The sequence below is a fragment of the Mesocricetus auratus genome, unplaced genomic scaffold, assembly GCF_017639785.1.
Source record: "Mesocricetus auratus isolate SY011 unplaced genomic scaffold, BCM_Maur_2.0 Super-Scaffold_100001, whole genome shotgun sequence".
Classification (NCBI taxonomy): domain Eukaryota; kingdom Metazoa; phylum Chordata; class Mammalia; order Rodentia; family Cricetidae; genus Mesocricetus; species Mesocricetus auratus.
Window position 1 is genome coordinate 2,547,645 of NW_024429187.1, and position 72,089 is coordinate 2,619,733.

A 72,089-nucleotide genomic window follows, 5' to 3' on the forward strand; every position below is an offset into this window, starting at 1 on the left:
TCACCCTGCTACACTCACTTCTACTTTCCAACCACACTGGGGAGCAGTGAATGGAAGTATGGGGTGGATTCTACATTTATTGCTCATTTGATGGCTTAGTACTCTTCAGAAACAGAGGGGCAATTGGATCTCCACAAAGCTGATTGAAATTAAGAACTTACTTCACACCCAACTGAAGAATCTTTGAGGATTTTAAACAAGAATGAGACATGGTCTAATCTCTCCTGTGTAAGGACCACATTGATTACTGTAAGGAGAACTGATAATAGCCTGTAACCGAAATCAAGAATGATACCAAGACTCCTAGGAATAAACACATTTCTCCTGGAAAAGGACTGAAAATAGTAATTTTATAAATTATTTTACCTAGTATTTATGTTGCAAAGAGACCATACTTGTGGTAATAGCAAGTAGAAGTGACGGTGATGATTGAAAAAAATTGTAACTAATGAAAGATAAAAACCTGATCACATCTGAACTGTATCCACAACACAGCTATCTATCTTTCATAGCAGGTCTTGAGAAAATGAGACAAAAATTCAAGACTGTTGGGGTATCCACAATGTAATCAAATGGTCTTTGTAAGACTTAGACATTCTAATGAGACTAGAATACTGATGCACATGCATAGAGAAAAAGACAAGAAACACCAATATAGACATGGAAGCCCCTGAGGAAACAGAGCTTTCTTCCAAAATAATCCTGTTAGTTGAACCTCTAGACCATGTTAAAAGGAAACTGTTTGCATCTGCTCAGTCTGTGGGTTTGCAATGCTTTCTTTATGTCATTTTATTCATTGTTTTGCTTTGTTTGCTTTTCTTTTCTTTTGTTTCCAAAATATACAATGAACTCAAGAAACTAGTCACCAAAACCCCAAAAAATCCAATTAAAAAGCAGGGTGCAGAACTAAATAGAGAATTCTCAATAGAGGAATGTAAAATGGCTGAGAGATTCTTAATAAAGTGACCAACATCCTTAGCCATCAGGGAAATGCATCTCAAAACAACTCTGAGACCATATCTTACTGTCAAGAATGGCTAACATCAAAAACACCAAAGACAGTCTATACATGAGAGGATACGGAGAAAGAAGAACATTCCTCCATAGCTGGTAGGAGTGCCAACTTGTACAACCACTTTGGAAATCAATATGGCAGTTTCTCAGGAAAATGAGAATGAGTCTACCTCAAGATTCAGCAATTTCTCTCCTGGGAATACACCCAAAGAATGCACATTCATACAACAAGGATATATGTTCAACTATGTGCATAGCAGTGTTGTTTGTAATAGCCAGAACCTGGAAACAACCTACATGCCCTTCAACTGGAGAATGGATAGAGAAAATGTAGTACGTTTACACAATGGAGTACTATTCAGCAGAAAAAAAAAAAGAATGGAATCTTGAAATTCGAAGGAAAATTGATAGAACTAAAAGAAACCATACTAAGAAAGATAACCCAGTCACATAAAGACAAACATGCTATGTACTCATTCATATAGGGTTTTTAGAGCAAAGGAGTACCAGTATATAGTTCTCACTGCCAGAGGAGCTAGGAAACAAGGAGGACCCCAAGAGAAGATTGCATGGTCCCCTGAAGAAGAGGAGAGGGACAAGAACCCCTGAGTAAATTGGGAGCATGGGGGTTGGGGGAAGGGAGAGGAATGAAATGGAAATGGGAGAGGGGGAGAAGGGGGAAGGAGAACAGGAGGACTGAGATAGGGGAAGAATAAAAGAGGGCAAGAAAGAAGATACCTTGATAGAGGGCACCAGTACAGGTTTGGAGAGAGGTCTGGCACAGAAGAAATAGTAGGAGATCCAGAGGGATAACCCCAACTAGTAATCTAGGCAATGGTGTACAGGCTTCCTTTCATGCCCTTCCTCTATAATGATATTGATGACTACCTTGGTTACCATTCCTAGAGCCTTGACCCAGTAGCTGATGAAAGCAGAAACAGGCACCCACAGTTAAACACTGAGCCATACTCCCGGAATCCAGTTGCAGAGAGGGTGAAGAGATGAGCAAATGAACCAAGACAGAACTAGAGATACCTGCAGAAACAGTTGACCTGACCTAATGAGAGCATGCAGACGCTACTCGTAAAGCAGGGGAACTAGCATTGGATCAAACCAAGCCCTCTGAATATGAATGCCAGCCAGGAGGCCAAGGCAATCTATGGAAGCCTTTCCCAATCTCAAAGGATCTGATTCTGTACACAGGTGTCTTGTTGTCATAAACTACATGGTCTAAAGATCTCTCCTTCTTAGTAAGATTCTAAAGGTTATTAAAGTAAAATTCGCCAGAAAACATTAAAGGAGTTCAGACAGTGATGTGAACATGTTTTCAATAATATGTGGTTCATGGTGAGAGTTCTTGTGAGACTGCCCCCTTCTCTAGCATGTTTCTTAAGGCTCAGTTTGGGTGATATTTCTCTTAAGGAGTAGTTATATTCACTGTCACTGTTCATACTGACCTCAATTCAACATGTACTTAGGCTGCTCTATACAATTTTTAAGTAGAAAATACATATCCTACATTCCTGCACTGTTTTACAGTCCAATTATTTCTGATTGATTTTTTTTATTCAGAGCCTTGTTTTATTTAAATGTGTTCTTCATGCTACAACACAACCCTTCAGAGTCAATCAAATACATAATGTCAGTCGTTTCCTCAAAATTCTTAAAGACTCACAGCCACAGTTCTAAACCCCTATAAGGCGGCTTCAGAATCCAAAAGATGATAACACAGTAACTACGGCATTAAATTCCATTTTATGCAAATCAAAGAAAAATGAAACATTATCAAACTACGAAAATCAGTGACATCATTATTTAATATGTATATTTTTCAACTCCCTAAACTTTCTCAACACTGGGGGTTGCTCCCCACCCCTTTTTTTGAGACAGGGTGTCATTATGTGGACCTGGCTCTATAGACCAGGGTGACTTTGAACTCAAGAGAGCCTCCTGCCTGATTTTTTTCAATACAGATGGTTTTCTCTCAGTTACAGATTAGTGTCCTTCCTCATTTTCTTTGTGAACATAGTTTGTGGATGTTCCCTGTCATGAATTAATTTAATGTTCCACATATATCACACTTACACTAAGACAACCTCTGCATTTAACCCGCTAATGCAATTACTATATTTACCTTTCCCACCTTATTTTCATTCTTAATTTGGAACAGAGTATATTGTGTGCAGTGACTCAGTTTTGTCCATTTTTCCTTATTATATCTATTCACTGACTGTTCATATTTTTCTTGGATAATACAAATTATCTAGGAAGCATAGCTGCCTCTAACATTCAATATTCTGTGAGGAATTACGTGATGTTCAAATAGTGCAGGGTAGTGATATGTGAGGGACTTTGGACGGGGTAAGGCATCTAGGGTCATGTAGTAGAAATCTCTAAGAAGTCTCCCTCAACAACTGTAGATCATGAAGTCTGGGGTTCTTCCTATGAAAGTCAAAGGGTACAGACATTATTACAGGAAGGCCTAAAAAATAGTGTTAGCCAATGCTGATGCAGCCCATGAAGACCAATAACAATAATACAATTTCTCCATGCCATAATGGGTGTGTATGCTGAACAGTAGATGCTAGTACTCAGGAAATCTGCTCCAATTATGACTTAATAGTTCTCTCCAGACTTTTGTGCTTAAAGAGAGGCAGAATCTTGTCTCTCCAGATACTAAATAGAAAGAGAGAATAGCCTGAGTGGTCTTCAAAGGGTGATTTAGAAAGGCTTCAAGTAGGAAAGGCAGAGAGAAACAGCAGATGGAAGAAGCAGGCTCAATATCTCATAAGCAGGAAGTCTGGTAAAATCCAAACTTGACCATAGCATGATGTGACCTGAACAGAAGGGTAGCTACTGCCAAATGTAACTAACTCAGATCCGTTGCCTGACATACTCAGTGTCAGCAATGAGTGAAGAGGGCAATGTATCATGAAAGAAAAACATCAACTCTGAATTCAATGGACAGAGTAAAATCAGAAAAGATATTAGGGAGGATGATGAGGATGAAAAAATGGGCAATGTCTGTAAACAATTTTTACTTTGATTTTATTATATTTTATGAAATTATTTATTTACATAGTGTTTATTTCGTTGTTTGAGAAGTTTGTGCTTGTATATAATCAGTTTTAATCTGATCCAACCTTTTTTTTTCCTCCTCTCTAATTTCTTAGCTATCCAGTCAACTGATACTGATACTTTTTTTGTATTTCCATATCCTCATTCTTAAAACACACTGAGTTCCCCTGATGTGCACTGCTGTAGGGCTAAATTACTAAGCTTAAGATGGTGATGCCCAGTTATAGCCATTTTTCTCAAAATAGTATAATTTTAACACTTTTAGTACTATTATCATACAAAGAAATGGCTTGTATTGTGAAATATTTCACTATTCTTTTCTCATATGCATCTCTGACACTATCTTCCTCCATTCTCTCTAATACCATTCTTCCCCTGAACACACACTCGTCATTGATATCTGGATTACTGGGATGATTAGTATCAAAAGCATCACATCTAAACAAGTCTTCAGACTGCCTCTACAAAGATGATTAGATTCTCACTTCCTGTCCTCTATAAAAGGGTGATCCTTGATTTTGAAGGAAAGTAGAGGGAAGCTTCCTTCTCTGGCTGTGCAAAAGCACAAGAGCCGGTCTATAGTAAATCTCAGGATGAGGATAGTTAGGCTGGGAGCCTCCTTGCTGTTCTGGTCATTGTGGCTTTTCAGCAGTAGGGAAAGATTGGCCTTGAATGCCTCCTGCCAGTGTTTCCTGCTGTGAATTGTTCTATTCTTTCCCATCTGCAGCAGAGGACAGTGCTTCCTCTTCTGCCTGGGATTCCTTCTGTGGATCATTGTTTTCAACCTCATTGGCAGGAGAGGCCTCTGAGACTTGAATCCTGCATTTGTCCTCAGGTTCTGTATGGGGAGAGCCAGAAGATAAGAGCACAGTGGTGAAAGACTTTCTTTGGTTTTCCTTCCCTGAACTAATCACACAATCCTTTCTCCCAGAAGCTGTCTGCCAACTGCTAACTCCTTCTTCCATTCATCCTTGCTCTTTGGCTTACTAAATCTACATCACAATGAGATAGAAAACTCTGTGCTTGAACAATGGGACAAATGTGTGATATAGGTATAAAACATGTAAGTTTGGGAAACTTTATTTATCACGAGATGTCCCCAAAGGCAAAAGGGCACTAATGTAAAAGAAGAATATATTAACAACAGGAAGGCTGCCAACTGTGATTAAAGGAAAGCTGTTCTAGCCCTGGTTTCTGAACCCTAGGATAAAATTTGAGTTGGTCTTTCAATACTTTACATCTACATACTGAAACCACAAGAGAAGAGAAGAATAAACTGGCCTCTACCAGATTCACCAAATTCCTGGGAACAATTTGTTGTTTCTTTTTAAATCAAACACAGATATATATATATATATATATATGTATATATGTATATATGCATATGTATATGTATATGTATATGTATATATAGTGAATGGGGGAAGCAGAAAGGGAAAACCAAGGATTTCTCCATCTTTTCCATAAACTGCAATTATAGACAGGAACACCAATGCAGAAGGAAACCACGGACCCTCTTACTACCAGAAGAGTCAGCATTAAGACACTTTTGGCTTCTGCCTCATCTCAAAGTAGTCATTTTGGATGGGAAGCAGGCAAGTTTCTTCTACTCTTATGAAAGCTTGCTATCTGTCATTAAGTTGGATGAACTAAGTTATGCTCTCCAGTACAAGGTTGGGAACTATGTTTATATCTTTAGAGAAACTAATAATGATTCATTCCTAAGACAGAAAATATGTTAACACGACACACTGAAACACAGACAGTTAAACAGCATGGAAGGATGATCTGTTGGGTATAACTTTTGTGACAGCAGCAGGATCCTCATTGGTGACCTCCATAAATAAAGCATAGAATGAATTTAAAGTTCAGATCACAGTGTTTCAGCGTTTACAGATGTCCTAGGAGCACAAGGGAGCTCATCAGTCAGTCTGTGAGAGTCTGCTGGGAAGGGTTGGAGATGCAGGGACACGTGCAGATTCCGTGTGCTGTTACCCAAGAGCTCTAAAAATGAAATCTCTTTTGTCCTCCCTGCACATCTACAAAATAAACTGCTCCTTCTTCCTATCTGTGGTGCACATATTAAAGTCACATTAAGAATATGTCTCATCAGTTAGTTTCTTCATTAATTCTTAGTGCTATCAATAGGCAAATCAAGGAGTACACATCATATAGATGAAGAAAAACCTCTAAAGGGTTTGCAATGTATTTAAAAACATACATAGGCTTGGGAGAGAAAAGAAAAGGATGAAGTGGTTAAAAAAGAAATAGAGTAGCTGTGTGTAGTGACACACATCTTTAATCCCAGGTCTTGAGGCAAAGGCAAGAAGATCTCTGTGATTTCAAGGTCAACCTGGTCTACAGAGTGAATTCCAGGACAGGCAAAAGTACACAGAGAAACTCTGTCTCAAAAAACAAAAAAAAATAAAAGTAAAACAAATAGAGTAATGAAAACGCCATATAAAGATGTAAAGTACATACAGAGTCTGGATACTGTATAGTATTGTGGTGTCTTTGAATTCTTTGATTGCTGAGGAAAGATCAACAGCTGCTAACAGACATTTGATTATAAATGATGCTGGATTAATCCAACCTGTATTTTTTTTAATGTTTTCACTTCAAAATGTCGAATGACAGGTTTTTTAGAAAGATGTTTCTGGTTTTTCTTTCCACAGAAAATGAAAAGCTATTGTTCCTTCGAGACTAAGATTGTATGATCAAGAAAGACCCCATGAAACAGCGGCCCAGGTGATCCAATATCCAAAACAGTTGAGACTACACAGCCTTGCAAACTCCATCAGTCAGGATTAGTCCAGGATTCCCTTGGTATCGATAGTGCCCCCAATCAGCAGGAAGCAGTTTGGAGAGAATTATTCCCAATTTCCCAAACATTGCTTATAAATGTTTGCTTTCATTTAAATTGGGTTGGTTATACATAGTTAATGATCACAGCCAATCTCTTTTTAAGGAAAAATAGGGGAATATGATGTAGAAATGAGTACTCTGCATTGGTAAGGATTTTGTAGTATTGATAAAAATTTAAGTAAATTTTGTTATATGTAAATTTCTCTGCTTGTTTAGGCATTGTGTTTGTAGAGCTCTTTTTAAAAATGTAATGTATAATTAAATACAGATAATAGTCATCTATAAAAGTCAAAATGGATAATTATGTTAGTTAGATTTCTATATATACACAGATATATTTGAGATGGATATTCTTCAAACCTTTCAAAGACCTTCAGAATATGGCATTTAAAATTGTTTATTAGGATTTTTCATGGCCGTAAGATACAACTGCTTCTGGCAAACCCCATTATATCAAAGAGGAAGATGGGCATCGAAGAAACTTATTATTGAGTTTGTTTTCAATAAGGCGGAAATAGTCATTTGGGCAAGAAACTATTCTTGCCTGGACTGTTTGACTGTATGCTGTCCAAATTGGACATAAATGACCCAAATGAAAGTGACTGCTGAATTTGCCAAAACAAAATTAGACAGTCTTCATGGTTCCTGCTTCATGAAAGAGACTGCCAGACATTCTGCTGGACACAGAGAAAAATGACTGACAAACTGCCAATGCAGGCAAATAGTCTCAAATTTCTTGCTTCACTGAGAAGTCTGACAGACACTCTAGGCCTGTAGGCTGAAGAGTGATGCCCCAAAATTACAGATCTTTGGGTGACTATCCAGGCAACAAGATGTCTCTGTCAATTCTAGAGTTTATATATTCTTCTGAGGCTATTAATGAGGTTGAAGACACATAGTTATGGTTATACATTTCCTTAGTTATAATAAAAGATGAGTTATATGTAAAACTTTAGACTCACAAAAATAGGATAGATGATAGAATATTTTCTTTAAGTTTTGACAAATGTTAATGGACTAAATATTGCTAACTATTTGTTATGTATAATTTTCCTATGTTAAAATTAAAAGCTTTCTTTTATTTAGACAGAAAAGAGGAGATGATGGGGGCTGTCCTTTGTCGCGCCTGCTGTGCGGCCTGCATCCAAGAATGTAGCGAGGTGGTCGGGATAGATGACACAGAGACCGGTCGGTTGCTTTAAGAAAAACTTTATGCTTCCCAAGTCAGCTTAGGAGGAGATTCCAAGTCCGCTTAGGAGAGAGAAGTCTCTGGAGAAGTCTCTCCAAGAAAAAACGCTTCCCCTTTTTAAGGACTTCTGCCATCTATCTACATACAATTCTTTCCAGACTTCTCACCCTCCTGGCTGGTAGTTTAATCTCTGGCCCCAGAATCGGGGAGACACAGCAGGGGGGCACAGGAAGAAGCATCTAGCCATAGGGGGTGTCAAAGTCATGGTATTTCAGTGAGCAAGCCCTTATCTGAGCCCTATCAAGAGCTTTATAGCACTGAGTTGTTTTCAGTAAACATTACACAGCTGCCTGCTCCCAGGCTGAAGGGGAAGTGGGTTTCTGCTCAAGGTCTGGTGTCCCCACAGTCCTTCTCTACATATGTTTCTCTTATTGGTTTATGAATAAAACACAGTTTGGTCAATTTGCAGGTAGACACCCAGGGCTAGAAGACCAGGGGAATTTTGGGGAGAAAGGCAAAAGGGAGACTTCATGTAGCAGAGTAAAGACTAACAGCACCAGACCCTTCTCTGGTAAGATAAGACCACTTGGAAATACTTAGATTAATAGAAATGGAATAATAATTAAGAGAGAGCTAACCAGTAAGAAGCCCTAGTCATCATCCAACAGATTTATAAATTAATATATGTCTCTATTTGCATATATGGTGCTGAAGCAGGGCAGCAGGACCTGGCAGAACAAGAAACTGCAGCAATATGCTTCACACCCAACTGAAGAATCTTTGAGGATTTTAAACAAGAAATAGACAAGGTCTAATATCTACTATGTAAGGACCATTCTGCATATTGTAAGGGGAACAGATAAAGCATGTAATGAAAATCAAGAATGATCCCAAGCATCCTAGGGATAAAGACATTTCTTCTAAAAAGGACTGAAAATATAAATTTTATAAATTATTTTACCTAGGATTTATTTTGAAGGTTGCATCAACTGGATTTGCAAAGAGACCATATTTGTGGTAATTGGAATTCAAAGTAACTGTAATAATTAACCAAAAAATATTGTGAATAACAAACAAAAGATGAAAATCTGATCAAGTTTGAACTATATCCACAACATGACTATCTTTTATAACAGGTCTTGAGAAAAAATTATTAATTCAAGTCAGTTGGGATCTACACAATGTATTCTAAACAGTCTTTGTAAGACTCAAATTTAAGTAGAATATTGATGAATATGCATAGAAAAAAACATAAGACACCACTCTGGACTCTAGATATGGAGGCTTCTGAGGAAACAGAGCTTTTTTCCCAAAGTAATCCTGTCATTTGAGCCTCTAACCATGAAGTTAACTGTGCTTTTCTTCTGCTCAGTCTGTGGGATTACATTGTTATCTTTATGTCATTTTGTTCCCTGTTTTACTTTGTTTTTGTTTTGTTTTGACAGTCATAGGAAACTAATACAGAAAAGGGTAGCAGTATAACAGGAGAAAATGAATAATTCCATCTGAGGCATGTTGCCTTTGAAATAAATTTAAAAGACTAATGACAGTTAGAGAACTTAAAGGGTCCTACATATTAAGTACCAACTACATGATGCTCATTGTTACAACCCCATTCTTCCTAACTTGGTTTTTTTCTGTCAACATTTCTCTAGATTCTTTTATTATCTCCAATGGATTCATATCTCATATTTACATTCCATGATACATTAATTTCTGCATTCATTGGTGACAGTGGAATAAAAGCTGGGAAGGACTTGAGCTGAGTGACACTTGGTAGACTAACATGTTATCTTTTATGAACTGGGAAGTAATGGAGTGTGATGATTTCCCATGGTCCAAAATCAACCACACAACAGGAGCAAGTCCACGCAGTTCTTTCCTTCAGTGTTTGCTCTAGCTAATTTCTCACCTGATGATCTTCCAGGTGACCATGATCAGGATTGATAATCTCCAGGTTGCTTCCCATGTAGTGTATTGGAGCAAATACTTCTATTCTGTCCTGAAAAAACTCATAAAAATGGAGAAATTCTTCACTAAAACATCCTGCCATCATCTCTATCTTCCACTTTTCTCATGAAAGCATTCCTCTTTGTTTGCCTGCTCCCACCTGGGATAAATTTTGACAACTCATTGAGCAGTTTTCCCTCCCTATAGAGTTCTAAGGCTTTCCTCTCCGGTGTTCATGTATCAAAGGTCTCACTTCAGACCCTTTGCTAGGTGGACCCGTACTGAGCAAAGTCCTGTGAAGTTTGGCCTCAGCTGCCATGGGTTCTCCGTTTGATGTGGTAAGGACTGGTTGGCCCAAGTTCACATGTTAATTCTAGAGAAGGAAGTCTGGGGATTGTGTTACCTTTTATTAATATCAGAATCCAAACACAATGATTAAAAGACAGAGTGAACAATCCATGCTGTCACCAGATGCTCCACTGATGTTCCTGGGGAACCAGCTCTGCTGTGCTGCTCTGAAACCTTGCTCTCAAAAGGCGAGGAGGAAGCTCTAAGCCATAATTTGCTGTCGGCTAAACTGCCATCCAAAAGCGTACTGGATCCCTTCTCCAGATTCTCATTAGGTCACCCTTGTAGCCAGAGATCTAACTACACACCTGTGGCGCTGACCACGTCCGATTGGGCGTGGTCACAGGTGTGTACAGGAGGGCAGCATTTAGGTTGGCTCTAGGAGAAGCTCCTTCTCTGTCTCTCTCTCTCTCTCTCTCTCTCTCTCTCTCTCTCTCTCTCTCTCTGTCTCTCTCTCTGTCTCTCTCTCTCTCTCTCTCTCTCTCTCTCTCTCTCTCTCTCTCTCTCTCTCTCTCTCTCTCTCTCTCTCTCTCTGGCTGCTTGCCAGACATGGAGGACAGCCTGGGAGGAACCTTGGAGCTGGAAGCTGAGGCAGCCACCCCCCTCTTATGTAAGTTTTATCTCTCATTATAAACTTTTTAACCTGTACTAGATCTAGTGAAACTTGACTCCCACATATGACACACCCTAACCCTAGATAAAATCACAATAATAGAGCCAAGCCACCCCTATATTATTGGATGATGAGTCACATTCCTACAAAACAATTAATTATTCCCTACCAGAAACTTCTACAACTGGCAAACACCTTCAGTAATGTAGTAGGATACAAGATTAACTAAAAAAAAATCAATAACCTTCCTATATACAGATGATAAATGGGCTGAGAAAAAAATCAGAGAAACATTACCCTTCACAATAGCCACAAAAAAATAAAATGTCTTTTGGTAAATCTAACTAAACAAGTGTAAGACCTGTATGACAAAAACTTTAAGACTTTGAAGAATGAATTTGAAAATATTAGAAAATGAAAAGATCCCCCATGCTCTTGGATATGTAGAATAAACACAGTAAAAATGACAATCTTACCAAAAGCAATCTACAGATTCAATGTAGTCCCCATCAAAATCCCAGTACATTTCTTCACAGACCTCAAAAGAATAATACTCAACTTCATACAGAAAACCAAAAAGCCCAAGATAGCCAAGAAAACCCTGTACCATAAAGGAACTCCTAGGGACATCATCATCCTACATTTCAAGCTCTGTTGTAGAGTTACACTAATGAAAACAGCTTTGTACTGGCATAAAAACAAAAGCCAGTTGGAGCAATGGAATCAAATAAAAGAGCCTGATATTACTTAGATATATATATATATGAACACCTGATTTTTGACAAAGAAGCTAAAACTATACACTGGAAAAAGAAAACATCTTTAGCAAATGATGCTGGCATAACTGAAGGTTGACATGTAAAAGATTGCAAATAGACCCATATCTATCTCCATGCACAAAATTCAAGTCCAAATGGATCACAGGCCTCAACATACACCCAAGCATACTGACCCTCAGAGAAAAGAAAGCCAGAATTAACCTTGAACACATTGGCACAGGAAACTACTTCCTAAATATAAAAACCCATAGAATAGCCATTGGGAGCAACAATTAATAAATAGGAACTCATGAAACTAAGAAGCTTCTGTAAGACAAAGGACGTAGTCAACAAAAGAGCAACCTATAGAATGGGAAAAGATCTTCACCAACCCTACATCTGACAGAGGGCTGATCACCAAAATATACAAAGAACTCAAAAATCTAGACACAAAAATACCAAATAATCCATTTTATAAATGGAGTACAGATATAAACAGAGAATTCTCAACAGAAGAAACTCAAAAGACTGAAAGACAATTGAGGAATTTCTCAACAAAACTATGAGAAACCATCTCATATATATCAGAATGACTAAGATCAAAAACGCTGATAAAAGCTTGCACTGGAAAGGATGTGGAGTAGGAACACTCCTCCACTGCTGGTGGGATTGCAAACTTGTATATCCACTTTACAAACCAGCATGGTAGTTTCTCAGAAAATTGGAAGTCAATATAACACATGACCCAGGAATACCACACTTAGATAAATGTATCCAAAAGATAGACAAACATACCACAAGGACATTTGATCAACTGTGTTCATAGCAGCATTGTTCATAATAGCCAGAACCAAGAAACAACCTAGATGTGTATCAACCAAAGAATGAATAAGGTAAATGTGGTATATTTACACAATGGAGTACTATTCAGTAGTAAAAAAATGACATCTTTTTTACAGGCATATGTATGTAACTAGAAAAAAAGCCAGACTGAGGTACTCCAGTCCCTAAAAGACAAATATAGTATGTACTTACTCATCTCAGTGACATTAGGCATAAAGCAAAGGATAACCATACTATAGTCCACAATCCCAGAGAAGCCAGGTCAAAAACAGGCCCCTAAGAGAGACATACATGGATCTGCATAGAAAGCATAAATGAACAAGATCTAAGTAAATCAGAAGCATGACTAGGAAAAGGGAGGGTGGAAGGGGAGATACCAGGAAAAAAAAAGAGAGTAGGGTGGTGAATATGAGGGAATAAGATGGTTGAGTTGGGGGAAGGAGAGAGAAGGAGAGCAAGTGAAGGATAATGTTGATAGAGAAAGCCATTATCAGATTATTGAAAAATTTGGCACTCAGGAAATTCCTATGAATACAAAAGAGTAACTCCAGATAAAACTCTAAGCAGTAATGGAGAAGGTGCCAGAACTTGCATTAACCCAAATATCTGACTATGGATTTTCATTATTCATGCTCCATTTTCCCAGTGCCACTGGAGTGTTTATCTGGATGGTCTTATATTGAAACTGCAGCATTCATATTCCAGCAACCTCTGCCTCCAATACTAAGAAATATAGACAACAATCAGAAATTGCATGCTGAAATTTTATTAGGGTCAGGGAGACAGACAACAATGGTTCATTGGCCTCTTTTTCTGAAGTATATAATCGTCTCAGGCATTCTCTGAAACAGAAAAGGAAGATAGAAATTAGTGAAAAACTGGGACATGCTGGGGTTTCACCTGACACTGAAGTGAGAGAAAAAAAACCATTCTCTCCCCAGCACCTTCCCCTCCTTCCTTCCTCGTTTTCTCATGTTTGCTCTTGTCAGCCACAGAGCAGAGAGTAGAATAAATTATTCCTTATGAGAAGAAACTGAATAACAACTCTTAGCATATTCATCCTTGGGTTCTGATTTAAAATTTTCCAGGATATATTTCCAAATGTGATCACTGAAATGGACCCTTACTATGGAAAGATCTGAAACCAGCCTAAATGTCTATTAACAGAATGATAACAAGGAGATCAAGGCAGCCATGCAATGTAGTAGTGTACAATGTTTACACCCAAAATATTCCAAGTCTACAAACAAGATACAACCGAGAATGTCAGTGAAGCATACTGTAAGGAGGTCCATGTCACATACTTTTATGAAGCAATGCAGTTTTCCAAGAAATGTAGATTTTTAAATAAATAAACTAAAGTTTTCCATAGAATATCAGTCATGTGAAATTGAATCTTACATTATATGCAACAATGCATACACAAAGTAATATTTCTAAGAGGGTTGTGAATGGATTAAAAGTAGTGAATTTCAAGGACAAGAATGAGAACTTAAGATAATATATAATAATAATATTCAGCTATTTGCCCTCCTAGAAAGGCAGGTTTTGAGGAACATGACCATACACAATTTTAGAAGAAGGTATAAAAAATATGGAGAAGGTTAAAGGTATCTCTAAGGTATCACTTAGAGACAATAGGCCTGAGCATCTCTGAGTGAGTGGGGCAGAGTATACAGGCTGGAGAAGAGAGATCCCTGAGGGTCAATACAGAAAACAGAGAACCAAAACTATGTTGCTGCTGTACGTCTACAAACCAGACTGTCTCAACAGGTAATCACTGAGAAAACAGGAGCTTTAGAATTGTGTTCCTCAAAGGCAGAAGTACATTGGCATGCTTGTCCACGGTCATCCTATACCAACACACATGTACCATCCTATACCATCTGAATGCAAAGATTAGAAATAGGTCCACGTTTCCTTGGGGCAAAACTCTGGGCTCTTCACCTATCTGCCTCAGCAACACTAGCTGGTAAGTGGGCATGCCTCCCGCAGGCAGTTTGTTCCAACACACACACCCATAGGACCCAGGGTTCTGTGTGGGGAAGCCAGAAGATAAGAGCATACTGGTGAAAGAATTTCTTTGGTTTTCCTTCCCTGACCTAATCATAAAATCCTTTCTCCCAGAACTTGTCTGCCAACTGCTAACTACTTCTTCCATTCATCCTTGCTCTTGAAGTTTCTAAATCTACATCCCAATGAGACAGAAGGCCTTGCACCTTGGGACAAGTATAAGCTACAGCTGTAAAACATGAAATTTTGGAGAACCTTATTTATCACATGGGATGTCCCCAAAGGCAAAAGGGCAGTAATGCAAAGGAAGAATACATTAACAACAGGAAGGCTGCCAACTGTGATTAAAGACACCTTATGAACTCCCTGCCTCTGCAACGGGTTCTAGCCCTGATTTCTAATCCATGGGATGAAATTTGACTTAACTTTTCAATATTTTACATCTACACTCTGAAAACTCTAGATAAGAGAACAAACTGGACTCCACTAGATTCAGTAAATGCCTGGGGACATTTGGCGGTTCTTTTTTTAATCAAATGCAGTTACATAATGAATGGAGAAAGCAGCAAGGAAAAACCAGGGAAAGCCAAGGATTTCTCCATCTTTTTCATAAACTGTTTAAATATAGACATGAAACCAAAGAAGAAGGAAACCACGGACCCTCTCACTACAGGAAGAGTCAGCATTAAGACACTTTTGGCTTCTGCCTCATCTCACAGTGGTCATTTTTGGATGGGAAGCAGGCAAGTTTCTTCTGCTCTTATGGAAGCTTGCTAGATATCATTCAGTTGGCTGAACTAAGTCCTGCTCTCCAGTACCAAGTTTGGGAACTATGTTTATATCTTTAGAGAAACTAATATTGATTCATTCCTAATACAGAAAATATGGTAAAACGACACACTGAAACACAGATAGTTAAACAACATGGAAGGATGATCTGTTGGGCTTAACTTTTGTGACAGCAGCAGGATACTCATTGGTGACGTCTAGAAATAAAGCATAGGATGAAATGAAAATTCAGATCACAGTGTTTCAGGCTTACGGATGTCCTAGGAGCACAGGTGACTTCATTAGTCAGTCTCAGAGATGCTTCTGGTAAGGACCACGAATGCAAGACCATGTGCAGATTCCCTGTGCCATTACCCACGAGCTCTAAATATAAAATGTCTTTATCCTCCCTGCATATCTACACAACAAAAAATGCTCAGTTTTCCAAGGTATGCTGTGTATTTTAAAGTCACATTAAGAATATGACTCATCAGTTTGTTTCTTTGCTAATTTTTAGTGCTATCAAGAAGAAATCAAGGAGTTCACATCATACAAAGAAGTAACACATACTTGTTTTAAGCACTTTAAAATCCTGAATGTGGGCCTGAGTAAAATATGCAGAATGGGCTCTGAGACTTGTACTTCAGTGTCTAGAGTATTGACTTTGTTCTGTATGTATTCTCAGATATTGGACTAATATGGTGTATTTATCTCTATCTTGTGTCTGGCATCCTCTGTGCAGAAACACTAGCTGCTCCCAGTATTCACTCTGATTGTCAGAATATGCTCAGAAAGCTCGACATTTTCCTTGCCTCCTTAGAACCTGGGTAGCACTATCCTAAACATAAACTTGGCCATCATGTTCCTCTGCTCAAGCATTTGATGATTTTCAGATTAAAAATTAACTAAAAAAAGAGCATGTTGTGTGCTGGGGATATAAGTATTCTAACTTTCATCATAGAAATTCTGCTGGCTGTCTTTCTTCTCACCTCACTCTGTCCTTTCTCTCCCCCTTTTCCTCTCTTTTCTCCACTCATTCTTTGAAAGTCTCCAGCTCCCACCCTATAAAGATTTATACCTTCAATGGGGCTCTGAGCTGAGCTCAGGACCAACAAGGCCGCTGTGAAAAGAACTCCCAGCATCTTGGAGGAGGCTGTGGAGTTGGCTCAAGTGAGCACTGTGACTAGAAAGGCCATTCCCTTTCTAAAAGGGAGCCCAACAATGGCATTTTTGATCCACAATTGGAAGACCTTGCTCCGTTATTTCTCTTTGGGACTTTTGCCCAGCAGGGTGGGGTGTAGAGGAGATTGACAACATGCCCTATCTAGAAGGAATAACACATAATGTGGTGACCAGGTTAAAGAAACATTGTCTCTTTACAGACAAGTGTATTCCTCTGTGTATGTGCCACATTTTCAATCCATTCAGTAGCTGTAAAACATAGGTTGTTTCCCTTCTAACTATAAAAGAAAGTGACAGTGAGCATGGATAAGCAAGTATCTGTGGAGCAGGATGTTGACCCCTTTGGACATATGCCAACATATGTGTATATGTGAAATAGCTGGGTCATAAAATGTACATTTAGGTTTTCAGAATTCTCCACCCCTAATGCTATTCTGATTGCTATAGTTTGTAATCACACCAATGGTGGATGAGGGTTCCCTTTTACAAACTTCCTCTAAGAGTTTTTTGTCAGCTCTTTTCTTGATCTTGACCATTTTGACTTGTGTAGGATTAAATTATCAAAGTATTTTAATTTTGAAATTCTGTAACTTCTAAGAATGTTGAACATTTTTTGCATTACTTGTTAGCCATTTTTATAACTTCCTTTTGAATCCTCTCTAGAGATATCTTGACCATTTTGATTAGAGCCACTTGTTTTCTTGATTGATTGACTGACTGACTGACTGACTGGCTGACTGGCTGACTGATGGATTGTTTGAGTTCCCTGTATATTCTGGATGTTAATCTTCTCACAGAAGTACAGCTGGCAAAGATTCTCTCACAACATGTGCCCTTCATCTTTAGTTGATTGTATAGTTTCATTTTCTGTACGGAATTTTTAGTTATTGAAATCCTGTTCACCATTTATTATCCTTAATTCCTTTGAGGATGAAATCTTATTCAGAAATTACTTTACTATACCTGTATCCTGTAGGGTGCTGCCCATCTGTGTCTAGTAGTTCCAGGACTTCAGGTTTCACATTGAGATTTTGATCCAATTGGAGTTGGTTTTCTATGCAGGGTGGTAAACAAATATGGATCAGACTTCATTCTTCTACATGTGAACATTGTTTCAACAGCACTGTTTGTTGAAGATGCTGTCTTCATTCCCCTGTGTATTTTTAGCATTTTTATCATATATCATATGGTTGTAGCTTTGCACACACCTGTGTGGATCTTCAGGTTCATTCCATTGACCACCTGTCTGAGTTTGCAAGTATCCCACTATTTTCATTCCTATAGCTGTGTAACATAGTTTAGAAAATGATAATGTAATCCCTCAAAACATTTTTCTCAGAATTGACTAACAAGGGTGTTTTATGGCTCAATATAACTTTTAGGATTATTTTTTATTCCTGTGAAGAATCTCATGGGTATTTTGGTTAGAATTACATTGCATCTTAAATTTTTCAGAATAGTCATTTTTACAATGCTAATCATACAAAATCATTATCCAGGAAGATATTTTGGGCATTCCTTAAAGTCTTTTCTTCTTAGAGTTGCAGTTTTCAATGGAGAAAATTTCACAACTTAAGTCAAGTTTCTTCATAGCTAGTTTTTGATGCTACTGTGAATAGGAATGTTTCCGTGTTTGCTCTTTCTTTTGTTTGTTAGTAGTATATTAAAAGGATTTTACTCTTTGTTGTAAGTTGATTATGAATCCTGCCACTTCAGTGACAGTGCTAATCATTTCTAGAAGGTTTAGCAGGCAATACATAGGCCTGGAAAATATTATGCTGAGTCAGATAACTCACACCCAGAAAAACAAATGCTACATATTCTCTTTTGTCTGAAGATCATATCTTTGAATCTTTAAATGTGGATAAATAGAACATGGAGTTACCAGAGCAACCAGAAAAGTAAAAACCCCAAATGCATGGTAGAGGAGGAGTTCTAGACAGAGCAATGGTAGGATAATGGTGCTATGAGGGGAAATAGAAAAAAAAATGGGGAGACTTTAACTAGTAAGAAGAGCAATACAGAATAAGAGAAAAGAAAGAGACATAAATAATACTAAATATATTTTTAAATGAAATAAGTAAACATATGTTGCTTCTACTTAAAATACATGGAGAAATCATGAATGTGTATGAATCCAAACATGTACATTTACAGTTTAAGTGAAGTTACACATCATGGTTGATAATCCCTTCCACCAAGAGGTATAGACTATCTAACGAAACCACACTACCAGGCATGGAAAACTTCCCTTAGAGTTGTGGGTACAAGAGACAACAAAACAATATCAGGTATTGCCGTTGTCCTTGTTCGCCTCCCACACCATAATAATAAGAGCCTATGACAGGTGACACTACACACTTTGGACATAGGACTTGGCAAAATTAGGGAGCCTATGACAGGTGACACTACACACTTTGGACATAGGACTTGGCAAAATTAGGTTTGAACCTGGAAACTTACTCCTGAAGACTAGCTCCCATAGCATCCTGAAAGTTACAAGAATGTTGCTAATGAAGGAAAGCAGTCAATAGGGTCCCTAGAGAGAACCAACTACATTCTAAATACTTGCCCTTATACCCATAGGCAAGTGCAGCTCCCTACTCTCATCAAAGAAGTTTCTTTTGTAACCAAGTAACATTCTGCAAAAAATGTTCAACTGGTCAGAGTACAGAGAAGAAAATCCATGGGATGCCCAACCCCATATTGAACTTCAACAACAAAACCCCTACACCTAATGCTCAGATAACCTAATGGAAGGTGGAGCAGAAAGACTCGAAAGCTAGATGACTAGAGCACTTTTTGTAAATGATGGGGAACTGTGCCCCAAAATCTCAATGACCTAAAAACTACCAGCACAATGACCACATGAATTGTCATGCCCACGTAGTTTGAGCAAATCACATGAGGCCACACTCCTAAATGAAGAAATGCAGTAAATTAATGACTGCTGAGGGAGAGCATCTTATATTTCTATTAGGTCAGGGCAACCTATACCCAAATTCAAGTGGTCAGCCCTAAATACTTGAAAATACAAACACTGGATGGGTTCAACACGTGATGCTTATAAGCATGTGTGAATATGTGTTCAGTAATCATAATTAAAGAACATGTAATGACCACCCCCATCAATGCCTGAGGCAGGTGAGAGAGCTGGCCCTGAAGTCATAAGAACAAGAGAGCTGGCCCTGAAACCTATCAGCTGCAGCACTCAGAAGAGTGGCCACAACCATGCCTGGGCAACACAGTGGAGCCTGCCCTGAAGCTGTGGGAGAGCTGTCTCTGAGGACATGAAAGCAGGAGAACTGGCCTGGCCCCTGCTCATTGCTGCATGGGGTGAATTAGCCAGGGCAATGCAGGAGAGCTCCCCCTGGTGGTGAGGACAAGGGAGAGCTGGCAGTCTGACCAACCCTGCCGGGAAGCAGGGTTATGTGTTGGCACACCCCATCATCCACACCACTTGTGATTTGCTGGATCAAGTGAATGGGCCAGTCCTATAGACCCAAGCTGCAGGATTTCCACAACACAGTATATCCAAGTGACGACCCAGCTTTGTTAGTGTAGAAGATATCAAAGGCCTCGAACTACTGACTCATGGCAATTAACACTTAGAAGTAAAGATCCATGGATAAAAGTGTTCACTGTGTGATTCACTGTGTCACACTGCAACTTTCTTGATGAGATTCACATTTCCTTCTCTTTTCATTCATTTTTCTCTCTAATTTTCCTTTCTTTGTGGAAGAGGTTGAAAAGGGCTGAGAGTAGATACAAGGGGATGGGAAAAGTAATGGGATGGATGGAGATGCATGGTGTAAAAGACACAAAGAATAAATTAATAAAGAAAGAAGATTATGTAATGAATTTGAGAGGGAATGGGAGGAAGAAAGAGAGTTAGAGGGGTGTGAGAAAGGAATAGAAATTATGCAAATACTGTGCCCAAATATGAAAGTTTCAAATAAATTTTAAGAAGCAGGAATATTGTCCGGGCACCATGCCTGCACACTGAAATTAAATTTCCATCATTATTATAATGCCAGTCTAGTTGACAATGCTTGACCACACTCAGCTAGGTTCATGTTTGTTCTGGAGTGGAGGAAGTGTGTAGATGGAAGTATATGTGCCAGTAGAGATGACGTACCATTCAACGAACAGAGTGAGCATTGCATCTCCCATGATGACTGTAGCCATAACTCCACCAATCATAAAATATATGGTCTTTGTCTGTAATATTTAACTACTATTTTGTTGATACAGTGTGATTCCTGCCCAAGCCTCAAACGTGTTATGACACTGTTTTGGTGCTAGCAACAGAAGATTGACCCCTAAATTTTCTCAGGCCCATAAAGCCTTTCCCAATTTCAAAGGATACGATTATAGGCAGAGATGCCTTGTTGATAAAGAATGCATGGTGTAAAAACCTCTCCTTGCTAACAAGATTCTAAAGTTTATGTAAGTAAAAGTGGCTAGAAAACATCAAATGTGTTTAGACAGCGATATGAACGCATGTTTTCCAGAATTAATTTCGTGGTGAGAGTTCTTGTGAGACTCCCCCCTTCTCTAGCATGATTCTTGAAGCTCAGTTTGGATGTTCTTCCTCTTAAGTAGCAGTTTTATTCACCATCACTGTATGTAACTGACCAAAAGTAAACATGTGCTTAGGCCTGTCTATACAATTTTTAAGGAGAAAATATATGTCTGCATGTAATGTGTACGCTTCCCTCTAGCTGTCTGTGTCCCGGCCCATCTCTGACCACAAATAACACACGAGAAATTATATTAATTATGAAGCTGGTGGCTGTTTGCCATATTTTCTCATTGGCTAGGTCTGACTTAATTATTAGCCCATAATGACTAACCTATATATTTTTACAATGATTTATGTTAACAATGATGCAGCCTTGTGTGTCCTCTCTTCCCAAGATAACATGGTCACTCTGCATTCTTGACTAAATTTCCTAGAATACTCCTGACTCCTAGTCCCACCTATCTTGCATCCCTATTGGCCAACAGTCCTTTATTCATCAACCAACAAGAGAGACATATACATAGAAGGACTTCCCCCATCATCTGCCATTCCTGTACTGTTTTACAGTCCCTTATATGATGCTTTCTGATTGATTTTCATACAGAGGGTTTTCTGTCAAATATAGATTAATGTTATTCCCCATTTCCTTGTGACAATGGTTTGTTGATATTCCCTGTCATGAATTAATTTTATTTTCCACATATATCACACCTATTCAACAACAACCTCTGCATTTAACCTTCTAATGCAATTACTAAATTGACCTTGTTTAGTCCTGGTATCCCCTTATATTTAAGTCAGGGCACTGTCTTTTTTTTACTGTTTCACATTCATTCTTTATATATATAATTTAAATTTAAATTAGAAACAAGGTTGTTTCACATGTCAAATTCAGGTCCCTCTGTATTTCCCTCCCCTCCTCCCGTGCCCTCCCACCATCTCCCCCAATATCACCTCATTTCCCCAGGAAGGGTGAGGACCTCCATGGGGATGCCCATTGTCTGTCATTTCATCCAGGGCATTTCCTAGACACTCCCCCAAGAGTTCAGGGTTAGAGTGCATCTCTCATTGTTGGATGGGAGTCCAAAGTCCATTTGTATACCCAGGATAAATACTGATCTACTAACCAAGGCTCAACAGATTACCTAGGCCTCCTCACTGACACCCACATTCAGAGGGTCTTGATCAGTCCCATGCTGAATCCCCAGGCATCAGTCTGAGATTCAAGAACTAACCCTTATCAGGTTAGCTGTTTCTGGGGGTTAAACCAGGCCAGTCTTAACCCCTTTGGTCATCAGTCCTCCCTCTCTGTCACTGGATTTCTTGAGTTCAGCTCAGTGCTTAGCCATGGGTGTCTTCCTCTGCTTCCATCAGCCACTGAATGAAGGTTCTGTTCCCCAGACTCTCTGGCCATGGGATTGTAGGCTGGCACTCCCCAGATCAATGTGTAAAATCCATATATGAGAGAGTACATGCCATGTTTCTCTTTTTGTGACTGGGTTACCTCACTCAGGATGGTTTCTTCTAGTGCCATCCATTTGCCTGCAAATCTCAGGATTCCATTGTTTTTCTCTGCTGAATAGTACTCCATTGTGTAAATGTACCACATTTTCTCTATCCACTCTTCTTTTGAGGGGCATCTAGGTTGCTTCCAAGTTCTGGCTATTACAAATAATGCTGCTATGAACATAGTGGAACAGACATCCTTATTGTATGAATGGGCATCTTTTGGATATATGCCTAAGGGTGGAGTTGCTGGGTCTTGTGGTAGGTTTATTCCCATTTTCCTGAGGAATCTCCATACTTATTTCCAAAATGGCTGTACAAGTTGGCACTCCCACCAGCAGTGGAGGAGTGTTCCACTTTTACCACATCCTCTCCAGCATAAATTGTCATTGGTGTTTTTGATTTTAGCCATTCTGACAGGAGTGAGATGGTATCTCAGAGTTTTTTTTTTATTTCAGGGCACTGTCTTGTTACTCCAGATACTAAATAGAAAGTGAGAATGGCCTGATGGGTCTCAAAGGATAACTTAGAAAATCTTCAAGTAAGAAAGGTAGAGAGAAACATCAAAGGGAAGAAGCAGGTTGTATATCTCATATTTTGGAAGTAGGAAACCTTATAGAATCCAGCATCGACCTTAGTTTGATGTGTCCTGAAACAGAGGAATCTGCTGTAATGCCTTCTTTTTGTTTTAATTTTATTAACATATGTCTTCTTGTTTATTGTTGTTTGTTATTTGCTTGATTGCTTGCTTATTCTTTGTTTGTTTCTGTTTGTTTGTTGGTTTGTTTGTTTGTTTAAAACAAGGTCTCACTATCCTAGGCTGGTCTCAAAAATCACTAGGAAACAAAGGGTAATTTGGATTTTTATTTCCTTCCTCTATATCCAAATGTGAAGGTTATATTTTAATTCTCAAATATATTGTTTATTGCCACTTCAATCTCTGAAATGCTTAGTCAATTTATTTACACAATGATGCTACCAGAGCAGCAGGGCCTGATGCAGTTCACTCACTGCCAGCATGGGCTGAGCTCCCCTCTCTCTGCTTACCCTGCTCAATTTTCCAACCACACTTGGGAGCAGTGAATGGAAGTATGGGGTGGATTCTACATTTTGAAGCATTTGAGGGCTTAGCACTCTTCAGAAACAGAGGAACATTATAATTACAAACCTACTTCAGACCCAATTGATGAATCTTTGAAGATTTTAAACAAGAGTGACACATGGTCTAATCTCTACTGTGTAAGGACCACTCTACCTACTGTAAGGGAACTGAAATAAAGCTGTAACAGAAATCAGGTATGACACAAAATCTCCTGAAGATAAAGTCCTTCTGGAAAAGGACTGAAAATAGAAATTATGTAAATGATTTTATATAGGAATTATTTTAAGGCTTCATCAACTTTATTTGCTGTGGTCATGGGAATTCAAAGTGATTGGGATAACTGGCAAATTAAAAAAATGGAGTAACTAATAAAAATGGAAAACTGATCTATTCTGAGCTGTGTTCAGAACATGACTATCTTTCATAACAGATCTTGAGAAAAAGTGGTAAAATTCAAGTGTGTTAGGGTATCCACAACCTATTCTAAACATTCTTTGTAAAACTCACACATTCTAATGCAGATAGAATATTGAAGCACATGCATAGAGAAAAACATAAGAGGTACCACCCTGGAATCTAGACATGGAGGCCCCTGAGGAAACAGAGCTTTCTTCCAAAATAATCCTGTCATTTGAGTCTCTATACTTTGTGAAATGAAATTATACTTTTCCTCTGCTCAGTCTGTGTGATTGCATTGTTTTCTTTATGTCATCTTGTTCATTATTTGCTTTTCTTTTTGCCATGTGAAACTAATCCAGAAAAGGGTAGCAGTATAACAGGAGAAAATGAATAATGCTGTCTGAGACACATTGCCTTTGAAATAGATATAAAAGACTAATGACACTTAGATGACTTCACATTTCCAGGTGCTCATTGATCCAACCCCATTCATCCTTAGTTTTTTTTCTGTCAGATTTTATGAGATTCTATTTTCCTTATCTCATATGAGTTCAATTCCATGACACATGAATCTCTTCATTCATTGTTGACACTGGAAAAAAGCTGCCTGGAGACTGCCATAGAGCTGCCCATCCCGGCGGAGGCCAAGCACCCCAGATGCCAGGTCTTCTCTTCCACCAACAAGAATAGGGACCTGCGGGTCATGCAGTGCAGGACCAGGTAAAAGAGGCACTACATCCAGGCATGCATTCCAGTGCATGGGGAATGCCTGGAGACTGCCACAGAGCTTCTCATCCCAAAGGGGTCCAAGTATCCCAAATCGCAGGTCTTCTCTTCCACCAACCAAACCAGGAGACCAGTGAGTCCGGTGGCGGGACCAGGACCAGAACGAGGACAAGGAATAGAAGAACTACCACATTTTGGACTTGTTTGCACCCACCAAAAGGGAACTCTGGTCCCCTAGCCACCAGACCAGGAAGGAGCTCTTTCTGCACCCACTAGAAGAAGAGATGGGAAAGAGACAAAACAAAAACACACTCAGCAACAGAAAAACAAATATGAAACCGCCAAATTATAGAGACTCCACCATTCCAATGCAAATGGCGCATAAGAGAATGACCTTAAAAACAACTTCATGAAAATGATAGAGGCCCAAAAAGATGATACAGGAAAATCCCTCAAAGAAATGGAAGAAAAAGCAAACCAAAAAATTCATGAAATGCAACAAACGGACCAAAAGATAAACCGAAAATTGCAAGAAACAATTCAAACAGTGCAAGGGTTGAAAACTGAAATAGAGACAATTAAAAAAACACAATCTGAAGAAAGCCTGGAATGGAAAAGCTGGGCAAATGGACAGGTAATACAGATACAAGCATTACCAAAAGAATATAAGAGATGGAAGACAGACTCTCAGGTGATGAAGATACACTAGGAGAAATAGAATCATCAAGCAAAAATAATCTTAAGTCCAACAAATCCCTAACACAAAAAAACATCCAGGAAATATGGGACACCATGAAAAGACCACACCAAAGAATAATAGGTATAGAAGAAAATGAAGAAAAGCACCTCAAAGGGGCAGAAAATATATTCAACAAAATCATAGAAGAAAACTTTCCCAACCAACAGAAAGATGTGCCAATGAAGGTACAACAAACCTACAGAACACTAAATAGAGTGGATGACAAAAAAAGTCCCCTCACTGTCACGACCACCTCGACCAGCAAGGAAGACACGACTCAGGAATCCTTCTCACAGGCAGTTTATTCAGGACCTTGAACAAATTTTCTGACCCCAGGGAGTGCCCGCCCACAGCTTAAAAAGGCCCTTGGGCGGCCAACCCCGGTAAGCCATGTGGCGACAGCAGATAGGTCCACATACGAGGAAGCAAGCCTGATATCCAGCCTTGACCAAATAAGGAGTTGTTTATCACAGAGAGCACCTGCTGTCGGGCTAGCAAAAGGCAGAAGCCAGCACCATCTTAAGGGTGCAGCACTTCACAGCTCTCTACAGTTCCCCCTTTTTTGTTTAAAATGCAACAGGCAAGAGTAGAGGTCTGATCTCTGACAATGACAGGGACATTGTACTGATTTTTGTTTGGCGTCATCCACTTAACAAACATCAGACCCGTCCGATACCCTTGGGTACCAACCCGCATGCAATCAGACATGCTCTTCTCTGGGTCACTATTAGCTGACTCAGAGTGCAGTGCTCTGCCTCGCATCCTGAGCGTATTTAATTAGTTCTTAAGGTGGCTAACCATGCCTGTGGGGGACTGTCCTGCTTCAATATCGGTAAAGGCCTGAATGACCATGGCTGCATTGCCTCTTTTTGTGACTCTAATCTTACATAGAAACCACAAGCAAAACAGGGAAACCAACACCAAGAGACCTGTTAATGCTCCTATACCCGCCCACTCCTTAAGATGGTTCATTGTAGAAGTCAGCCAGGACGATAATCCCGATGCAAAGGAAAGGTCCACTCTGGTGGAATTCACATGGACCACTGCCAGCCTCAACTCCTTCAAAGTATCTTCAAATTTAAGTGACCAGTTCTGTAAAAGAAAACTGGACAAATACTTGGACAAATTTGTTGCTTTTGTAAAATTGGCATAATCCTTGCATTTTCCACTCGCAGCCTCCAGGTGCCAAGATTGCCACTCACTTCTCCTTAATTTGGCAGTTATTTTCCAAGCCTTAATGGCTATCTGATCCACCTGTTCAAACACCTGTCTACATGTATGCAAATCTACCTTTTCATTACTGTCTACAAGTTTGCAAATCTACCTTTTCATTGCTGGAAGGGGGCACTGTTCATACCATGGGGATCATGACAATAGCTTGGAGTTCCTCCTCATTCTCCTCGGAGTCCGTAGACTCTGAGTCTTCTAGAGCTGAGTACATCTTTCTTTTCTGTTTTCCTCCCTTTTTACCGTTTGTCTGCTCTGATCTCCCCTCTTGTAATTGTTCTAAAGCATTTCTCCCCTTTTTAACTGCTTCACTACATTTCTGATCCTCAAGGGAACTTTTTACTAGTCTCCAGACAGGCCAAACACCACCTCTGAGCGTTTGAAATAATTCAGCATTTATCATCAAGTGTACTTTAGCAGTTGTTCCTTCCTGAGCAATATCCAGAATTTTTGTGTATTTTCCATATTGTTCCTCAGTCCCATGTCTCCCTAACTTTCAAAAATCTTAGATTCTTAGAAAGAAGCAGCTCATTCAGAGCCAAAAAATTTGGGTGCAACTGAGAAGCGCCCATAGCCAAACTAACAATGTTTTTACTTTCCGGTTGCTGCTAGCCAAACTAACAATGTTTCTTTTAAGCTTCTAATGTTTCTTTTTAGCTTTTACTTTGGGTTCCCTGCTAGCCAAGCTAACAATGTTTTTACTTTCGGTTCGCTGCTCCAAGAACCATTTGTCCTGCTCTCTTTACCTATAGAGAGGAGTAAACCAACTGCTCTTGTCCCAGTCCTTTTTTTGCCCGCTCTTGTTGTGGTCCCTTTTTTAGTCTAAGATTTTTTGATCGCAGCAACTCGTTGAGTGCCAGAAAAATTGGGCGGGATGTGGAATTACCCATGTTTTAATAACAAATAGTGAAAAGAAAACCCAAAAAATAAAATTGAATACCACCCAAAGGGCCAAGAAAAAATAATAATACCCTTTGTTTCACTTTTACTCCATCCGCTTTGACGCGGCTCTACTTACTTTCCTTTTTGTGCCGTCCGCTTTGACGCGGCTCTGCTGCTTTCATTTTTATCCCGTCCGCTTTGACGCGGCTCTGCTGCTTTGCTTTCCCGTTCGCTTTGACGCGGCTCTGCTGACCGTTCTCCCCTTCTCTACGGGTGAGAACAATAATCCCGCTCTTTTCGCGGATCCCCGCCTTACCTGGGGACTTACCGGTGCACCCCCTGACCGCTGTGAGTTCTGAATTCCTTTCTTCGTACAAGCGAGCTTTCCCCGTACGGGCCACCAACTGTCACGACCACCTTGACCAGCAAGGAAGACGCGACTCAGGAATCCTTCTCACAGGCAGTTTATTCAGGACCTTGAACAAATCTTCTGACCCCAGGGAGTGCCCGCCCACAGCTTAAAAAGGCCCTTGGGCGGCCAACCCCGGTAAGCCATGTGGCGACAGCAGATAGGTCCACATACGAGGAAGCAAGCCTGATATCCAGCCTTGACCAAATAAGGAGTTGTTTATCACAGAGAGCACCTGCTGTCGGGCTAGCAAAAGGCAGAAGCCAGCACCATCTTAAGGGTGCGGCACTTCACAGCTCTCTACACCTCACCACATAATAATAAAGACCCCAAATATACTAAATAAAGAAAGAATATTAAGAGAGGCTGAGAAAAAAGGCCAAGTAACATATAAAGGCAAACCTATCAGAAGTACACCTGACTTCTCCATGGAAATGCTGAAAGGTCCTGGATAGATATTCTACCAACACTAAGAGACCATGTAGGCCAGCCCAGACTACTCTACTCAGCAAAGCTCTCAATCACTATAGATGGAGAAAACAAGATATTTCATGAAAAAACTAGTTTCAAGCAATACATATTCACTAACGCAGCACTAAAGAAAGTTCTGGAAGGAAAACTACAACCCAAGGAAGTTAACTACAACCAGAAAAACATAGGCATTAGATAATCCCACCTTGCCAACAGCCAAAGAAAAAAGGGATGGAATTCCACATATAATTCCATCAACAAAAACCATTCCAAATCAAAGAAGAATGAGCAGTCAATGGTCATTAATATCCCTCAATATTAATGGCCTTAGCACACCCATAAAAAATACAGGCTAACAGAATGGATTCAAAGACAGAACCCATCCTTCTGCTGAATACAAGAAACACACCTCACCCTCAAAGACAGACATTCCCTCAGAGTTAAAGATTGGGAAAAGATTTTCCAATCAAATGGACCCAAGAAACAAGCAGGGGTAGCAATCCTAATATCTAACAAATTAGAATTTAAAATGAAATCAATCAAAAGAGATGAAGGAGGTCATTATATACTCATCACAGGAGAAATCCACAAGATGAAGTTTCAATTCTGAACATCTATGCCCCACAAACTTATAGTGGGAGATTACAACACCCCACTCTCACCACTAGACAGGAATACCAGACAGAAACTTAACAAAGTTAAGGGTCTAATAGAAGTTATGACACAATTGGGATTAACAGACATCTATAGAACATTCCATCCACATAAAAAAGAATATACTTTATCACCACCACATAGAGCCTTCTCAAAAAATGACCACATACTTGGCAAAATATCAAAGTTCAGCAGGTACAAAAAACTGGAATAACTCCATGCATCTTATCAGACCACCATGTGTTAAAATTAGAATTCAACAACAACACAAATTGCAGAAACCCTACAGACTAATAGAAATTGGATAATGCAGAATTATTGTTTCAAAGAAACCATTCTTGTTTCAAAGAAGTAATAAAAAAGGAAATTAAAGACTTCCTAGAATTCAGTGAGAATGAAGACACAACATACCCAAATCTATGGGACACTTTGAAAGCAGTGCAACGAGGGAAGTTCATAGCACGAAATGCCCACAAGAAGAAACTGGACAATAGTTACACGAGAGAATTAACAGCACAGCTGAAAGCTCTAGGATACAAAGAAGCAAACTCCCTCAGGAGGAGTAGACGCCAGGAAATAATCAAACTGAGGGCTGAAATCAATAAAGTAGAAACTAGGAAAACAATACAACAAAGAATCAATGCAACGAAGAGATGGTTTTTTGAGAAAATCAACAAGATAGACAAATCAGCTCTCTTGCCGGGCCTTCCTCAGTGTCAGCAATGAGTAAAGAGGGTAATGTATCATAAAAGAAAATTATCACCTCTGAACTCAATGGTCACAGTGAAACAGATTACATAATAGCTGACAAGCAAAACTATCAGGGAGGAAGACGGGGAGGAAGAAAGGGCAGGTGTCAGATGATGTTAGTCTTCATAAGCATTTTTGTTTTGTTTTAATTTCGTAATATTTAATACTATTATTTATTTGTGGAATGCTTATTTTTATTGTTTAAGAAGCCCATGTATGTATATAATAGGTTTTGATCTAATCAACCTCCTTTTTTTCCTCCTCACTACTTTCTGTAATATCACTCAAATGCTATTTTTTTATAATTTTATGTGATCATTTTTTAAAACTTACAGAATCCACCTGCCTGGTATAGGGCTAGATTATTTAGCATAATATAATGATGCACACTTATATACATTATAGTAAAATTAATATAGTTTTATTCTTTTTTCATATGTTTTACTTAGTTTTTTGAATCATACAACATATGGATTTTCTTGTGATATATTCAGATCTGTATATCACTGTATTTTTCTCATATGCATCTCTGATGCTACCTTCCTTCATTCTTTCTAATACCAGTCTTCTCTAAATATACTTACATATGCTTGTATGTCTCTTCTGTGTGTGCATGTGTGTGTGAGTGTGTGTGTGTGTGTGTGTTCAAGCATAATTTCTGCTGCCCCAATATTCTTTATGTGTAGCATTCCACAACAGTCAGATACCAGACATTAAGAATTGTCAAAAGCTCTACAGGTAGGGATGGAACTTTATGCCCAACCCACCTCTCCATGCAGGGATATTGTGCAGTAATTTTCTGGATTTCACTGAAATCTGCTGAAATGCCATCTTTTGTTTTTAATTTTATTAATTCGTGTCTTTTTGTTTAGTTTTGTGGGTTCTTTGCTTGCTTGCTTGTTTACTTGCTTGCTTGTTGCTTGCTTGCTTACTTGGTTTTTTGTTGTGTTTTGTTTCATTTTGAGACAAGGTCTCAATTGTCCCAGGAGGGTCACATACCCACTAAGTAGCCAAGGGTGACCTTGCCCTTTTTATAGTCTTCCTCTGCATCCCAAGTGCTCAGGTTATATTTTAATTCTCTCAGTTTTTATAGCTATGTAAATTTCCAAAATGCTTAGTGAAATCATTTACACAAAATGCTTCCTAGACAGCAGGACCTTGTTCAAGTCACTCTTCAATTCACTTGCCTTCGGTTCAGGTTGAACCCCCCTGTCATTGCTTTCCCTGGTAAACATCATTTCAACTTTCCAACCACATGGGGGAGTGATGACTTGAAGTATGGCGCAGAGTCTACATGTTGATGCATCTGAAGGGTTTTACTACTCTCCAGAAACATTGGGACAGCTGTTGGCTGCACAGCCTAGGGTTGAAATTTGCACAACTGGGAAAAGGTGGGAGATTTTAAACACAGACCAGACCTTCTCTAAACTCTACTTGGAAAGGACCACTCCGGCTCCTGTGAGGGGAACTGACAAGAGATGTAGCTGACAGGGAGAAGGATATCAGCCCTCCTCTGTTTAAGGAAATTTCCTCAGCAAAAGGACATAAAATAGAGATAAGTTATCTTACCCATGGTTTATTTTGAAGGTGGTATCAAAAGGAATTGCAAGGAGATCGCTTCCATAGTTTAGGAATCAAAAATTAATTTTATAACTGGCTTTTTAAAAATGTGATTAACAGAGAAAAGATTTTAAACAAATGTTATCATCTGAATGTTCCCAGAATGTGACTATATTTGGTATCAGTACTTGGGGAAAAGTGATAAAATTCAAGACTTTTAGAGTAGGTATAACATAATCTGAATGGTCCTTGTAAGACTCAGACATTCTAACACAGACAGAATAGGTATGCATCTGCATAGTGGGAACACAGAAACACCACTCTGGACTCTAAGCATAGAAGCCCTGGAGGAAGGAGAGATTTAGAATAAACTATGTTCATTCTTTGGAAATTACCATCATCTTTCTCACCTATCAAGGGCCAAGTCATAAGTGGCACTCCCGATTTTAAGTAGGTCTTTCTGTAATGGTCTCTGTACACTTTAAGGAAATCCCAAAGCTCGTTCTCACAGGCAGAACCCAGGACCCACCATCCACACTGAGACAGCACAGTGTATTGATAAGAGACACCAACATTGCCCCACCCATCTGTCACCAAACTTTACTCATAACCAACAACCCCACACAAACCTATGAGCCGCTATAACATTCCCAGGATATGGTGACTATTTGCATATTCCAGGCTAAATGTAAGCAGTAGAACAGACTCCACAGCCATTAAAAGGAAAACGATCAATCCAGGTACCCCAGGTATGCAGAGAAACATTTGAAAATCTAAATATCTGTCTTACCCTTAGGTAACTGCTTAGTCACAGAAGGTACATTTTACAGTGTGCCATGTTTAAGACAGACTTGCAACTAGTCATGATGTTGAGAATAAGCAACTGTGCTTGCTCAGCTCTGAAGGGGACATCTATACCCACCCTCACCTCAAGACTCAGGGAACATAGCAGAAGGAGAGGTACAATGAACATGAGATCTGGAGGATAGGAAGGAGTGCCGTGAAATATTGTCTTTGGGATCTGGCATGACAGCTGCAGTCATGAATTCACATCAGCTGTGGTTCAGCATAAGACCCACATGGTCCAAATGCCAAAGCTGAGAATCTATTTGCAGCTGATGGTTGCTAGGGGAGAGTGATCATTTTTTAAAGACTTTGACCATTGATAGGTTTCCCATGTACAATAAATGGCCCCACACCTGTGTGCATACAATCAACTCCCATTAGACTCTGTGGGACATTAAATTTTAAAAAAAGAAAAAGAGAAGGGAAGGAAGAGAGAGAGAGATGTATCCAGTATATAAAATAAATGAAAAAAAGGTATTTAAATAAATTACATTGAAGAAAGAAAACAGTCTGGAACAATTTAAAAAAAAAAGAAAGTTAAGCATCTCAGCCCAGAACCCAAGACTGCTATGCTAAACAACTTGACCATAGTGAGTTGGGGATTGCAAATCAGTTACATTAATTATATTTTTATTAGTGGGGAGATCAGAAGAGAACTTGTAGGAATCACTTCTATCCTACACCATGTGAGTCTAGGGATTGAACTTGGGCTGTAGGACTCAGAGTATGTGCCTTTACCCACTAAAGCCATCTCACCAGCCCACTAGCCATTTCATTTTAGAAATCGGGGACTGTCCAAGTGGAAACACCACAATTACTAGTTCCTGAGATATGTCAGGACAGTGTGTGCCAGAGAAAGATAAAGTTATTGTGTGTGTCTGTGTGTGTGTTAAACAATACAGCTAAGCAATCCTTTCCCTCTGAATAAAAACTATTCAAAACACAATTGCCATGGACATTTATTTATTAAGTCTACATAAGGTAAAGGCAGAGCTCAGGAAAGCCTGACTCATCAAGCATCATCCAGGACCACACCTTGCTCACTCTTCCTTTTTGTTGGGAGCATCTCAGGTTCAATTGTTTCCTACACAATATCCAGTGGGCTTGTTTCAAAGTTGGGGTCTTCTCAGAAAGTAGAGGAGACTACAATGATTGTCACAGCAAATGAGACCTTTACTGCTCTGTCTAAATTAAAAATAAAATAAATAAAACAGGAGTTACCAAGAGAACCTCAAAGATAGGGCCCATATTTAGTCATTTAACATTCTGAACTTGGGTATGGAATTTTATGTTTCTGTATATAGTCCCTTATCAGCTCTTATCTTCCTGTGTCTTACATGAAAAATTTAAGCACTCTGATGATAGTCATTCTGTTGTTATACACAATCATAATAGAGAATTAAAAAACAAAAATACAAAAAGAACCAAGAGGATCCGGAGAGATGGCTCAACAGTTAGCCATAGAGACTGGTCTTCCAATAGACCCAGGTTCAACTGCAACTACCCAAATGACAGCTCATTATAATCTTTAATTCCAGTTCCAAGGGCTCTGACACCTTCTTCTGGCCTCTGTGGGTAACAGACACACACATGGTGAACAGACATATATGCATCATAACACCTGTTCACATAAAATAATAATTTTAAAAATCATTTTAAAAGCCAGAAGAGAGGAGATACTAAAACAGGAATTGCTAATTCAGGAGACTCCTTGTGTTTTTCATGGAATCATATATTCTATATGTTAGATGGTGGCTTGACTAGGAGTCCATGAGTTGGACTGTGTTCCACACCCTAGAGAGATAAATGAGAATTTATGAATACTCAATGGAGAGGCAATTTGTGTCCTGTCATGAGTGTACATGAAGCTCCAGATCCTTGAATAGAAAAGGCCTGCATAAAGGAATAATTTCCTTTTTATACTTTAGTTTATTTTCATTTACTTTGAGATAGGGTTTTGCTCCATAGATCAGACTGGCCTGGAATTTATTATGTAGACCTGGCAGCCTTGGATCTAAGAGATTCAATTGCCTCAGATTCCCAAAGTTGTCAGGTTAAAGATTTGTGCCACCATTCCTGTCCATGCCTGCATTTATCTCAACTTTGGGAGGTATTAAATGTGGAGTCCATTCTGAAGGGACTAGAATTGGCATCAAATAGAACAAAAATTCTCTAGGGAGGTATCAGGGATAAAAGAGAAGAGACTTACAAAATCATTACCAGGGAAGGAGGGGATCGAGCCTGCAATGAAATAAAGAAATAGTTTCAATTCACCTTAAGTATCAATCACTCAAGCAACCAACATTTATCTTAGAGGAGAAAAACGTGAAAATTTATGACAGAAAAAATGGGAAAATGCAGAGGGTATGATGGCTTACACCTTTAATCCCAGCACCCAGGAAGCAGAGGCTGGCAGATCTCTGTAAGTTCAGAGCCAGCCAGGTGTTCATATAATGTTCCAGGACTGGAGATACATAGAAATACCCTGTCAATGGATGGATAGATGGAGAGAAAGAAAGAAAGAAAGAAAGAAAGAAAGAAAGAAAGAAAGAAAGAAAGAAAGAAAGAAAGAAAGGAAGGAAGGAAGGAAGGAAGGAAAGAAAGGAAAGAATAAAAGATAGATAGATAGATGGATGGATGATATAAATGAGTGTGCCAAAGAGATCCATTGATTAACTCATGAAGCCTTAAATTCCTTTTACTTCTGTTCAGTCCAAATACAAAGGACATCTACACGTATAAAAATTTTTGAGCCAGGATACTGTCTGTCTGTAATGTACTGTATCCACTGGAAGAGAAAAGGAGGTGATTAATCCCCTCTTCTTAACCATATTTCCAAACACATGGATATCCAAGGAGCTAGCAATATAGAGCTTCCCAGGGTTTATTCCTTTGATCAGGTGACTGAAAACAAACCTTTTGTCACCAACAGGTGTCTTCTGTTGAAAATATTCCAGGAAAGTGGAATATGTATTCTTTGAATTTCAAAGAATTTTTGGTAAAATTTAGTCCACCTTAAAGGTCAAATCAGCTAGTTTCCCAACTTGAGTAAATACAGGGCCACGCTCAGAAGTGAGACAGAAGAAAAGGGCACAAAGAAGATGCCAACAATTTTAAAGACACACTGCTCCTACCTGGGATTTCAGTGGCTTCTTCCAGGAAGCTGTTGGGAACTATCTCAGCCTCAGGAGAAGACACTAGGAAGACAGAAGTAAAGACAGGTCTGCTCACCAGCTGTGGAGGAAAGCAAGCTGCCCTGGAGGAAGGCACAAGATGGGGACAGAAACAGCTTTCCAGACCTCTAGAAACCACACCCTCACTTACCAGAAATCTGTATGCTTTTGTCACACACTTCTGGGTCTGATGTACAGTCCTTAGGGCAGTTAAAGTCAGTGACTGAATGATTGTCTGTGTCATCTGGTAGAACAGGTTCTACCACCCTCTCAATTGGTGGGGGTGCAATCATTTGTGACTTGAGGAAGGCAATGAGTTTCTCTAGTAGTTCTTTAGTTTCAACAGATGAATTCATGACTTCTTCACAGTATGGGTCTAGTGGGTCATAGAAGAGAATTGGTAAAAACTGGTTAGATCTAGTTGATTCTAGTAGGTGTTTACTAGTGGATTCTAAAGAAACCCAACAGGAAAGAACAGCTCAAGTCTTTTAGTAAGCATATTCTCTGCCCTCTGTCCAAGGGGAAGTATAACGTGCCTGCTGTAGTGTGGTCTCACCACAGTCTTGTTCAGGAGGTAAAGTTCCTGGGCTGACTGCTTCTCAGAGCAATGTTATCACAGCCTACTCTTGCCTTCTTTAAGGAGTCATTTGAGGAAAGAGAACCTGTATTGTACCACTGTATCTGTGCTGGTCAGACTGATGCAAAAGAAGATCTTAAGACACACTTCTATAATCCCTCCAGAGTTCTGAAATCTACTTATGGTTCAAATTTATAGAAACCACTGGTCCCAATGTAAGAAAGAATGGAATGAATGCTAACATGTTCCATTACAACTACTTTTCATCCAATGCCCTGAGTCCAGAACCCATTTTCGGCACATCCCAAAACACTAAGCCCTAATGTCATAGGGCTAATCACCTACAGAAACCTCACAGTCTACTATGCACAGGGGACTCATCTCACTGTGACAGGAACTGTCATCAGCATCACTGTCTCCTCTCACTTGGCTTCATCTCACATGTGTTTGCAGTGAGGAAACCTACCCAGCAGCCCAGACAGTGAGAGTCATCTGACAAGAGCAAGTGAAGGCAACATGTCACTTTCACTAAGCTGGGAAGGAAGTTCTCCTAAGAAATTGCCTGACTTCAGAAAGAAATTAAACAAAAAGATTTGGGATTGGAAGTTCTTTTTCTCTCTGGCTCATGAGTACATTATTTCTTTCCTCACTCAACAAGGTACAAGTTTCTATCCCAGATCAAGACAGTACAAAATCTGTGACAAAGATGGCTGCCAATGCTCTCAAACATAATTGAAGCTCACTGTGTGGAGGCATCTCCATCTCTTCACCCTAATTCACCAGAATCACATCACCTCCTTGATGCCCAGAGAGGATGGGACTATCAGAAATATGTCAAATAACTGCCCTGGTCCCATATGACCAAGCTTGTTAACTCTGTGTGGTTAACTCAAACTCACAGCCAAATAATAGCTCAGTCAGTCACTCAGCTGCCAATCTCACGTAAAACGACCTTCACAGAATTACCCAGTTTCTACTTAAAACTTTCGCCACAAACCAAAACCTCCGACACAATCTCCACACAAACACATACTCACACACTTCAACTCCATTCTCCAAAGGATTCCAAGGTACTCATACCTCTGTCCACTCTGGAGAAAGCCATACCCAGAGCACACAAGATACAGATCACCAGAATCTTGGAGAGCATCATGCTTCTCTAGGATGAAGGTAACCAGCGAGCAGAGGGAAGGAATAAGTCCAGGAACATCTGTGCTGCGCTTTTATACATTCCTCTACCCTGTCCCTTAGGGCGATTTTCACAGTTTACTGGAGGGGGAAACAAATAGAGGTAGGGAGGGTATTGGGGAGGCCCATCATAAACCATCAAAGAATGCACCAGGAAGGAATTAAGAAAATCTAACAAGGGGCAGAGAGACACTAGAAGCCAGGCTATGCTAGGAGAAAGAGTCTGATGAGGACATTGTGAGTCAGACACCCACGTATTGATAATAGCTCCATTGTGCTCTGACGTCAACGGAGAAATTCCTGTTCCATCAATGTGCCCACCCAAACCCCCGATTTCATGGCTGCTTTTTTCTGGTCCTCAAAGTTGGCATTGTGTCAGAAAATGGGCTGTTTGAACCTAAGGACAAACATTTTATACACATTAGATTCCTCTCCCCGGCAGATCCCTGAGGAAGAACAGTGGAGAACTGTTCACTGCAGTAGTAGAACCATCTAACACTAGGCTGTGTCATTTCTCCTCAGTGCCAGACATTTTGATTCTCAACAGGAGCCTAGCTGTAGACATTTCACCCACCTATCCCCAGGAGGAGCCTGAAGGCTGACTGACTGCTGAAGTAACTTACATTATACAAGGAATTGTCTCTCTACGAGGGTGTCAAGAACATGGATTATGTTCTGTCTGCTAACGCTGGCTCCTGCTAGACCATCCTCAGGACCCAAGGCCAGTGTCAGGTTAAGACAAATCCTTGCCTTGTCTAACCCTCAGGAGAGATGGGACGTAGACAGATGCAAATTATGCTTCAGGCAGCTTGTGTCAGCCAGCTGCACAACTCACTTCAAATTCCCTCTGTGCTTCAAAGGCAGGCAGGTCTCCAGTTGGCTTGCAGGAGTCCTGACACCTTGGAAACCATCTACTTGTCCGCTTTATTGCTTGTCAGTTTCCTATGCTAACCAGTTTTCAGGTGGCTTCTGCAGACACCACAATCTCACTGATAGCATATGGGAAGGAACCTCATAGCAGTAGCAACAATAACAGCCAACAACTATGGTGTGCATAGACATACACAATGTGTGTCTAGATTTTACCCTAATATTAGCCCTCAGTGAACTCATTCTTCTCCCCTATTAAGGAAACCATGAAGCAGAGAGGCTAGGTAGCTGAGGAAGTGGTGCACAGTAAATGCCCCACTGTCAGGAATCAAGCCCACCTACAGTCTGAAGACACACGGCCAATCCTCAACCATTCTGCTTCTTGTCCCCCACCTCATCCCATCTCCCTCCCTTCCTAGTTAGCTCTCTGATCTCCACAATGCTGGTTTGTACTGTGATGTGTGGCACTGCATGAATGGAACACACATGAACGCACACACGCACGCACTCACACAGATACATGCATGCACTCACACAAACACATGCATGCACTCATACACACACATGCATGCACTCACACACACATGCATGCAAGCACTCACGTACTCTCTCTTTCTCTCTCTCTCTCTCTCACACACACACACACACACACACACACACACACACAGAGGCACAACTGGCTTTCTAGAAGCCTTTGACTCGGTAAGCTCTAACCCAGACACAATGGTCAGGAGCTTGGGAGGCAAGAAGCACCTTGCAGGTGAATCACACTTGCAGCAAAAGGACTCAAAGGAGACAGCAGTGCAGTCCCTCCCAGTCCAGCAGAAATGGAAGCAGACTACTGCACTGGCCACAGTGAGAACACTTCCTGCCACAGAAAATGACATGTTTTGACTCTCTCATGTAAATCCTGAAGTCCATGAAAAGAGCAAAGAAAAGACTGAAGGATACCGAAATTTCTCTAGCACTGTCTTGTGTTTGACAATCGCAAATTAGGGCTCAAGGTGTCCCTTCAGAGGTCTAGCGCTGGGCTCTGGCCTCAGTTTCCACAAGTCTTAGAGCTGGATGGGGACGGCCTACTAGCCAGTGGGTTGGGTCAGAGGAGCAAGTTGCTCCAGTCTGGGAGGTAGAGGTGCATTGCTTTCTTTCCCAATGAGTGTGTCTGTGTAGAGATGGAGGGACCCAGGGAAGACCCAGGCCTCTGAGAGGGGAGAATTAACAAAAATCCATAGCTATTCATTTTTTGAATTCAAACACAGAGCAGGTAAATAGAGCCCACAAAACACCGCATGTGGACAGAGATCTTAGGTTCTAGACTTAGGTTACACAGACATGGATCCATGTAAAATTTCACGTCCCCCTTCACAACTTACTCATCCCATCGGACTGTTGTTGGTGCTGTGTTTTTTTTTGGGGGGGGAGGACATTTGTTTGTTTGTTGTTGTTTGTTTGCTTGTTTGCTCATTTGAGGCAGGGTCTTTCTATGTAATCCTGGCTGTTCTGGAGCCCACAATATTATATCGATTATCGAGGCTATATAGGGAAAAACAATATATTTATTTATCAGGGAGAGAGAGAGTCGCACATACCAGGAGTTAGAAGTGTGGCTGGCTTCCAGGAGAAAAAGAGGGAGGCCCCTTTTCCTTTCACTACCTTTTATCTCTACCTTGACCCCGCCCTGTTGGGCGGGTAGCTTTGTGGGGTTCACTCCTACAATTCCCCTTTTAGTCTAAATAGAAGATTTAAATTTGATACAAACTCAAACATATACAACATATATACACAGAGGGTGATAATTAAGTTATAATCTATTTATCCTAAACTAAACATATCCATTCCACCTAAATTCTAAACTTATCCGAAAGGGATGCCTAAGTCTGAACACCTCCTTCCGGTTCCAACCCTAAATAAGAGCAGGCTGTTGCCTCAAACCTTTGCCTCTGACTCCCAAGTGCTGGGATCAAATATGTGTGCCACTGGACCCAGCAAGCCCATCATTTTTTTAACCTTGAAACACAGGTGACATTAGTAACCCTTTAAAATGTCACTGCAGGCATTAAATAAACTGATCCATGTAATCCAGGTCTGGAATGCAGTAAATGATTGTTGACTGGCAGTTCCAATGATGTACAGAGCAGCCATTTGGGAAAACACTGACAACAGATTTCCCTTTATGATCTAGTAATTACACTTCTTGGTATGTATCAAAACAGAAGGGAAAGGAGGGTCTTGAAGAAATAATGACCACTTTTGCTCATTGCATCATTATTTATAATAACCAAGAGGAGGAAGCCACTCAGTGTCCATCATGAGACGAATGGCTAGTGAGTGCCATGTACACAATGGCATCATTCAGCCTTTGGAGACAATGGCTTCTAGAAAGCTGTTGCAAGAGCATCCCTGAAACTTAAGTCCATGAATAAAAACATAATGGTAATTTCTGAATACTTGATAATAGTTAAGGCTAGAGAAACAAGACTTAGTTGCCATACACTAACCTAAACACTTTTAGCTAAATATTCCATAAGTTGTAATTCCTCACCAAAACAGTCACATCTTTCCTAACCACAGAGAAGTGTTCTGAGAAACATGTCTGTAGGTGGTTTTGTCATTGAGCTAATGTTAAACGGTGACTGTGACATTGCAAGGCAGTAAATTTTTTAAAAAACTACCCTGGTATTGTAGCAATTACTCTGAGAGTTTGGAAATAATGTCTTCCTACCTCTGTCCCTAGGCTATTGAAAGCCTCAAATGAACAAGTCAGACAAGCACCACCCCATGGCACCATGTTCTCACATGACACCTAGCTAGATGTGTTGCCCTTAACTATTTATTGGTTCAAAGAGACTGCCCCTCAGCAGATTCTCCATTTCTAAGATTTGAGCAGGAGATGCCATCTATTCTGTTCACTGGCCCATTCATAAATAACTGCTAGTTCTTGAACACTGGATTGGAAGAGAGACTGTGGGGGGAAGGCTGTGATGGTTATGAACCACAGAGGAACTAGATCTGCCTATTGACAGTCTCATCTGTGGAGGGCATGGGAGGGACATCACGCTGCTCTTAGAATATTCGGCTGCAAAAGGGTCATCAAGGGATGCAGGGATGGTTCCATCAATGTAATCCACCATATAAACAAGGTGTGAAACAAAAATCACATTATCATCTCACTAGATGATGAAAAAGCCTTTGACAAAATTCAACACCCCTTCATGATAAAGGTCTTGGAGAGATCTGGGATAACAGAAACATACCTAAACATATTACAAGCTATATACAGCAAACCAAAATCCAACATCAAATTAAATGGACAGAAATTCAATATGAGTCCTCTAAAATCAGGAACAAGACAAGGCTGTCCACTCTCTCCATACCTTTTCTTTCTTTCTTTTCTTTTTTTTTTTTGGTTTTTTTTTTTGTGACAGGGTTTCTCTGTATTGTTTTGGAGGCTGTCGGTCCAGTCTGGCCTCAAACTCACAGAGATCTGCCTGCCTCTGCCTCCCGAGTGCTGTGATTAAAGGCGTGTGCCACCAACGCCCTACTCTCCATACCTTTTCAATATTATACTTGAAGTTCTAGCCGGAGCCATATGACAACAAAAGTACTTCAAGGGGATACAAATTGGAAAGGAAGAGGTCAAACTTTCTCTATTTTCAGAAGATATGAATTTACATAAATGACCCAAAGAACTCTACCAGGGAACTCTTACAGCGGATTTACACCTCCAGCAAAGTGTACAAGATCAACTCCAGAAAATCAGTAGCCCTACTATATACAGATGATAAAAGGGCTGAGAAAGAAATCAGAGAAACATTACCCTTTACAATTGCCACAAACAACATAAAATACCTTGGGGTAACGCTAACCAAACAAGTGAAAGACCTGTATTGCAAGAACTTTGAGAATTTAAAGAAAGAAATTAAAGAAGCCCTCAGAAAATGGAAAGATCATCCATGCTCTTGGATAGGTGGGATCAATGTAGTAAAAATGCCAATCCTGCCAAAAGCAATCTACAGATTCAATGTAATCCACATTAAAATCCCAGCACAATTCTTCACAGACCTTGAAAGAACAATAATCAATTTTATATGGAAAAACAAAAGACCTAGGATATGCAAAACAACCTTACTCAACATTGCAACATCTGGAGGGATCACCATCCCCGACCTCAAGCTCTATTATAGAGCTGTACTCCTGAAAACAGTTTGGTATTGGCAAAAAACAGATTTATAGACCAATGCAATCAAATTGAACACCCGGATATTAATCCATACATATAAGAACATCTGATCTTCGACAAAGAATCTAAAAATATACAATGGAAAATGAAAGCATCTCTAACAAATGGTGCTGGCATAACTGGATGCTGGCATGTAGAAGAATGTGGATAGATCCATGTCTATCTCCATGCACAAAACTTAAGTCCAATTGGATCAAAGACCTCAACATAACTCCAGCCACACTGAACCTCTTAGAAGAGAAAGTGGATGGTACCCTTGAACGAATTGGTACAGGAGACGGCTTCTTGAATATAACACCAGTAGCACAGACAGTAAGATCCACAATTAATAAATGGAACCTCCTGAAACTGAGAAGGAAAAGTACACACTCAGTAAGCAAAAAGGCAGCCACAGAAAGGGAAAAGATATTCACTAACCCCACATCTGACAGAGGGCTCATCTCCAAAATTTACAAAGAACTCAAGAAGCAAGTCTCCAAAACACCAAAGAATCCAATTAAAAAGTGGAGTACAGAACTAAATAGAGAATTCTCACTAGAGGATTCTAAAATGGCTGAGAGGCACTTGAGGACGAGCTCAACATCCTTAGCCATCAGGCAAATTCAAATCAAAACAACTCTGAGATACCATCTCACTCCTGTCAGAATGGCTAAAATCAAAAACACCAAAGACAATTTATGCTAGAGAGGTTGTGGTGAATAGGGAGCACTCCTCCACTGCTGGTGGGAGTGCCAACTTGTACAGCCACTTTGGAAATCAGTATGGAGATTCCTCAGGAAAATGGGAAGAAGCCTACCACAAGACCCAGAAACTCCACTTTTAGGCATATATCCAAAAGATGCCCATTCATACAACAAGGATGCCTGTTCCACTATGTTCATAGCAGCATTATTTGTAATAGCCAGAAGTTGGAAGCAACCTAGATGCCCCTCAAAAGAAGAGTGGATAGAGAAAATGTGGTACATTTACACAATGGAGTACTATTCAGCAGAAAAAAACAATGGAATCCTGAGATTTGCAGACAAATGGAGGGCACTAGAAGAAACCATCCTGAGTGAGGTAACCCAGTCACAAAAAGAGAAACATGGCATGCACTGTCTCATATATGGATTTTAGACCTTGATCTGGGGAGTGACAGCCTACAATTTCATGGCCAGAGAGTCTGGGAAACAACCTTCATTCAGTGGCTGATGGAAGCAGAGGCAGACGCTCACGACTAAGCACTGAGCTGAACTCAAGAAATCCATTGACAGGGAGGGAAGAGTGATGACCAAAGGGGTTACCTGGCCTGGTTTAACCCTCAGAAACAGCTGACCTGACAAGGGTTAGTTCTTGAATCTCAGACTGATGCCTGGCAATCCAGCATGGGACTGATCAAGACCCCTTGTATGTGGGTGTCAGTGAAGAGGCCTAAGGAAACTATTGGGCCTTGGGTAGTAGATCAGTATTTATCCCGGGTATACAAATGGAATTTGGACTCCCATCCAACAATGAGAGAGGCACTTTCACCCTGGACTCTTGGGGGGGGGGGGGGGGGCGATTGTCTAGGCCCTGCCCTGGATAAAATGACAGACTATGGACAACCAGATGGCGGCGGTATTCTCCCTCCCTGGGGAAATGAGGGCATATGGGGGGGGGGCTTGGTGAGCAGGCACGGGAGGAGGGGAGGGAAAGAGAGAGGGACCTGGAATTGATATGTGAAGCAACCTAGTTTCTAATTTAAATTTAAAAATAAAATATAAAAAAAGAAGGGCCCTCACCTATCAGGCCAGACCTTGCTGTGTAGGGACAGGGAGTCAGTAGTTTAAGACCAGCTTGAGTGACTGAGACGAGGTCTTTTTTAAGAAGTCTTCATTCATCCTCTCTCTCTGTATCTAAACTGCAAGGTAGCTGAGGCATGGTAAGGTAGCTGATGAACAGCAAGGTTGAGTCACTGGCCACAGCACACACAGCACAATGCCCTGTATGAACGTGGGTGAAAGATCCAGAAAACAAGCCAGCTGGGGACTTAAGGAGCAGGCCTAGCCCGGTTTCCAGTTTAACAACAAAATCCCTTTCCTCATTCCACTCCCTTCTATCCTATCCCTACCAAGCAGCAAGGACTGAAACAGAACAAATGCAAACAAATGAGCGCTGGGCCATAACAGTAAGAGGCAAAGCCGCCTTTGCTGTTCACTGATGCTTCTTCAACTGCAGAGGAACTAGAAAAGTGGGAGCAGAGGAAGGCCTTGGGGGAGAAATGTTCGACGTCTACCACCTTTTCCAGGCCCAGACCACAGGTCAAGAGCTGAAGTGTTTAGTCACTGTAGGAACAGATCACGCGCAGATCAAGCACATGGGGGACTTTCAGCGGATTAAGTGCGGCTGTTTGTAGAGTGCTTGCCTGGCATGTTCAAAGAAAGCCCTGGCTCACATGCCCGCCAGAGCATAAACCAAGCATGGTGGTACAACACCTAGAATCCCATCACTTGGGTGGTAGAGGTAAGACGATGATAAATTCCTGGTTATCCTCTGCCAATTCGAAGCTAGCCGCGGCTACAAGAGAACTTGACTTAGACAGGTTCCAGACCAAATAAAGACAAATGTTTTCATGTAAAAGTAAATACACGGCGTCCATGCAGGAGACCAGAAATCTGAAAGCTCTAGATGGATGTGGATCTTGCAGGCACAGTGACGTCCCTTTGGGGAGTTGGGTCCAGGGCCGGCAGGAGGAAGCAGAGATCAGAGGCGATCAGGGTCGCTGAGTCTCTCTACCCAAGCAGCGTTCCAGTGAGGTGCTCTCTCTATGTCACACTTACACCCTCCAGATCCTTCCTCTGCCCCTGGACTCTGCAGGAGGCTCAACAAGGGAGCTGGAGAAGCATGCCTCGTTCAAACATCTCGGGGTTCTGTGTTACTGTAGAACACCCCATCTCCTGCGGTGGGAGCAAGGCAGTCTATGTGGCCCCGGCTTTAGCTACTTCACACTGACCCTCAGCTGTCAGCCTGTTCACACAGCCTCTGCCCAGTGCCTGTGACGCAGAAGGAATAGAACATAGAGCTGGGCCCTGAGTCTCCACCTGAGCATTTTCCCTTTGCCTCCTCGACACGGATATTTGCTGTACCCTAGAAAGCTGTTTCCACTTCACCAACCCCCTCTAAAATAGAGATCTTGCAGCCTCCAAAACAATACAGAGAAACCCTGTCTCATAAAAAAAAACCAAAGGGGAAAAAAAACAGCAAATATAGAGATCTTGCAGTTGGGATTCCAAAGTTGACTTCGCAAGGCAGCTTATCAGAGATGTAACCCAGTACATTCCTGCCTGGGCCCTGGGTTCCAGTCCAAGTACAGGCAAAACCAAAGGGCCCTCTAGTAAAGCTTATCGTGTGTGTGTGTGTGTGTGTGTGTGTGTGTGTGTGTGTGTGTGTGTATCTGGGTGTATGTATCTGGGTGTGTGTATCTGGGTATGTATCTGTGTGTGTGCATCTCTGTGTATGCATGTGAGTGTGCATCTGTGTGTATCTGGGTGTGTGTGTGTGTGTGTGTGTGTGTGTGTGTGTGTGTGTGTGTTAAACTTTCCTTTCCAAGACCAAATTTATAATGTCCATCAGACAGGGACACACAGTCACCCCTATTCATAGAATCAAGGCTATAAAAACATTAATTATAAAAAGAAAACAGTATGGTGCCTGATACTGTCATAGGAATCTTTTTGGAATGAGCACTCTGACACCAACAAAGGAGATGTCCCCTGTGGACTGCAGCCAGAACAGATCCTAAAACACTTTGATTGGGCTTAGTTTGTGTAGGAGGATGTCTGTATGCCGCCATTAACCATGTGACTTACCAGAGGCGCATACAGATGAGGTATGGGCATGGCTAGGGGGCATTACAGGGGAAGGCATAAAAGACAGCACACAGGATGTCTCGGTCTCTTTTCCCGGAGTTCGGCTTCCGGTTCGGCAGCGGAAAACTACTTGCCTCATCTGGGTTACTTGTTTGGTATCTTGTGAGTAATTTCTACAATAAATACTTAGTTTTACTTTCAGTAAGTGTGTGTCGCTTATCGTTACAGCGTCCTTTGGAGCCACATTTTGGTGTCAGAAGTGGGATTGTAAGGTATACCAGTTACATGTTTTATATTATAATATTTGAAGAATTGTTCCAATTTACTGGAGACATATGCTGGAGCATTGTCAGTTTTTATTGTTTTAGGTATACCCATAACAGCCATCACCTCTAAGAGGTGTGTAATAACAGAATCAGCTTTTTCAGAGCTGAGGGCAGTAGCCCATTGGAAACCTGAGAACGTGTCAATGGTATAGTGTACATATTTCAAACTGCCAAATATTGGGAAGTGAAATACATCCATTTGCAAAAGTTCATTTCCGTGAATACCTTTAGGATTACAACCTGCTGGTAATGGAGTTTGATTGTAGAAGGAGCAACTGGGACAATTTCTTACTAGTTCTTTGGCTTGTTGCCAGGTGATAGGAAAATCCTTCTTTAAACCTTTGCTGTTAACATGGTGTTTCTTATGAAATTCTGAAGCTTCCAACACATTACCTACTAATAAACGATCAATTTCATCATTGCCTTGTGCCAGAGGACCTGGCAGACCTGTATGGGATGGGATGTGTGTTATATATATAGGATGAGTCCTGTTTCTGATGATTTCCTGCAATTGTAAAAAACAATGAGGTTAATTCTGTATTATCAGGAACAAATTCTGCAGTCTCAATGTGCAAGACAACTCTTTCTGCATACTGAGAATCCGTGACTATATTGAGATTCTCTGAAAAGTCTTTAAGTACCATGAGAATGGCATATAACTCTACCTTTTGTATGGACTTGTAAGGGCTTTGAACTACTTTACTTATATTTCCTGATTTATACCCTGCTTCACCTGATTTGTTTGCATCTGTGTAGGAGGTAATTTCAGCTGGGTCTTTCCCAGTCAGTTGACGAAGCCTTAATTTACCTTTTAATATCAAATCAGAGATCTTTTCTACATATGTTTTCAATTTTTTATTCTGTTTATGTGGCAGAAATACCCATTCTAGAATTAATTATAAAAAGAAAACAGTATGGTGCCTGATACTGTCATAGGTATCTTTTTGGAATGAGCACTCTGACACCAACAAAGGAGATGTCCCCCGTGGACTGTAGCCAGGACAGATCCTAAAAGACTTTGATTGGGCTTAGTTTGTGTTTTTATTTTATAATTTAAAACCATAAGGTGGAGGAGGATGCAAGTAAGATTTTCCAGGTGCCCAAGTGGCAGTCAGCAGGTTGCTAAGGACAACAGCCTATTGTTCCAGCTATTTCCTTAGGTCATTTTGTTTTAGGTGGCTACAGAAGCCATGCTTGGAAAATAGGCAGTACAAGCAATGAATAAGCACATAATAATTGGATTTTTACCATTTTTCAGTCTAACGCTCTCCCAACTGAGCTATTTCTGTTGTTGATTTTTACCTTTTTTAAAACTTTATAACCCCTTATGAATTTCTTAGAAATGAGTTAGTACTCCTAATGTATTATGTATATTCTGCTCTATTAGATTTCATTTGTACCTCTAGCCTTAAACATTTCAAATAACTTTCTGGTATTTTTATACTATTTAACTGAGTAGCATAAAGGAGCATTTTAATTTAAAACCACGTATTTTTTTTGTTTGGTCAATTTTTGGTTTTGTTTTGCTTCTTTGTTGGAGGGTGTTTGTGGTACAATCCTCTCTGATTTTTGGAGGACCATTGTTGTCAATGAATCTATTTCATTTTCAAAAACTAATGACTGTATTTGAAAGGTACCAATCCATGTGGTGGAACATAAATAGAAATCTGGGTTAATTTCAGATGTAAGAGCTAGTTAGTAACAACCCTAAGCTAAAGACAGAGCATTTATAATTAATATTAAGTCTCTGGTTGGTTATGTGGGAGCCGCTGGTGAGACAGAGCTGACAGGCAGTCCTACACTCTATGGTCAGTTTTTATGTTGTTTCCCCTGGTTCCCCTCACCAAAGCCCATTTTGTGGCTTTAACTCCTTGTCCCTCTCAGGCCTCTTTCGTGGCATCCACATGTGACCAGTGTTCAAGATAAGACCAGCAAGGCTTTCTGACAATCCACAGTCTCTCTGTCTGTCTCTGTCTCTCTCTCTCTGTCTCTCTCTCTCTCTCTCTCTCTCTCTCTCTCTATCTATCTATCTATCTCCCCCCTCTCTCTCCTTCTCCCCTCTCTCTATCTATCCTGTGGCTATAGGGTGATCCGTAGTCTGTCACTAGTGGGGCCATCTCTAAAAAGATTCAACCTGTTTACTGTTTACCAGTGTGGGAAATTCTATCACAGCATGATGAGATCCGAGGAATGATCTGTGGCTGGCCTATTCCTATGTAGAAACTGAACTATGACTGGGGGTGGTGCAGTACGTGTGAGTTAAATCTCTGTGTAGGTGAGAAAAGCTTCTATGCAGCCTGAAAACATTGCTCATCATAACCAAAAAGTATAGGACCCTCTGCTCGGATGAATGCAAAGCCCACTTGTAGATATTTACATGGTAGGACCTCTTTTTGTGTCAACATGGGGCCTCGGGTCCCTGCCTCAGATTGTTCCAAGCACACTCCAGAGAGGCTTGGCTGGATTGCTAGGCAGTGCTGGCAACCTCAGGAACACCACGTATCTTTTCAACAATCTTCGTAAGGTCTTTTTCGCCATTATGGGTTGTTTCATGAACTAGCCTGGGAGCTGCCATCTCTGGAATTATTAGTTTTATGTTTTTTATTTGTGGTAATCAGCCAGTGCTCTTTAGTTTTAGTAGCCCTCTAACCATATTCTTGTTCTTCTTGCTTGTTTGCTTGCCTGATTTATATACGAGGAAGTCTGGGAGCACCAGGAGTGTGAAACATACCTCCTGGGTGTGATGGAATGGGACTCCCAGGCTGTCTTTATGACGGGCAGCTTGCTTGAATGCCTACTCTGTCACTGGGTTTCCTGACTTAACCCTGACTTTGTTAGGCTGACAGAGCATCGCTGTCACTGCCAGGGCTCAGACAGCTCTTAGGAACTGGACAATTTGGTCTCTATTTTTAACTGTTTTGTCCACTGGGATAAGCAGTCCCCTTTCTCAGTACAACACATTGTGACTTTTAGTCTCAGGGTAAGAAGGGGCTATTTTCCCTGTTGCATGCTTCTTTTCCCATCAGTAAAAGGCGTCATATCTGAATTGGGAAGCAGTTCATCCTTTAAATACAACAGTGAGGAGAAAACCTCTTTTATGATTTCCCACAATTATGGTAGGACTCTCCTACCCTGTTAGACAAGCATGTGGCCAGATAACACAGCTGCCATCTTCTTGCATGAGAGGAAGGCTGGCATTCTCTTTAACTGACACACTGGAACGCAGCAGACTACAGTCTGGCAAAGACAGCCGTCGGGATGATGTTGGTGAGCCTTTCCTCAGGGCAGATGCCACAGGAGGGGCAGATGGATGGTCTCGCAGCTGCCTCAGAGCCGTGTGATAGTGGCAAGTGGGGTTGGTACAGAGGCAGCATCCTTCATCCTCTGGCAAAGCCAATATGGATGCTCTCCCAGTATCTTCGGGTTTGACAGTATTTGCAACCAGAGCTGTGAAAACTGGGGCAACAGATACCATGAACCAATACATGAGAAGGAGCCTGAGTGAGCCAGTGTCCCAAACAGACCTCTCAGACACTTAATCAGAGTCAAATCTAGAGTTCCTTCTTATAGCCAGCTGACATCAAAGGAAGGCCAATCAATTTCACAGTCTTTAGTTTGTCAGGCTTGATCTTTACTTCACAGTCAGTGGTAAATCCCCTGTTACAGATGTCTAGCAAGGCTGGCCATGACTGTGCGGGTCTCACATCAATGCTGGAGGTAGTCCTCTGACCAGGAGCTGAGGGATTTATATATGCCTAGCCCGTTGTGGTGCATAGGAGTGGAGGAGTGGAGGATGGGGTGGAGAGGAGGCATTTCTACCTCAGGCAGGTGCCAGCCTGTCCGACAGCCTTGCAAAATTTAGTAAGTCTTTTTTTTGGTATTTTTGGGACAGGCTTTCTCTGTATTATTTTGGAGGCTGTCCTGGAAGTCACTCTGTACACCAGGATGACCTCAAACTCACAGAGATCTGCCGGCCTCTGCCTCCAGAGTGCTGGGATTAAAGGTTGCACCACCAATGCCTGGCCTAATTTAGTAAGTACCTGGTGTCATACACCCCGTGTTCAGTCACCTCCTGTAATAGGAGGAGAGCATCCATTCAGAGGAAAGGAACTCTGCACAAGCGCAGGTTGGGACCCAATCAGTTCCCTTAGCCACAGAGCTGAGGGGCCTTCAAAGCATTTACACACTTATTTGCCATCTGTTTAAAAGTTATGTGCTTTCGTTTTCAAATTACTAGCCTGTCTATTTCTCCAGAGACCAATCTACCTTTTCCTTGGAGATCATTGGCACTTAGGCATCCCATGGAGACTCTGATAGCAGTCCCCTGGGAGTGATCAAGCCCTTGAAGGCTCTTTCTTCGTATGCACACACACACACACACACACACACACACACACACACACACACACACACACGCATGCACGCAGGCATACACACACTTGCAGGCTCTTTCTGTCTGTCCCCTCCCACAAGGGAGTGGGGCTCCCTTACCAATCTGGACCACAGCCTAATCTCCTTTTCTTCCAGTTACAGACTCTGGTCCTGCAAGAGGATTCCAGTTCCAGAGACCTTTGGTGGGCTGAGAAGCCCCAGAGGGCAGCCTCTGTGCACCAACTGGGATCTTGGTGAAGGGGATCTCACTGGAGGCCTCCAGGAATCCTTCTAGAATGAGCCGTCGACATGAGAATGAAGGAGAGATGTCCCTGTGGAAGGAAGCCTTTAAGAATCTATGCAATCCCTTGTTCAGAGGGTCTGGATCAATCCCATGCTGGCCTCTCAGTCACCAGACTGTGGTCCACGACCTCTGCAATCTATGGGCGCTTAGATAGTAGACCAGTGTTTATCCCTGGCACTAATAATTTTTTCTGCTGCTATAAAAACAAACCACCTAAAACAGGCTGATTTATAAGGGAAAACTCTTTTCCTCGCCTCATCTTTCCAGAGGTACGCAGTCCTGACGGCTTTGCTTGGGCTTTTACAAGGGCTCTCTTTGCTGCACCACAGCACAGTGGGAACACTGCCAGTATCTGAGCATCTCTCCTCTGAGTCCCCGAAAGCCAGGATTCAAAACCAGGGGCTGTGTCCCAGTGGTCTAACCTAATCTGTTCACTATGCAGAGGCAACACTTCTAAACTCAGTTTAAGTCCCCACCATCTCACTAGCCATGATGGACACACCCTGGGCATTAATTAAATTCCTGCCCAAGGCTGAGAAGCAGAGATTATCTGACCCACAGAAACAGAATGACCTGAGTTGCATTTTGTGAGTAATGTCCATAATGGTCTCAGTAATGACTGCACCATTTTATATCCCTACCATTTGCACACAAGAAGGCAGTATCTGCCCAATCTCACCACACCTCTCACTTCCTGTTGTTCAGGCAGACCTCTCCCAAGGGGCACAATGGGACTGTGCTTAGCCTCTTCCTTCTTCCATGAGCTTGTTTTGCTCATTTGTTCATCTTCTTTGAAGAATTGTCATTCAAATCAATGCTTGTTTTGTTCTTCATTATGATTTTAGATTTATTTTGTATGTTTGTATTTATTTTTATATTTTTATTTAGTTTATATTTATTTTTATATTTTATATTCTTGTTTATTATTTTATTTATTTTCTTTTTATAAGTTTTTTATTACTTTAATTATTAAATAGCTTGCTTCACATGTCAATCCCAGTTCCCTCTCCCTCCTCTCCTAGCGCCCTCCCCCCACAATCCCCCCAGCCTCCCACCCTGTGCCCACTTCCTTCCACATAGGGGATATCCAGAGTGTGCCATTTCGCTCAGGGCAGAGTCCAGGCACTCCCCTAAGAATCCAGTCTGAGAGAGCATCCTTCTTTGTATTATGGATACACAAAGTCCGTTTGTATGCCAGGGATAAAGACTGATCTACTGCCCAGGTTGCCTAGGCCTCCTCACTAATTCTCACACTCATGAGGTCTGGATCAGTCCTATGCTGGCCTCCCAGTTGTCGATCTGGGGTAAGAAGAGCTCTCCCCTTGTTCAGATCAGCTGTCTCTGCTGGGTTCGACTGCTCATTCTTTGCCAATTTGCTCATCATCGCTCCTCTCTCTTTGTCACTGGGTTCCGTGGGTTCAGTTCAATGTTTAATTGTGGGTGTTTGCCTCTGCTTCCATCAGTCATTGGATGAAGGTTCTAGGATGGCATATAAGGTAGACGTCAAGTTCATTATCAGGAACAGGCATTTAAGGTAGTCTCTCCACTATTGCTTAGCTTGCCAGTTAATGTCATCCTTTTAGATTGCTAGAGGTCTCACTGCTGCCAGATCTCTCTTCCAACCTATGGCTCCCTATATTATAATATTTCTCATCTTGTTCTCCCCCTATATTACCCCCCACTCAACCTTCCTGCTCCCCCATGACCTACTCTCTCCTCTTCTTCTCCCCCTCTCTTCTCCCGAGCTTCCAATCCCCCACACACACCTCCCACAGTGTTCCAAATCTGTTCAGGAGATCTTGCCTCATTCCTCTTCTCTGGGGTACCATGCATATTTCTCTTAGGTTTTTCCTGTTTCCCAGAGTCTCTGTCAGGGGCATTGCAGACTGGAACTATCCTGATCCATGTCTAAAATCCATATATGAGGAAGTACATACCATGTTTGTCTTTTTGTGACTGGGTTACCTCACTCAGGATGGTTTCGTCTAGTGCCATCCATTTGCCTGAGATTTTCAACATTCCATTGGTTTCTTTTCCCACTGAGGTGCACTCCATTGTGTAAATGTACCACATTTTCTCTATCCACTCTTCACTTGAGGGGCATCTAGATTGCTTCCGGTTTGTGGCTATTACAAGCAATGCTGCTATGAACATAGTGAAACAGATGTCCTTGATGTATGAATTTGCATTTTTTGGATATATGACTAAAAGTGGAATTGCTGGGTCCTGTGGTAGATTGATTCCCATTTTCCTGAGAAATCTCCATACTGCTTTACAAAGTTGCTATACGAGTTGGCACTCCCACCAGCAGTGGAGTAGTGTTCCCCCTCTCCACATCCTCTCCAGCATAAATTGTCTTCAGTGTTTTTGATTTTAGCCATTTTGACAGGAGTAAGATGGTATCTCAGAGTTGTTTTGATTTGAATTTTCCTGATGGCTAAGGTTGTAGAACACTTTCTCAAGTGCCTCTCAGCCATTTTAGACTCCCCTGTTGAGCATACTCTATTCAGGTCTGTACCCCATTTTTTTAATTAGATTCTTTGGTGTTTTGGAGACTTGCTTCTTGAGTTCATTATCAATTTTGGAGATCAGCCCTCTGTCAGATGTGGGGTTAGTGAATATCTTTTCCCATTCCGTGGACTGCCTTTTTGTGTTGTTGACTGTGTCCTTTGCCTTAAAGACGCTTCTTAGATTCAGGAGGTCCCATTTGTTAATTGTCGATCTCAGTGTCTGTGCCACTGGTGTTGTGTTCAGGAAGTGGTCTCCTGTATCTATTCGTTGAAGAGTATCTCCCACTTTCTCTTCTTGGAGTTTCAGTGTGGTTGGATTTATGTTGAGGTCTTGATCCATTTGGAGAATGTGTGGTTCCCAGGGATGAACCCCAGCCCTCTAGGTAAGCGCTACTGCTACCAAGCGTTCCCACTACCGAGCTAAAGCCAGGTCGCTAATGGTCCTTGGGATGCTTACTTCCTGAATATCACTTCCACCTTTGGTATTGGAGAAGAGTTTCGCAGACTAGACAGTGTGTGTGTAAGAGAGGGAGAGAGATATGTGTGTGTGCATGAGTATGTATGAGAGTGAGTGTGTATATGAGTGCACGTGAGCATGTGTGTTTAACAGAGTGTGTGTGAGTATATGTGAATGTGTGTAAGTGCAAATGAGTATGTGTAAGTGTGTGAGTGAGTATGTATGTGTGAGTGTGCATATGAGTACAGGTGAGTGCGTGAGAATGTATTGAGTATGTGGTGTAGGTGTGGAGTTGGAGTGAGTTTTTATGTGAGTGTATGTGAGCGTGTGTATATGTGTGTGAGCATATGTGTAAGAATATGTATTCCTAAATACAACATGAGATATCCAAATCATGCACTTGCATGTATGTTTTCAGGGCTGATAATTTGGTCTGGACACTTGTCCAGCACCCTACTTCCCTCGGTTGTCTATAGTTCAATGTCTATTTAAGGTTTTATGCAAAGCTACCTGTGTATATTTACAACCATGCACCAATGTGAAGCAAGGATTTCCTTTCCAGGAGCGCCACTTGCTGGGCATATGAATATATAAACATCAACAACAGACAGTTTGCCTTTAACCAGTGGGCTCTGCTGCCACCTGGTGGTTTCATTTTGAAGTTGTGACTGTTTAAAAAACAACTGTCACCTTATTTTCATACCTGTTTATTAAGTCACAGCTACACAGGGGAAGCTGGAGCTAGGAAAGCAGCTCAGATGGGGGGCAACCATGAGGGCATGTGAGGGCTGGAAACGTGACAGAGGGGGGCTTCAGGCAAGGTTCAGTGTGCAGCACAGAAGAGAACTGTCTTCATCCATACAACCGGGTGGGGTCTGGGGTGGGGTGTGGTGGGGGCTGTCAGGAGAGCTTTGTGAGACTGAATCTCTGACATGTCTCTTGCAGAACTGGCGTGTATGTGTGAAAGGGAGATCGGGACTCAGAAGCAGGAGGGGACAGGTGACTGCCTTGATGTTTTTACTAATGAACCATGTGTGCCTATAGGAAGGCAATTGTTTCCTTATTTATTCGTATGTTTCTGGGTGAGAGTATTCTTGGAGGGGGATGTGCCATATTGTGCATATGGAGTTACAAAATAATACCAGGGAGTTGGTTTTCTCCTCCATCGTGTGGGTCCCTGGGCTTTGAGACAAGTGTTTTGCCCCCTGAGACATAATAATTGTATTATATTTGTATATGTGTTTATGCATATGTGTGTGTGCCTGGGTGTACGTACGTACAAGCACCTGTGGAAGTCAGAAGAAGGCACTGGATCCTCCGGAAGGAGAATTACAGGAGGTTGTCAACTGCCATGTGGTGCTGAGAAGCAAACCCAGGTCTTCTGTAAGAGCAGTCAGCACTCTTAAGTGTCTCTCCACCCTCCCAGCTTGTCAAGTTACAATTCCTGTGTTCATTGTGCATGTGTGTGCGTGTGTGTGTGTGTGTGTGTGTGTGTGTGTGTGGTAGAGGCCCCCATGCAGATCAGAGGTTAAGTTTTTATAATTGGCTTCCTCCCTCTAGCATACGGGTCCTCAGATTAGAACCCAGATCCTCACCTGCTGAGCCAACACCAGCAGTTTTTAAAGATGAGATAGGAGAAGGCCGGCAATGTGCTCAGCATAGCACCTTCTCACTGTAGGTAGAACGTACATACTTTGGACCAAGCCTTTTCAGAAGTTGGCAAATTACGGTCTGACAATCATACTCAGGCTATTTGTGCACAGCCAGGGAACTAATAATGACTTAGTGTTTTCGATGGGAGGGCTGTCTTTTGTTTTGTTTTTGTTTAGGTTCTGGTTTTTAGTTTTGTTGTTGTTGTTTGTTGGTTTGTTTTTGTTGCTGGGACCCCACCCAGGACCTGATACTATCAGATGAGAGCTCTAACATAGTAAAATCTCCAGCCCTGTTTTCTTCTTTGTTTTGTTTTTATTTAAATTAGAAACAATCTTGTTTTATATGTCAATCCCAGGTTCCTCTCCCTCCCCTCATCCTCTGCCCCCCAGGAACCTCCTATCCCATTCCCTTTCTGCTCCCCAGGGATGGTGAGGCCTTCCATGGGGGATCTTCAAAGTTTGTCACACCATTTAAAGAATGGCCTAGGCCCTCCACCATGTGTCTAGACTGAGAGAGTGGCCCGCTATGTGGAATGAGCTACCAAAGTCTATTAATATACTAGGGATAAATACTGATCCACTAACAGAGGCCTCATTGACTGCCCAGGCCTCCTCACTGACACCCATGTTCAGGAGGCCTGGGTCAGTCCTATGCTGATTTCCAGTCGTCAGTCTGGGGTCCGTGAGTTCCCACTTGTTCAGGTCAGCTGTTTCTGTGGGTTTCTCCAGCCTGTTCCTGACCGCTTTGCTCATTACTCCTCCCACTGGGCAACTAGATACCAGGAGTTTGTTCAGACCTGTTTTTTTTTTTTCAGTTTTTTCGTTTTCTCTTTTTATTTTTGTTTTTGTTGTTTTGATTATTGCATTTTTTAAAAGATATTAAAGAGAAACACATAAAGATGAATATGCAGAAGAGTGCATACAGTCTGCAAATTCCAAACATGTGCTTCCTAATCCATTTGTTTGGGTTGTATAAGTTTACTTTGGTTTGGTGTGGTGTGGTTTTGAGAAAGGATTGCACACTACAGCCCAAGCTGAACGTGAATGCATTAAGTGGCCTCGAACACATGTCCTATCCCAGCCTTCTGAGCACCAAGATCACTTCTCCAGCCTCAGCACCATACCCAGCTGGCTGTTTTTAAGGAAAAAATAGCTATTTCCTTTCACTTTGCCGTGTAGTAAATACATGCCTAAAATTTAATTTGGTGCTTGAAAACAAGGTTTGTCCAAGGCATTTGAAATCATAGCATGAAAGTAATACATAAGGAAATGTAAGTTTCATATGTATATATAAAAGCATACTTTACCCCACAACTATAAAAATCCATGCTGATTTGGTCAGATAATGAAAATTCACAGTGCAGAATGTTATAAAACCTTCAATGTTCACCCGGGACAGCCCACCTAAAAGAATATAATTCATCCTAAATTTTTATGAAAGAATGAACACATTTTTAGTCTTCTGAAATTTTTCAATATTGATGTCTCTTTTCCCCTAAGCTCAGAGTTTTACTTCTTATAATTTCTCAATGTCACTTATGGCTCTTTGTAAGGAAAGTGCTCTAAGCTGAATGCTAGCATACATATGTAAAAACATCACAAAACAACTCATTTATTTTGTACACTAATGGAAGAAGAAAATTTAAGTGGGCTGGGAATGTATGTCAGTGAAGTCTTTACGTAGCTTGCACAAGGCTCTAATCCAGTGGTTCTCAAATTGTGGGTCACAACCTCTTAAGAGGCCGAAAGACCCTTCCACAGGGGTCACATATCTGATATCCTGCATACCAGATATTTACTTTGCGATTCATAACAGTAGCAAAATTATACATACGAAGTAGCAACGAAAATAATTTTATGTTTGGGGGTCACCACAACTTGAGGAACTTGAGAAATGAAGCCTTGAGAAGGTTGAGAAACACTTCCCTAGTTCGATCTCCAGCACCACACACATGGCCAGCCTGGGCTACACGAGACTCCATCTCAAAAGAAAAGAACAATTTTAAAAGCCAGTTGTGTGTCAGCTGAATGACAACAATTTGATTCCAATAAAGTGAGAACATGTTCTGTTATCTTTCCTCAGCTGTATTTGTACAGACGTTGGCCCTTTGGCTTCAGGTCAACATGATGGTTCAGCAGGCACAGATTTACAACGAGTCTGGCACCTGATCACGGGTCCCACCTGTGAATGGAAGAAATGGCTGACACACTTTGTCCTCTGACTTCCAAATGCACCGTGCTATACACAGCCAGACACACACTAATAAAAATATCTTGAAGCCGGGCATTGGTGGTGAACGCCTTTAATCCCAGCACTCAGGAGGCAGAAGCAGGCAGATCTCTGTGAGTTCGAAGCCAGTCTGGTCTACAGAGTGAGTTCCAGGACAGGCTCCAAAGCCACAGAGAGAAACCCAGTCTTAAAAAACATATATCATGAATACATGTTTGGGGATTTTGTTTTGGTTTAGGTTTTGTTCATTTGTTTGGTGGGTAGGTTTGAGCTTTTTGTTTATTTGGGTGTTTTTTGACATTGTTATTTTGTTTTGTTTTTTTCTTTGGACCCAGCTCCAAGGACCCAGGTGTGGGGCCTGTACTACCCTGTGTCACTCAATCCCTGTGCACCTGGAACCTCTCAGGGTGACTCTGCCAGGAGAGAATCTTTGTAGCTACAGTCTGGTTAAGATGAGGTCATGCTGGGTTAGGTGAGCCCCAAGTTCAACCTGACTGGGGCTTTTGTCAGAAAAGACTGTCACGGCACAGACAACACCAGGAGACCGTGGGACAGGTCGGAGTGGTTGTACGGAGTTGTAAGGAGTGTTGACCAGAGGCGTGTGGAGGTCCTTTACTCAATGCCTTCTGGAGGACCCCTCCCTGCCAAGCCCAGAATGGTGAAGAATAAACGTGGGCTTTTTTATTGCACCCAGTTTGTGGCGATTTATTACAGCAGCCCCAATAAATGACTACTGTATTTGTGAGCCCTGGTAGTGGCATACGCTAGGAGGCCAATTCATTACAGAAATGGCCCCATTTCTCTGGCCACCTCCTGCCAGGCAGTGTCCAACACAAACTGTTGGTTCAACTTACTGTTTGGATTGGTATTACCAGAAGCAAGCCTGAATACAGGCCCGGTGTCTTCCACAACATCTCTTCATCAACCGGCTTCACAGATTGCAGAGTGCTCTAGGATGCTCAGATCTCTGAGGGAGGATGATGTAAGACCACAGCAACAGAGGCAGAGAGGGAGACTGGCCCAGGGCAGCTCCAAACCTTCACTTCCAGCAACTTTTCTCTTTTGGTCTCTTTTGGCAGGGTTAATTGTGTGTGTGTGTGTGTGTGTGTGTGTGTGTGTGTGTGTACCAGTGGTCAGTTGCAGCTGTCATTCTTCAGGCCTTGTCCACCTTGTTTGGGTGAAGGGGCAGTTTGTTCTGTTTCGTTTTACTTTTTCAGTTTCTTCATATAGCATGTAACATGTTTGATCATATTCCTTCCTCTCTCCCTAGATCCCCCATATCCAGTGCACACACACAACAACAATGATAATAGTAATAAGTGTGGCGTCAGTTTCCTGTTAGACGCCTACTCTGGAGGATGGGGCCTGCCCTGGGGTGTGGTTGATGTACCCAGCATCACTCCATTGGAGAAAGCTGACTGTCCCTCTCCCAGCAGCTGTCAATAGCTAAGAGCTTATTGGCTAAGGGTGGGGCGGGACTCTGTGTCCACTTCCTCTGCTGGGATTTTGTCTGGTTTATTCTCCTTGCTTTCCGGGTGGTGGTGGCACACACCTTTAGTCCCAGCACTCGGGAGGCAGAGGCAAGCAGATCTCTGTGAGTTCGAGGCTGGGCTGGACTGACAGCCTCCAAAACAATACAGAGAAACCCTGTCTCGTAAAACCAAAAACAAACCAACAAACAAACAACCAAAAACAGGCCTCTTACCTGGAGCTTACCAAATAAACCAGGCAGACTGGCCAGGGAGCCCTACAGATCTTCCTGTCTCTGCCTTCCCACCATTAGGATCACACCACTGTTCCCCACTTTTACGAGAATGTTAGAGCTAAACTCAGGTCAGCATGCTCCTTCACAGTTGCACTTTACTGAGACATCTTCCCCACCCATAAATATTTTTATTGTTATTTGTTTTTTTAGAACAACTCCCAAACATTTATAAAAATAATGCCCAAGAAACTCCAACTTTAGTTAAAATAGCTATGAGTGTTTTGTAATTCTTGTTCTGCTTTTGGTATTTCATATGAAAAAGAAAGCCCTTACTATTTTTTTAAATGCCAAATTAAATAATTCTGTTCCCATACAGATTTTTTTTTCTGGCTCCAAATGCTTCGCTGCGACTTGTCTTTTGAAAGGATAGTGAATCCCAATTATTGAACTTGTCCCAAATTCAAAGACCGCACTGGGTGCCCATTTCACTGTCATCCATTTAAAATTGCCCCTCCTTTGCCATTTGATGCGTGTTTTAATATGACACATGCAGAAACAATGGCAATGAGGCACCATCCGAGTAACTTTACCTCTGCTGATGCTAGAAGAGAAGACATGAACATGAAAGTGAAAACTAGCCTTTCCTTCCCTCCCTCCTTCCCTCCTTCCTTCCCTCCTTCCTTCCTTCCCTCCTTCCCTCCTTCCTTCCTTCCTTCCTCCTTCCTTCCCTCCTTCCCTCCTTCCTTCCCTCCTTCCTGCCCTCCTTCCCTCCTTCCCTCCTTCTCTCCTTCCCTCTCTCCTTCCCTCCTTCCTTCCCTCCTTCCTTCCTTCCCTCCTTCCTTCCTTCCCTCCTTCCCTCCTTCCTTCCCTCCTTCCTTCCCTCCTTCCCTCCTTCCCTCCTTCCTTCCTTCCCTCCTTCCCTGCTGCCCTCCTTCCTTCCCTCCCTCCTTCCCTCCTTCCTTTCCTCCTTCCTTCCCTCCTTTCCTCCCTCCTTCCCTCCTTCCTTCATTCCTCCCCTCCTTCCTTCCCTTCATCCTTCCCTCCTTCCTTCCCTCCTCCCTCCTCCTTCCTTCCTTCCTTCCCTCCTTTCCTCACTCCTTCCCTCCTTCCTTCCCTCCTCCCCTCCTTCCTCCCCTCCTTCCCTCCTTCCTTCCTTCCCTCCTTCCCTCCTTCCTTCATTCCTCCCCTCCTTCCTTCCTTCCCTCCTTTCCTCCCTCCTTCCCTCCTTCCTTCCTTTCTTTTGTTCAGTTGGTTTTTGCAGCAACGTTTCTCAGTGTAACAGTCCTGACATTTGTAGGTCAGGTTGGCCTTGGAACTCACAGAGATCAGATCACCTTGCCTCCCGAGGGCTGGAATTTAAGGGCGAGTGCCACCTCTAGCCTTTCCTTTCTTAAGATACTATTTGGGGTATTTTATTTTTCACAGCAACAGGAAAGTCGCCAATACAGTGGCTAAATACAGCACAACCCTTGGTCTGGATTTTAAACTTAAAAAAAGCAGTGAAGTTGGGGGTCTGTGGGTTCTTGTTCTAAATTTTAAATTAAACAAAGCAGTGAAGTTGGGAGTTTGTGGGTTCGAGTCTGTATTTTAAATTTAAAAAAAAGCAGTGAAGTTGGGGGTCTGTGGGTTCGGTTCTGAATTTTAAATTAAACAAAGCAGTGAAGTTGGTGGTCCATGGGTTCGGTTCTGGGTTTTAAATTTAAAAAAGCAGTGAAGTTGGGGGTCTGTGGGTTCCTTATCCAGTACATCATCACTGGTAATCTCCTAACCTTGGTCACTTACACTCAGGTGACAATAACGTTCTTGTTCTGAGGGAGTCACACTTGAAGCTGTAATGGTTAGCGGGGCTCTCATTTGCAACAGAATTTGAAGTGAGCCATAGCAGTACCGTGAGTCACCACAGACTGAGAAGCTATGAAAGGGTGACCACCTGACAGAACTGAAGAAAAGGCCATGAGGGATGTGGGGGCTTCTCTTCTAACTTCTTTCCATCTAGAAAATGAAAACTGCATTAACATTCTGTAAAATTCAGATTGTCGGTACTGACGGACAGTGCATCCCTGGGGTCTTAGTACAGCGGAGGCGGAGGGAAGGACCAGAACTCCTGGGGACACATGAAAGCCCAAAGCTGTGGATGTGTCCGTTATCTTTATTGTCAATGACTTTCCTTCATAAACATGTCCACACTTACGGTGTTTTACTCTCTACACAGTTATCAATTAGTAAAATATCACGCGAGAGTTTTCACTCTCCTGATACTAGCCTAGAAAGCACCAGACTGCCCTCATCATCTGAGTATTCATTTGCCAAGTCGTTCCGTATTCCTGGAAAAGGCTAAGCTGGACGTCCCCCACTTTCCTGGCTCCTTCTATTCTAGAACACAACAGATTTCCTTCTCCTCTGACTCTTCCCACACTGAATGGAACTGCCATTCACTCAGATCTTACACATACAATTTGTGGGTGTCGTCTTTTCCATTGGACCAGTTATAATCACTTCAAATGTTTTGGTTTGTTTTTTAAAGCATAACTTCCATTTTATTTTCCCAGCTGTGTCTTTCTTCTGTCCTTATGAAGTCACCTCATTTAACAGGGGCTTTGGTGGAGGTCATGGTGCAGCACCAACAGGTCTAAATCATGGTGGAAGTGTTCCATCCTTCCGGGCTTCGTGGGACTGGTTCCAGACTGACTTGCTGTTAGTGACACCGCTCGCACAGTAACACAGGTGGGCATAGAGTTTTGGAAGCACACAGAGTAGTAGGCACTTGCTTTGGATATGTCCCTAGAGCAGCAGCCTAAACAATGTTCCTAAGGATGAACTACATAATGGCCTAGTCCTTCAGCACACACCGGGTGCCAGGCATGCAGGAAATCAGCTGCACCTGGCCGGGACACAACTGTTACTCCTCCTTTTCCTCCATCTCCTGCTCCTCCTCCTAGTCCTCCGCCTCCTCTTTCTCCTCCTCCTCCTCCTACCCCCCCTCCTCCTCCCTCCGCCCCCTCCTCCGCCTACTCCTTCCCCTCCCCCTCCTCTTCTCATCTTAGAGCCAAGATCCAAATCAGGGCTTGTTTGTTTTGTTTTCTGCTCATTTTCAAATTAGACTTTAGTCAAAGTAAGTCTCTGAAGAGTAACATTATTAAGCAGGGCTGGGCAGAAGCGGCCTCGGTGAGGAAGAGAGACTGCGGATATGGTTGAGTTGGGAATCTGGGAACAGCCAGACACCTGCCTCAAGCTAGCTGTGAGAAGGATACTTTCTTGTTAGATCTGAGTTCTCAGTCATTTATGTGAAAGTCTATCCACGTATTCAACAATTTTTTGTCCACTAGTGTCGGTATCTAATGGTGATCCTATCCAAAGTTGTTATAATCTCTGAACTATGATGATTGACAAGATATAACCAAATGACTAACCTTCCTTCCTTCCCTCCTTTTCCTCTAGTAGGAGATAAAACATTAGGTGAAACGAATTCCTTCAGGGTAAACAGGGCTTGGGTTAAATGTCATACATAAAGTACTCTCAAATTTTAGACTGAATAGACAAAGACAATTGAGGATTCTGGATAATGAATGTGCCCACTAGGTGGTGCCCATGAACACATGTTCGTAATCTTGTTACAAGGCCAGATGGTGGTGAAGTGTGTGAGGGGGTGGGCATCCTGTGCTTGCTGCCACAGGACAAGGGTGTAGGAAAAACCAGCAACAGTTGGCTGAGACAACAGTGCCCTTGTGGCTTTGATCTGAGCTAGGAAATTGGTGCTTAGAGGAAGTCAGGCCAAAGCTCTTAGCAGGAGGTATGAGTCCTGTGTACAGGAGCAGTTAGTCTGAATACCTGGTTAGGACACTCTCTGCTCTAAACAAGAGCAAAGGAAGGACACACACACACATCAGTAAAAAAAACTTAATATACTTTAATAAATAAAAACAAGCAACTGAGAAAGGTTAATACATGGCTCAGCCTCAGAAAGTGCTGGAAAGAATGCACTGTCTGAGTTAGGTCACTACAGCCGTGATGAGACACCATGACCAAAGCAACCTGGGGAGGACAGGGTTTATCTCACTCTCGGTTCCATGTGACAGTAGTGAGGGCGGGAACTGAGTCAGGACAGGAACCTGGAGGCGGGAGCTGACGCAGAGGCCACGGAGGGTGCTGCTCACTGGCTTGCTCCCCACAGCTCGCTCAGCCTGCTTTCTTACCGAAGCCAGGACCACCAGCCCAGGGATGGCATACCTAACAGGATTTGTTTAACCACCAGCCCACAAATCATGATACAGAGGCTTATTATTAATTATGAAAGCTTGGCCTCAGCGTAGGCTTGTTTCTAACTGGCTCTTATAACTTAAGTCAATTCATTTCTAGTAGTATACATGCTGTCACGTGGCTTATGACTTTTACTTCTCCTCCTGCATGTCCTGTTTGGCCTGTGTCTGGCTCATGACCTCTGCCTTTCCTCTTCCCTGAGACCTCTCTGTCCCCAGAAGACACGCCCAACCTCTTCCTACCTAGCTGTTGGCCATTCAGTCCTTTATTCAACCAATCACAGTGACACATCTTCACACCTCGTAAAGGAATATTCTGCAACAGAATGGCACCTCTCACAATGGGCTGGGCCCTCCCCCATCAACCAGTAATTAAGAAAATGACCTATAGGTATGCTTGCCTACAGCCTAGTCCTGTGGAGGCATTTTCCTAACTGTCGTTCCCTCCTCTCAGATAAAACATAAAACCAGTGTCAAGTTGACATAAAACTCTGGATGGGAGATGTCATTCTGTACATATGTTTCTCTTATTGGTTGCTGAATAAAGCACTGTGGCCAATGAGGCAGGATGATAGGTGGGACTAGGAGACAATGAGGATTCTGGGAAACGTAGGCAGAGTCACCATGTAGGACTCGAGAGGAGTAACAGGTCCAGACTCTTTCTCTGATAAGATAAGACCACGTGGAAATACTTAGATTAATAGAAATGGGTTAGTAATTCAGACAGAGCTGGCCAATAAGAAGCCCGAGCCAATGGCCAACAGTATTATAACTAATGCGGCATCCATGTGCTTCTTGGGGGCAAGGCAGTTGTGGAACGGGGCAGGAAACTCTGCAACAATCCAGGACAAAAACTGATGCACAGCTTTTTAACACAGGAAGAAACCTTAACCCTAATTTTTATCATTACAGACTTATGTATAAGCAAATGAATGCATAAATACAACTCACTAAATCCACTTAGTGTTGCTGCTATACATATGTTGGTATTGGATAACCAACTGGGGAGAGTTCATCCTTGCATAAGACTAAGTCTCCCATCCCCTGCGGTCATTATTGATTGTCTGTGGCCCTTTATCTAGGAATGGAGCCGTGTGAGAGTTTCCCCATCCACACTGCCACGTCAGCTGGTATTGTCATTATTCATGTCTTGGTCAGGCAGCCATATTGTTTTGATTCCATAAGTGCAGCTCTCTGCCTGATAGAAACATTACAGTCATGCAGCAAAGTCCTGGTGCTCTGGCTCTTACAGTCTTTCCGGCCCTCTTCTGTGGTGTTCTCTGAGCCTTAGTTGTAGGGGTTGTGTTGTGGATGTATCAGGTAGAACTGGGCACCTGCCCCATGGCAGTGGTCCTCTGAATTTTGCTGTTTTCTGTAATGAGAACCCAGAATCTAAACTTCATTTTGCTGTGGACGCTAATCTTAAATGTGATGGAAACACTGCAGAATAGATGACTATTATTTATCTTATTGCTACACATTTGTGTCCTATGGTGTTTTGTGTATGTGTATTTGTTTGGTTGGTTTGGTTTGAGGCATTTGGGGGTTGTTGTTGTTGTTGTGTGTTTGGTTTAATAAGATAGGGTTTCTCTGTGTAGTAGCCTTGGCTGTCGTGAAACTTGATTTGTAGACCAGGCTATCCTGGAACTCACAGAGATCTGCCTGTCTCTGCCTCCTGAGTCGTGATGTTAAAGTTCAGTGCCACCAAGCCTGGATAATATGTTCTATGATTTTTTGAAACTGAGGAGGAGTGAATCTGGTGGAGAGGGGAGGTGCAGAAAAGGGACTTGGAGGAGTGGAGGGACGGGAAACTGAGGTTGGGATATAATGTGAGAGAGAAGAATATATATATATATATATATATATATATATATATATATATGAAAAGAAGACATCTAAGATGGTGAAAACATCCCTAAGAAATGTATGAGAAGAATGTTGCAGCCCAGATGTATGAAGAGTCATTTTGGTTACCCTATCCACATGTGAATAATCACTTCTGCAATCCAAAGAGTTCTTCAAACCTTCACAAATGATTCATTCATTCAAGCTAGGGTTGATGTAAAAAAATTGTCCCTCAAAATATGTGTATAGTCCTTGATAGCACATGTAAATAATAATCTACCTGTGCAGAACAAAAACAAAACCAAAACAACAAGTTATGAATGTGGAATAGGGACTTGTGGAGCTTGTTGGTGGATGTAGGAGTGGGATTAGAAAGGAGAATGTGTGTGACTAGACTGTATTATATACATCAGTGGCATTTTCAAAGAATAAATTCATTTAAAAAGAGGGCTAGTACACAACTATTGAACAGATTGTCAGTACAATGATGTCTGATGATAGTCTGATATACTCGTATATTGGTGCCTGGCCCAACTGTCATCAGAGAGGCTTCATCCTACAACTGATGGAAACAGATGCAGACCCATGCACAAACATTAGGCAACCTCTGGGAATCCTGTTCTTCCAACTGGTGTGGGTGGTGCTTTTGCCTATAGGGTCTGCTGATGCTGCGGGAGAGGGATGTCCACGGGGAGGATGCTGGGGTAGGTGGGTTTCTGTGCAGGAATAGGTCTTGTGGGAACAGAGTCCAGTAGGTGGCAGAGTGGAGGTGCAGCTTGCCTTCAGGTCTCTCACTTGCTGATCAGCTTAATCCTTTTTATATTTAAAGCAATTCATAACAACATAAAATGTGTACACATTGGTAGGTTAGTGTGACATGTTTATCTAATTATTGTTGATCAATGAAAACTTGGGAGTCAGATATCAGAGTAAGAACCTGAATGATCAGAGAAGTGGTAGAGCAGTGAACAGTGACCTCTACTTTCTTTACTTCCTAGATCCAAAATGACCAAGAATCTCTATAATCCCCCACACTACTACTTCCTGTGTCTCTACCAGTAGTTGCTCATCCAAAAATCTATGGCTAATTTTGGCTAGATAGTAGCTGGTTCTGCCCTACGATTTAAAACAAATTTTATTGCCAGTCTTGGGAGCATCAGAATGTAATCAAAATATCCCACAACATTTCCCCTTTTTTTGTCTAAATAAAAAGGGCAAATAGGCTGAACCAGGAAAAGAAGTCACATCGCCATATATTAATCAAAACATCAAACCTACAGAATCAAGAGAAAATATTAAGAGTAGCTAAATAAAAAGGCCAAGTGACATATAAAGGCAGACCTACCCGATTTACACCTGACTTCTCAATGGAAAAGATGAAAGCCAGAAGATCCTGGACAGATATCCTACAAACACTAAGGGAACAAGGTTGCCAGCCCAGACTACTATAATCAGGAAAGCTTTCAATTACCATAGATGGAAAAAACAAAATGTTCCATGACAAAATCAGATTTAAACAATACATATCCATGAATCCAGCTCTACAGAAAGTGCTAGAAGGAAAACCTAGATCCAAGGAAGATAACTACACTCAAAAGGATGCAGGCAATATATAATCCCACTTTACAAACCACCAAAAGAAAAAGAGAGGAGAAACTACACAAAATAGCATCACTTCCAATAAATCAAGCACAAACAAGAATCATCAACCAATGGTCATTAATATCTCTCAATGTCAACGGCCTCAACTTGCCTATAATAAGACACAGACTAGAATAATGGATACAAAGACAAAACCCATCCTTCTGCTGCATACAAGAAACACATAACAACATCAAAGACAGACGTTATCTCAGAGTAAAGGGTTGGGAAAAGATTTTCCAATCGAACGGTCCCAAGAAACAAGCGGGTGTAGCAATCCTAATATCTAACAAACCAGACTTCAACTTAAAATCAATCGAAACAGATGAAGATGGACATTTCATATTCATCGAAGGAAAAGTCCATCAACATGAAGTCTCAATTTTAAACAGCTACGCCCCAAATACAAAGGCACCTACGTTTGTGAAAGAAACATTACTAAAGCTCAAATTGCACATAAAATCTCACACTAATAGTAGGAGACTTCAACACTCCGTTCCCACCACTACCCAGGACCTCCAGACAGAAACTTAACAAAGAAACAAAAGAACTAATAGAAGTTATGACCCAACTGGGTTTAACAGACATCTATAGAACATTCCACCCAAACACAAAAGGACATACCTTCTTCTCAGCGCCACATGGAACCTTCTCTAAAATTGACCACAAAATAGGAAACATAGCAAATATCCACAGATACAAAAAAATTGGAATAACCCCCTGTATCTTATAGGACCACCATGCATTAAAATTAGAATTCAACAAGAACACAAATCGCAGAAACCCTACAAACTCATGGAAATTGAACAATGCACAATTGCACCATCCCTGGGCAAAGGAAGAAATAAAAACATAAATTAAAGACTTCCTGGAATTCAATGAGAATGAAGATACAACATACACAAACCTATGGGACATTTTGAAAGCAGTGCTAAGAGGAAAGTTCATAGCACTAAGTGCCCACATGAAGAAACTGGAAAACAGGCATATTAGACAATTAATAGCAAAGCTGAATGTTCTAGACCAAAAACAAGCAAACTCACCCAGGAGGAGCACACGCGAGGAAATAATCAAATTGAGGGCTGAAATCAATCAAGTAGAAACCAGGAAAACATTGAGAAGAATCAATGAAACAAAGAGTTGGTTCTTTGAGAAAATCAACAAAATAGACAAAACTCTGTCCAAACTAACCAAAAGACAGAGAGAAAGCATGCTAATTAACAAAATCAGAAAAGAAAACGGGGACTTAACAATGAACTCTGAGGAAATCCAGGGAATCATCAGGGCATGCTTTGAAAATCTGAACTCCACAAAATTTGAAAATTTAAAGGAAACGGACAATTCTATGGATAGATATCATTTGCCAAAACTAAATCAAGAGCAGATAAACAATCTAAACAGACCTATAACCCTTAATTAAATAGAAGCAGTCATCAAAACTCTCCCAAACAAAAAAAGCCCAGGCCCAGATGGCTTCAGGCAGAATTCTACCAGAAATTCAAAGAAGAGCTAATTGCAATAATCCTCAAAGTATTCCACACAATAGAAGGAGGAGGCCCACTGCCAAACTCTTTTTACCAGGCTACAATTACCTTGATAACCAAGCCACAAAAAGACACAACTAAGAAAGACAACTATACACCAATTAACCTCATGAACATCGATGCAAAAATACTCAATAAAATACTAGCAAAACGGATTCAGGTATGTAGGAAAAATCATCCACCATGATCAAGTAGGCTTCAACCAGGAAATGCAGGGATGGTTCAACATTAGAAAATCTATCAATGTAATCCACCATATAAACAAACTAAAAAAGAAAAACCACATGATGATCTCACTAGATGCTGAAAAAGTCTTTGACAAAATCCAGTACCCCTTCATGATAAAGGTCCTAGAGAGATCAGAGATAACAGGAACATACCTGAATATAATAAAAGCAATATACAGTAAACCACCAGCTAATATCAAAATAAATGGAGAGAAACTCAACGCAATTCTTCTAAAAATAGGAAGTAGACATGACTGTCCACACTCTCCATATCTCTTCAAAATTGTACTTGAAGTTCTAGCTAGAGCAATAAGGAAACAAAAGGAGATCAAGGGGATACAAATAGGAAAAGACGAAGTCAAGCTTCCACTATTTGCAGATGATATGATTGTATGCATAAGTGACCTGAAAAACTCTGCAAGGGAACTGTCAGAATGGCTAAAATCAAAAACACTGAAGACAATTTATGCTGGAGAGGATGTGGAGAGAGGGGAACTCTTCCACTGCTGGTGGGAGTGCCAACTCGTACAGCCACCGTGGAAATCAATATGGAGATTTCCCAGGAAAATGAGAATCAATCTACCACAAGAATCAGAAATTCCACTTAGGCATATATCCAAAAGAGGCAAATTCATACAACAACTGCATTTGCTCCACTATGTTAATAGCAGCATTATTTGTAATAGCCAGAACCTGGAAGCAGCCTAGATGTCCCTCAACTGAAGAGTGGATAGAGAAAATGTGGTACATTTACACAATGGAGTATTACTCAGCAGAAAAAAACAATGGAATCTTGAAATTCACAGGTAAATGGATGGCGCTATTAGAAACCATCCTGAGTGAGGTAACCCAGTCACAAAAAGACAAACATGGTATGTACTCATTCATATATGGATTTTAGACATGGATCAGGATAGTGCCAGACTGCACTTCCACTGACAGAGAGTCTGGGAAACAGGAAAGAACCTAAGAGATATGCATGGTATCCCAGAGAAGAGGAGTGAGGCAAGATCCTCTGAGCAGATGGGGAACAAGGCAAGGGGTGGGCACGAGTGGGAGCTGGGAAGAAGAGAGAGGGAGAAGAGGAAGAAAGAGTAGGTCAAGGGGGAAGAGGAAGTTTGAGTGGGGGGGGATAGAATAGGGGGAAGAGGGAAACATAGGTTAGAAGACAGATCAGGCACCAGTGTGACCTCTAGTGATCTAAAGGGATGACACCAATTGGCAAGCTAAGCAGTAGTGGAGAGACCACCTCGAATGCCCACTCCTGATAATGAACTTGATGTCTATAAACATCCTGGAGCCTTCATCCAGTGACTGATGGAAGCAGAGGCAAACACTGAACTGAACCCAGTGACAGAGAGAGAGGAACAATGAGCAAATTGGCAAAGAATGGGCTGGCAAAACCAGCAGAGACAGCTGATCTGAACAGGGGAGAGCTCTTGAACCTCAGACCGACAGCTGGGAGGCCAGCATGGGACTGATCCATAACCCCAAATGTGAGAGTCACTGAGGAGGCCTGGGCAACCTATGGGGACCTGAGCAATGGATCAGTGTTTATCCCTGGAATACAAACAGGCATCGTGTGTCCATAACACAAAGAGGGATGCTCTCTCAGCCTGGACTCTTAAGAGAGTACCTGGACTCTACCCTGAGTGAACAGACACTGGATATCCCCTATGTGGAAGGAATTGGCAATAGAGTGGAAGGTTGTGGGGGGAATATTGGAGGGGTGCTGGAGGAGAGGAGGGAGAGGGAACTGGGATTGACATGTAAAACAAGCTATTTAAGATTAAATAATAAAAAAAAGAAAATGATAGAGGCCCTAAAAGAGGATATAGGAAAATTCCTCAAAGAAATGGGAGACAAAACAAACTAAAAAATACAAGAAATGGGAGAAAAAACAAACCAAAAATATTCATAAACTGCAACAAATGGAGGAAAAGATAAATCAAAAATTGCAAGAAACAATTCAAACAGGGCAAGGGTTGAAAACTAAAATAGAGACAATTAAAAAAAACACAATCTGACGAAACTCTGGAAATAGAAAAGTTTGGCAAATGGTCAGGTACTACCAATACAAGCAATACCAACAGAACACAAGGGATGCAAGAGAGAATCCCAGGTGTTGAAGATAGACTAGGAGGAATGGATGCATCAGCCAAAAAAAACTTAAGTCCAAGAAATTCCTAACACAAAACATCCAGGAAATATGGGATACCATGAAAAGGCCAAGCCTAAGAATAATAGGTATAGAAGAAGGTGAAGAAAAACCCCTCAAAGGGGCAGAAAACATATTCATCAGACATAGAAGAAAGCATTCCCAACCTAAAGAAAGACATGCCAATGAAGGTACAAGAAGCTTACAGAACACCAAATAGAATGGATCACAAAATAATAATCAAGACCCCCAAATACACAGACTAAAGAAAGAATATCAAGGAAAAAAAGGCCAAATAATGTATAAAGGCAAACCTATCAGAAGTACACCTGACTTTTCCATGGAAACTGTGAAAGCCAGAAGGTCCTGGATAGATATTCTATCAACACTAAGAGATCATGGATGCCAGCCCAGACTACTATACCCAGCAAAGCTCTCAATCACTATAGATGAAGAAAACAAGATATTCCATGACAAAACTAGATTCAAGCAATACATATCCACTAATCCAGCACTACAGAAAGTTCTGGAAGGAAAACTCCAATCCAAGGAACTTAACTACAACTAGAAA

General features: G+C 41.4%; 1 protein-coding gene and 1 long non-coding RNA gene across 4 annotated transcripts; both read right to left on the bottom strand.

The window, feature by feature from the left end:
* Positions 1-4,159: 4,159 nt before the first annotated feature.
* LOC121139733 lies at positions 4,160-10,700 on the bottom strand. The gene is made up of 3 exons (XR_005876649.1): positions 10,500-10,700; positions 10,059-10,148; positions 4,160-4,930 (listed from the first exon to the last, which is right to left on the bottom strand). It is a non-coding gene; the product is annotated as an uncharacterized LOC121139733 (long non-coding RNA).
* Positions 10,701-33,363: 22,663 nt separating this feature from the next.
* Positions 33,364-38,115, bottom strand: LOC110340064 (kidney androgen-regulated protein). Of its 3 annotated transcripts, XM_040743711.1 has the most exons (6): positions 37,979-38,115; positions 37,248-37,436; positions 35,742-35,966; positions 35,552-35,614; positions 34,638-34,658; positions 33,364-33,602 (listed from the first exon to the last, which is right to left on the bottom strand). In XM_040743711.1, exons 2-6 carry the CDS (start codon positions 37,318-37,320, stop codon positions 33,544-33,546), a joined length of 441 nt encoding a protein of 146 aa, XP_040599645.1. In that variant the 5' UTR covers positions 37,321-37,436; positions 37,979-38,115; the 3' UTR covers positions 33,364-33,543. The 3 variants fall into 3 exon arrangements, with proteins under 3 accessions (XP_040599645.1, XP_040599647.1, XP_040599646.1); XM_040743713.1 differs by lacking the exon at positions 37,248-37,436 and having other exon boundaries at positions 37,979-38,079; XM_040743712.1 differs by lacking the exon at positions 37,979-38,115 and having other exon boundaries at positions 34,627-34,658; positions 37,248-37,399.
* Positions 38,116-72,089: the final 33,974 nt, after the last annotated feature.

Excerpts from the sequence above, each read along its gene's own strand:
- LOC110340064 (XM_040743711.1), bottom strand. The coding sequence starts at position 37,320 with ATGATGCTCTCCAAGATTCTGGTGATCTGTATCTTGTGTGCTCTGGGT. Across the intron at positions 35,967-37,247 it reads TTTCTCCAGAGTGGACAGAG|ACCCATACTGTGAAGAAGTC; the intron begins GTATGAGTACCT and ends ATGACCCACTAG. Across the intron at positions 34,659-35,551 it reads AGAAGCCACTGAAATCCCAG|GCTCGATCCCCTCCTTCCCT; the intron begins GTAGGAGCAGTG and ends ATTTCATTGCAG.